The sequence below is a fragment of the Ochotona curzoniae genome, unplaced genomic scaffold, assembly GCF_017591425.1.
Source record: "Ochotona curzoniae isolate NIBS_2020 unplaced genomic scaffold, NIBS_Ocur_1.0 contig_3050, whole genome shotgun sequence".
In the NCBI taxonomy this organism is placed as follows: Eukaryota; Metazoa; Chordata; class Mammalia; order Lagomorpha; family Ochotonidae; genus Ochotona; species Ochotona curzoniae.
Window position 1 is genome coordinate 372,680 of NW_024465705.1, and position 59,183 is coordinate 431,862.

The 59,183-nt window shown below is 51.0% G+C and overlaps 1 protein-coding gene across 1 annotated transcript; it reads left to right on the forward strand.

Moving 5' to 3' along the window:
- The first annotated feature begins 2,313 nt into the window (after positions 1–2,313).
- On the forward strand, positions 2,314–48,591 carry FAM189A2 (family with sequence similarity 189 member A2). The gene is made up of 11 exons (XM_040979205.1): positions 2,314–2,706; positions 9,956–10,012; positions 29,731–29,841; positions 33,627–33,755; positions 34,994–35,101; positions 35,200–35,333; positions 40,945–41,074; positions 41,163–41,241; positions 42,942–43,094; positions 45,868–46,160; positions 47,782–48,591. The coding sequence occupies exons 1-11, from the start codon at positions 2,314–2,316 to the stop codon at positions 47,983–47,985; spliced, it is 1,791 nt and encodes a 596-aa protein (XP_040835139.1). The 3' UTR covers positions 47,986–48,591.
- The last annotated feature ends 10,592 nt before the right edge of the window (positions 48,592–59,183 follow it).

Sequence of the window (59,183 nt, forward strand, 5' to 3'; positions counted from 1 at the left end):
CGAAGATTTATTACATTTTTATTTGAAAGGAATATTTACAAAGAGAAGCGATACACAGATCTTCCACCCAGTAGTTCACTCCCCAGTGGCCACAACAAGACCCTGGATGGATCTGGTTTGATCTGAAGCCAGGAGCTTTTCGTGGGTCTCCTGCATGGTGAAGGGATCAAAGGACTCAAGCCAACATTAGCTGCTTTCCCAGCACATTAACAGGGAGCTGATTGGAAGTGAAGCAGCCAGGTCCTGAACAGGTGCTCATATGAGATGCCGGTGCTGCAGGTGGAGGCTTAACCTACTATGCCACGGCTCTGGCCCCGAGACAAAACAGTTTAAAAAGAAAGTGCTGGGGCCCGGCGCGGTGGCGCAAGTGGTTAAGTCCTCGCCTAGCACGCCCGGGATCCCATATGGGCGCCGGTTCTAATCCCGGCAGCCTCGCTTCCCTTCCAGCTCCCTGCCTGTGGCCTGGGAAAGCAGTCGAGGACGGCCCAAAGCTTTGGGAACCTGCACCCGCGTGGGAGACCCGGAAGAGGCTCCTGGCTTCGGATCCACATAGTATGGGCCCGTTGCGCTCACTTGGGGAGTGAATCATCGGACGGAAGATCTTCCTCTCTGTCTCTCCTCTCTGTATATCCGCCTTTCCAATAAAAAAATAATAAAAATAAATCTTTAAAAAAAAAAAAAGAAAGTGCTTAGAAATACTTTCCATATTTAAATATAAAATACACAGAAGTACATAAACCACATCAATGAATCTTTGCTCCCCCTTTCCCAGTTATAAGCATCCCGAGGGAAAGGGGGTAGGCTGACTTCTGACACCAACATTCTTAGACACAAAGAATACATTTTTAATGGTACGTTTCAAGTGTCAAGGACTGCTCCGTGGAACAGATCTGTCTAGCAGAGAGAATTTCTTAAGGCTCAGCCAGACTTAGCATATTGCAAGGTGTACTACATTCTTCACAATTAAGCACCGCTCAGCATGTATATAAAGCAAAGGCCGTAACCTCAGCACCCACGAAGCTTTGGGTTTCACAGCAGAGGTTAAAACACCACTGGGGTGTTGGAGTCGCCTGAAGACAGCAGGTGACAAATGTTTATTTAAAAAGGCATCTCCCTTTCCCTCCGGGATTTGAAGGTCATTCCTGGGAGCTGTAAAGGAAATCCTTGGGATGGCTAGTTAATTACAGGTGCTTCCATAACTGAAAGGTATATACGTGTAAACACTTGCACATGGACAGTTCCTCACATGGCCGACTGAAGTAATGATCAGAAAAATAAACGCCGCCTTCAGAAGCTGAAAGCTGACCACCAGTACCCCTATACTGAAGGGGTACGACACGCCCTTAGCCCTGGGGCTGATCAGGCTTAGTGATCCTCTGGAAAAACCCAGGACGATCACTTTACATCACCTTAGGTAGAGCACTTTGAATGGATCCGAATTCTTTGAGAGAAAAGGGTGCTAACAGGGGAATCGTTCTCCCTGGCTTATAAACTACCGGAGCAGAGTAGCGCTTCCCCGGAAATCTGGGATTCTGCTTCCACCGAGTGATGCCCCAGAGGTCCTGAGCCAGGAGGACCGTGCGTGGCCCTTGAGGTGCGCTGCAGCCGGAGGCGGGCCCCGGCAGGTGGCGGCGGTCCTCCCGCGCGCTCCGGTTCGGATGCCGGGAAGGCGACTCGGCCGCCCGCACGCCGCGCACGGTCAGTGCCGGGAAGTCCCTCGCGGACGCGGCGCCAGTAACTCCGCACGGCTTTGTCCTTCCAGCCGCCCTTGGCTTCGATCGTTTCCCATCAGGTCCCCCCGCGGCCCCTCCTTTCGCAGCCCCCTCCCCGGATGGGGTGCTTGGAGAGAGTTGAAAAGCCGCACGCTGGGCGCTAAGGGCGGCTGCCAGCTCCGGGCTGGGTCCTTGCTGGATCGCGCCCCCAGAGCGCTTCTCCGCCGCCCTCAGGCTGGGTAGATTGCTGCGGGGCTCCTTCTTAGCGCCAGGGACTCGGGGGAAAACGGAGGGGCGAGGCACCCGTCCGGCTCAGCCTCCCGGAGCGAGCGCGGGGTCAGCTGAGACTTGGCCCCGGCGCGGCGCGAACGCAGGGCGCGCGTGGGTAGAGAGGGTGAGCGGCCGGAGGCGGGCCCGCGGGGCGGCAGGTGGGTGCGGCCGCCGGGAGCCGGGGCGCAGCGGCCGCAGCAAGTGGTTGGGCCGTGCGCATTTCCTTCCCTCCCCCTCGGTCCGGAGCGCGCCCGCCGTGCCCCGTGCGCCGCGCCGGCGGCTCCGTTCCTCGTCCTGACCCGCCGCAGCCTGCGCCCGTCGCCGTCGGGCCATGTCGCTGCCCGTGGTGCTTCCGGGCTCCTGCTGCCCGGTGGCCGGGCTCTCGGGCGGGCCGCAGGCCGGGGGCCCGGGAGCCGCCGCCGCCGCCGCGCAGGAGCCGCCGCTGCCCCCGCTGCGGCCGCGCTGGCCCCGGGGCGCCCTGCAGCCCCCGGCGCGGCCTCGCTGCGCGGCTGCCACGGCCGGGGTGCTGGGCGCGCCGCCCGCGCTGTCCTCCCGCAGGGCCGCCGCGCCCGGCTCCGCGCTGCTGCCCGCCCGCCCGCTGCTGTCGCTCGGGCTGCTGCAGCTGATCCTCGGCTGCTGCATGGTGGCGCTCAGCTTCGGGGCACTGTCGCTGAGCAGCTCCCCGCAGGTGAAGAATTCGTGCCCGTTCTGGGCTGGCTCCTCGGTGAGTACCGCCCGCGCGCGCCTGCCTGTCCTGGCGGGCGGGCCCACCGGCCCTTGGGTGGCGCCCGGAGCTTCAGTTGGGGAACACAGCCCCACAGGGCCGCCTGAAATTTTTGGTGGCGCTGGGGCAGGAGACGAGGATTCCGAGGTGGTCGAATTCAGGGTGTGTTGAACTGCACCTGGACATGGTGTGTTCCTAAGGCGCTAGTAGATAGAATAAAACACACATGGCTAAGGAAAGTTAGGGTGGAAAGCGAGAAAGCGGGAGGGAGACAACCGCTTCTGGGGAGCCGAAGATTGTGTGGCAGTGTCCGCACCCAGAGGGCAGCGATTCTGATGGTTGTGCCCGCTGATGCCATGGCCAGTGCCCGGTACACAGTAGGTGTGCTTGCAGGGTGGAAGAAGGGACGGGTTGTTTGGGACAAATCCCTTGTTTTCAGGGAGGCGTTGTAAGTGGGAAGGGTGGTGTAGGATGGCTCCACTGTGTTTGGGGCAAGTTCGGGAGATAATGAGTGGGTGTGTGCCAGCCTGCTTGCACCTGGTCATTACAGGGGGCCCAGAGCCCAGGTGGGCTCCGGGAGCTGCACAGACCTAACCTGTCATTATGGGTGAGTGCGTCAGAGTTCCAGGAGGAGCAGGCTGGGGGCTGGCGCTGCCTGCCTTGCTCCAGGGCCCTGTCCTGCCACTTTCAACCCGCAGGGCTCACCCCATCCAGGGAAAGGGTGCCCAGCTTCACAGGACTGCTGCCAGCCAGTGTAGGGGTGTAGGCGGCAGCGGAGTGGCCAGTTACTTCCGGCTTCTGAGTGCTTTGACAATGCTCCTGGTACCCAGCCTCTTGGTATTCGTTGGCTGGGGGCTGACAGGGCTGGAAGCAGGTCTGGGTGAATGTCTGGGAGGCCAGCGCAGGAGAGCGTACAGCGAGCTTGAAGACACTTGCAGCTTCTGCTGGGAGCGGGAGGAGTAGAGTCCATGTGTGTCCCAGCTGTGCGTCTGCAGGTGGTCAGGGCTAAGTGTTAAGAGCCTAGAGCTCGTGTAGCCCCCAGTGGTTGAGTAAGAATCCACTCCTGGATCCTGTCATTGCGATTGGCTGGCTGCCTGAGTGCTCTACAAGTGAACCGGTCTTCTTGAGGCCCAGCCTGGGCTGGGGCAAGTGCGGCCCAGCAACCCTCCCTTGGGCCCCCTGTCTCTGGGGCTTGCTGCTGGCCTCGGAAAGGTCTGGAAAAGTCCAAAAGGGGCAGGTGTTCCCAACTGGGGATGAGTTAGATCTGTTAGGCCCTCTATTCCGCTGTGAGGCTGGGTTCTGCCGAACGGTGACTGCATCTCTCACTGGTTAGAAATGAATCTAATCAGCTTTGCATGTAGTTTTAGAGTTTTGTTCTTGGTAAAATCATAGTCTCTCTTCTCAAAGATAGCTAGGTTAGGATCATTGAAAACGGTTTTTCTCTTCGACAGTTAAAACCTGGAGTCAGGTTTTAATAACCTGGAGTCAGTTTATTATTGTGGATTATTTCAGAGGTCAGTGCACTTAGATGCCACTCAAGCCCTGGCTGGATTTGGACAAATAAATCATAAATCTTTCACACTGGACCTACTGACTGGGCGCATCCTCGCCTTTAGCTCTGAGCAAAGCAGGGCAGAGAAAGAGTCAGGGAACTGGAGCTTACAGGGGCCCCTCACAAGCTTCATGCAGTGGAAAGTTGTTTTGGTGCAGAAACTTTTGAAATTCACGTATACAAGATTTCTTCAAAAGGCTCATATGACAAACAAAAAACAAAAAATGAAAAACCATGGCTCTCTCTTTTTTTGCATCAGGTTGGGCTTATCCCTGAATCCCTGGCTGAATTTTCACCTTGTACACGCCAGGACCCCATATGGGCACTGGTTCATGTCCTAGCTGCTCCACTTCCCATCCACCTCCCTGCCTGTGGCCTGGGAAAGCAGTGGAGGACGGCCCAAAGCCTTGGGACATTGCACCTACATGGGAGACCTGGAAGAAGCTCCTGGCTCCTGGCTTCAGATTGGCTCAGCTCCGGCTGTTGCGGCCGTTTGGGGAGTGAACCAGGAGATGGAAGATCTTTATCTTTGTATCTCCTGCTCTCTGTATATCTGATTTTCCAATTAAAACATCTTTAAAAAAAAAAAAGAAAGGCACCTGGGAGAGAGTAACTTCTGGGTGGGTTCTTGTCTGTATTTCATGTTTCAGGAAGCTGAAGAGCGTGCTGTTAAAGTACGCTTTGTTTTTGGAGCACTCTCTGGTTATTTATTTTCCTACTGGTGGCATTCATTAATGACTCAATCTATCATTATCCCCAAAGTTCGTGGAGCTAAGAGATTAAGTGTCTTCATAAACAACCTGACATTTGACTGCAAGTGGGTGGTCAGGGGTGACACGCTGTCTGGGTCACGCTGTCCCCGCTCCCCACTGGCTGGGAGCTAGCTAATGTTAGTTAGAACCTGCTGCGTTATGGGAGACCAAGGCTGGCCCGCTGCAGTGGACTTACCCAAGTGAATCGTGTTGGAATCCCTACTGCTTCTTACGACCTGGAGCCGCCCAGGTCTGTCCACTGCGAGGCAATGATCTGAATTCTGATTAGACCACCCTTGAGTCCCGGGTTCTTCTGGAAGATTCCACCTTGTTCTAAAGAGACAGATGTGGGTGAACTTCCTTTTTTTAAATTTAGTGAGTAAATCTGAAATAGAAGGCTTACTGATTCAATTAGGACCAATATAAAATTCTGAAGTCCTATTGCATTCATCCGATGCTTCTTTAATATTTAAAGACCATTTGAATATGTTTTCTGGAATGAACGTAGATTTTCTCCTGTCCTCTATTGTATTTGACACCAGAATCAATAAGCTGTGTACCACAAGCGGGCCATTGAGCTTTGCAGTCTCACTTACTTGTCTGAAAAATGGGTTACCTATCTGTAAAATTGCCTCAAGCTTGATTTTGTGAGAGTGAATTGAAGAGCTTACAAGGCAGTGCTTGACTGCCAGCCCCTGGCCCCTGGTCCTTGATCCCTGGCACCTGGCCCCTGGCCCTTGACCCCTAGCCCCTGGCCCCTAGCCCCAGGCCCCAAGCCCCTGGCCCCTGACCTGCTGTATACTGTACTTCCACTAATGCTTTTAAGCACTAAGACAATATATAATCCAAATGAAGTGAACAGGCCAGTGTTTTAACAATGCATACGGCAGTCATGTATACAGTAGGAATATCCAGTGGCCTACTTTTTGTAAAATCAGTTTTGCTAGTCAGACAGGGAGCAGCCTCTCTTTCTCTCTCTCTCTCTCTCCTTTTCTCTCTCTCTCTCCTTCTCTCTCTCATACATCTACCCACCCACCCAGGTATTGTCCAATCACCAGTGCAGGACCTCCAGGATGAGGTTTAGACCCACTGTGTGTGTTGTTATTTAAGGTAAACACAGGACAGTTTGCAGGGGGCTCTTTATCTCTGTGTTTAGAGGCAGCAGCTTTTGACAAATGATCCAGAACATTCCTACCTAGGGCATGTTAATGGATTAGCAAGGGAAAATAGGGCAGTAGAATGATAAGCTTTTGATCTTCATCATTTGGCTTTTAAGCCGGAAAATTAAGGCACATTAACCATAGACAGTGGGTAACACCGAATCCTGACTGGATTAACTCAGAGCCCTTCTTTGCAGTGTCTGAAAGAAAAAAGGGAGCGGGGCAAGCTTTGCTTTTTCCTCTAAGTCACGAGGAATGGGTGACCAGAGAGCGAAACCGAAATGGTCATCAGTCTTGTGATAATAACAGAGAAAGTCGGGTCTTAGAAAATAGGTTCTTGCTTGTTCCTTTGGGACAAGTTTTGTCTCGCGCCGAGGGAGCTGGGTGTTGCTGCTGGGACATTCTTTCGGGAAGTGCAAGGGTGAACACTGTTTAGGCTGCCACAGGCGTCTCCCAGCCAGTTCAGCTCTGTAGCTGGTCTCTAGCCTCTCGTCCATCTGTTCAGCTGTGCCGTAAGGTGCCTTCTAGGGGCCTTTGGTGGCAGAGCAGTGTGTTAGAAGGGCAAGCCATCGCGTGAGAGACTGAACGGGCAGTGGCGGTACCGTGGAAGGACAGCTGCGAGAGCCATGGGCAGCCTTCTTGGTAGCTTCCTACTGAGCCAGTGCTCCTGTGCCAGCCAGGGAGGTGGAGGCGTTGAGGTCACTGCCACCTCCCTTTCCCTCTCGCCTTCATATTGGGGTGCATCTCATCCCTCCCTCGGAGGACAGGTGTGTGTGCACTGCCCAAGTCTGGAACTCTTCTGGAGTCTTTTCCCAGCTGCAGCCCCTCTGCTCCCACCGCCCAGCCCTGCCTCCCGTGACTGCGTTTGTGCTGCTTGCCACTCAGAGCTCGGAGAGGGAGAAGTGGAGTGTGTGCCTTTGTTGCAGGAGTGAGGGACCCTGCAATTGCTATTCCCACCTGGAGTTGGGTGTGATTTCTGAAAGCATCCCTGGAAAGAAGGGCAGCTTCCAGACATCCTGGTGAGATTTAACGCGGGTATGCGGTGAGTCTATCAGGTGATTCAAATGGAAATGAAGTCTTGGGAAACGAAGTCTTCAAATAGAGCGTGTTCCTGGTCTCTCATGTGGATGCAGGTCCCAAGGCTTTGAACCATCCTAAGCTGCTTTCCCAGGCCACAAACAGGAGCTGGATGGGAAATGGAGCAGGTGGGACATGAACTGGTACCCCTATGCCCTAACGTCCAACCTCTCTCTCCTCAACGAAAACCATCCCTCGGTTAGATTATACTGTCTTCTGCCAATGTGCGTGCTGGGTAAATGGTTGTCACTGAGGCCCAACCTTTGGTTCGGTGCTTGAAGCTGCCAGCTGCCGTGTCAGCCTCTGTGTCGGAGCACCAGGTTAACCTTGGCTGCTCCGCTTCTGATGTGTTTTCTGTTAATGCCCCCAAAAGCAGCGTGCGTGAGTGCCAATGCTAGGCCTTCTGCCGCTTTCGTGGGAGAATGGATGGGGTGCAGGCGCGTCAGCCTTGCTGTTTCCAGGTGCTGAGCCATCTGGGAAATGAACCAGTGGTCCGAAGCTCTCTTTATCTTCCCTTCAAATAAATAAAAACAAATCTTCAAAAAATGGCAATTAATGCCACTGTATCAGTTAGGGAATACTGATAAAAAATCTAAATATTCAGTGTAAGAACAATATTTTCTTTCAGATAGAAATTTTTAAAAGATTTATATACCTATTCGAAAGACCCAATTACACAGAGCAAGGAAGCGACAGAGGTCTTGCAGCTGATGTGTCATCCCCAAATGGCTGTGAAAACCAGAGCTGGGCCAGGCTGGAGCCAGGGACCAGATGCTTCCTCCAGGTCCCCAAGTGGGTAACAGAAGTCCAAGCACTTGGGACATCCTCTGCTGCTTTACCAGAACCATTATCAGGAAGCTGTGTCAGAAATGAAGCAGCCAGGACTCAAACTGGTGGCCGTGTGGTATGCTAACACGACAGGTGGCAGTATAATTCACTATGCTACGGTGTCGGCCCCTCCAGTTCCTGGCTGGTTGCATCTGTGGATGCCAAATCCATCTACTAGCCATGATGCCCAGTGGCAGCAGACACAGATGGGATGCAAAGAAATTGTGGGCACCTGCCCATGTGCAGAGTTTAGTCGTTTGTAGAGTGGGCAGGCTTGTTTCTGGCTGCTTGGTGGCCCTGCTTTTCTCGGGGTTCATGAACAGGGAGGGCATTGCTGCCCAGCCTGTGTGTTTCTGTTGGAAGTGATCCTGTGAAATCCATGCTGGCCCGTGGTCAGTGACGGTGGGTATGAGTTGTGCATTTGAGGGATTTGGGCAACTGAAATGTGCATTTAAGGAAACACTGGCCGGGGAGTGCACTCAGCTGGCATGCTTCATTACCCCAGTGTGCCCGAGGCCTGCAGGCCTCTCCAGGACTGCCAGCACTTCAGGCGTCATGGGCCGTGACATCTAGAGGGATGACCTTGGTTTCCAGGCTGTGTTTTGGCAAAAGGCTGGTTCTTCTCCACCAAGACCATTAGCTGGCAATTCATTGGAGTTCCATTTTGCAACATGAGCTCCGCTTGCCGCAGTTCCTTCCATTTTGTGGCACAAATGCTCAGTATGTATTTAGCTGTCAGCCAGGGTCGGGGGCGGGGGGAGAAAACCTGGGACCTTGTGGGGTGTGCAGGAGCTCTCAGGCCACTAGGAGGGATGGTGGGAGGAGAAAGAGTGCCACTAAGAGCAGCAAGCAGAAGGCTCAGGCGTGCCTGGCCGGGCTGGGGAACCTGCTTGCTGCCAGGGCCACTTGGGTATTTGTGACATTGTTTATAGGCCATGAAAGACATCAGTTTGAAAAATGAAACTTTGTTGAGCTTTGAGTTCTGTGGTTGCCGTGGTAGGGCCAGACAAGTTGACTTGACGCCTGTGTGGGCCATGGGCTGGTCTGAAGAAGGGCAGGAGGTCTTGGGGGGAAATGGGTGCAGTGGGGGTGGGGTGGGGCAGGGGATACGTGTCGAGCAGGCTTCAGACATTGGCCCAGGAAGATCCTGAAGCAGTTCCCATCTGGGGAAGTTAACCTGTCTCCTAAGGGATGGATGCTCATCCAATGAAGGAGGCACGAGGCCAGGTGTGTGTTGGACGAGGCTGAGCGGGGCAGGGCATGCATCGGAACAGCGGTCCCATGGACCGCAAGGAGACCTAGTTTCTGTTCGTATGTTCTCAGCTGACATTCAGAACCAAACACTGTCAGAAGGCTTTGGTGTCCTGAAAGTAATGGATTGATTCCAGTGGTTTATCAGAATTCTCATCATTGGTGGAAATCTGCAATGTTTGGTTTAAAATGCTTTGAAATGGCAATATTTTTTTAAAAAGATTTATTTTTATTGTTTTTCATTGGAAAGGTGGATATACAGAGAGGAGAGACAGAGAGGAAGATCTTCCGTACAATGATTCACTCCCCAAGTGAGCGCAACGGCCGATACTATGCCGATCTGAAGCCAGGAGCCTCTTCTGGGTCTCCCATGCGGGTGCAGGGTCCCAAAGCCTTGGGCCGACCTCGACTGCTTTCCCGGGCCACAGGCAGGGAGCTGGAAGGGAAGCGGGGCTGCCGGGATTAGAACCAGCGCCCATATGGGATCCCGGGCGTGCAAGGCGAGGACCTTAACCACTTGCGCCACCGTGCCGGGCCCAAATGGCAATATTTTTAAAGCATATTTTTGAGGATGTGTTTGTTGGAACAGTTCCATTTTTCTAGATTGATGATACTATTTATCCTTACAGGTGATACTCTCTGGCATCATAGGATTAATGACTTGGAAAAGGCCCATGGTACTCCTGGTATGTAGCCATCTCCATAATTCTTAGCCTGCTAAAATGTGCGCTGTATGAAGTCTGTGTCAGTAAACCTATGCATTGTTCATTTAAAACCAACTCATCAACAATTTCAGAGGACAGGTGCTCTTAAAGTTGATTTTGTTGGGTTTCTGACCATGCTCAGCTTCTTTGGCATGTGTGCTGCCCATGGGCCCCTCTTCCCTGGACCGGACCTCTTCTGGGGACAGACTTTCTCTTGGAAACGTAACTTTAGGCTGGTGCAGACATCACACAGGAACGCGGGAACAACACAGGGAAAGCCTGCACCACCCTGCGGGTCGGAAGCTGTTAACTTGCTGTTTCATTGAGTTCTAGCCTTGGCCAGTCCTTCCAGGTTCTTTTTCCCTTGATGGTCTTTTGAAGCAAATCTCAGACATCAATAAAAATCCATGATTTGTTATTAATTTTTGTTTTAACAATCTCAGACTTAAAAAAATTCATTTGGAAGGCAGTTACAGAAAAAGAGACACACTAAGAGAAAGAAAGGAAGAGATTAGATAGATAGGTTGATAGATAGATGGAGAGATGATTTTGCATCTGCCAGGTCCCTCCCCAGATGTCCGTTATGATCAGTGCTGGGCCAGACGGAAACATGGAATTCAAGGATATATTTATTTTCATACAAATGTTTTTGAATTCTATACATAGTGTTTTAAAATTCATTTTTATTGGAAAGGCAGATATACAGAGAGGATCTTCTGTCTGATGGTTCACTCCCAAAGTGGCTGCAACAGCCGGTACTGCACCGATCTGAAGCCGGGAGCCAGGAATTTCTTTCCCCGGGGCTCTCATGCAGGTGCAGGGTCCCAGTGCTCTGGGCCATCCTCGACTGCTTTCCCAGGCCACAAGCAAGGAGCTGGATAAGAAGTGGAGCTGCTGGGATTAGAACCAGCGCCCATATGGGATCCTGGCGCATTCAAGACAAGGACTTTAGCCTCTAGGCCACCGTGCCGGGCCTAATTTTATGTATAGTTTTTTGTAAAATATACTTTCATGGTGGTATTTGAAGATCCATTTATTTTTTTAAAAAGACCTATTTATTTTTACTACAAAGGCAGATTTTACAGATAGAGAAAGTCTTCTATCTACTAGTTCATCCTCCAACAGCTGCAACAGCCAGAGCTTAGCTGATCCAAAGCTGGGAGCCAGGAGTGTGTTCTGGATCTCTCATGTGGGTGTAGGGTCCCAAGGATTTGGGGTCATCCTCCACTGCTTCCCCAGGACAGTCAAGCAGAGAGCTTGACTGAAAGTGCAGCACCAAGACATGAACTGGTGCGCAAATGAGATGCTGATATGACAGGGTAGTGGTTTAGCGTACTGTGCCACCACACCAGTTCACTTCGTATGTTTTAAATATTGCTTTCCTTTGGAAAAGTGTCTTATGTATCTCTTATCTTAAGCAACTTTAAAAAGGATGAAACCAAGTGGGACTGGCTTTGTATTACAGTGAATAGACGCACAGCATCCTGCGTGGATGCCAGGTCGTGGCCTAGCTGACCCAGTTCCAAGCTGTGGCACCTGGGAAAGTAGCGACATGGCCCAAGTGCTTGGGTCCCCACTACCTGTGTGGGAGCCCCTGGAGGAGACTGCCGCTCCTGGCTTCAGCCTGTCCCAGCCCTGCCCTTGCAGCAGTCTGGGGAGTGAGCCAGCGGATGGAAGATCTTTCTCCCTTTCTGTAACTCTGACTTTGAAATAAATCTTTTAAAAAATGAGCCCAATTAAAACAAGTCTATTGCATTCCTTTCAGTCTGTCATGGTTGCTGTGAACTACATGTAGTTTATCACAGGGTTGTAACCAGTGTGCCCGTTCTGTGCACAACGCTGCTGTCTCTAACGGGAAACTAAGTTCATATCAGTTAGTATTCTATTTCCATGAAGGAGAAGCCTGCTCACTCACCCCTTCAACATGCCAGGCAGCCTTCTGCCATCTTCTGTTTCTTCATTAACTTTATTCTGCTGCACATTTAAGCATCTATTATTTTGGCTGCCATCAGTAATGTCTTCAGAAGTTTATACATAGATTGTTTTTGAAATGTTAAATGATATTAATTTATAAAGAAGATAAATTAATTTGAGGGAATTATGCTAGGAAGAGCTTTTTTTTTTTTTTTTAAATCTTGAAACAAACATACACATATGGAGATAAGAGAGCTCTACTCATTGGCTAAACACATATATGGAGATGAGAGAACTGCACTTATTGGCTGCGCGCACACATGGAGATGAGAGAGCTCTGGTCATTGGCTCCCTCTCCAGATACCGGCAGTGGGAACCAAGAACACACCTACATCTCAAGGAGGACAGGACCCCATTGCTTTGGCCATCATGGACTGGTGGTTTGCTTTGGCAGGGAGCTGGAACTGAGGGCCGGACCTGAACCCAGGACCTGAAATGAAGCCAGGCGCACCAGTAGGGGACACAGGTGTCTCAAAAGCTAGGCTGAACACTGTAGTATGGAAGAGCATTTTATCGGTGGGTCCTTCCAGCCCATCAATATCATAGATATAAAATCTTTAAGCTCACATGAATCTTAATAGTATATGCCTGGGAAAGTAGTAACAGTGGACCGGAATACTGGGCTCCCGTGTTCATGGGGGCAGTCCCAGGTGGATTCCAGGCTCCTGGCTTCAGCGTGGGCCAGCCCTGGCCTTCACGGCCACTGGGGACTGAGCCATGGGTGGAAGATCTCTGTCTCTTCCTTTCTTACTCTCCCTCTCAAATATAAACCAAATCTTAAAAAAAACTCCTACCTTCCAGAGATGGAGTAAATCCTAACATTTTACAGAAGAAAGTTGCCTTCCTGCCTATGATGAGCATGTGTGTTTGGAAGTGCTATGAATTGTAGTTGAAGCATGATTGAGTGCATGTGGGGGAGACTGTGCATTCCGTTTGCATGTACAGTGTGTGGGAGCAAGTCAAGGCAGTCAGCATTTCTGTCAAATATTTATTTTTTTCAGAAATATTTACTGTTTGTATTGAAAATCTTTACATTTTGTCTGAAGTTTCTTTCACTGCCTTTATTCTCCAAAGCTTTGTGTCCCTCCTGTGTAGCTTCAGGGTTGTCAGGGCACATCTCGGAGGTAGGCTGGGGTGATGGGTTCCTGGCCAGGTCCTTTGGGAGCCGACTGTCCTCATTCTGAGTGGCTCAGTGCACACCAGTCTAGAACACGTGGCTGTTGCCTTTTGAGAACTGTTTATGTTTGTGTTCCGTCTTTTGTGATTGTTGGCCATGATTGCATCAGGTTTTTGAGGAGTTTGAACAAAGAAGGATCAGTTTGACCTAGTTCCTTTGAACTCAAAGTTTTCATGGAAATTAAGCGTGGGAAGCTTCCATTTGCGGGATTCTCTTCGTTGTGCTGACGCAGTACTCTGTGTTCAGAACAGAAATAATGATGTTGAAAGGTAGTAAATATTTCTAAGCTGTGTTTTATATGAGAGCCAGATTAAGCTGGGGAGCGTGTGCAGTATGCATGCAGGGCTCAGAGGTATTCTGGGTTGTTCCATAATGAGCTAACCTTCTTCATTTTTAAAAAGTGTACTTATTTTTGGGGGACATTATTCTGTTTTCATTTTAATGTGGTGTTTTCTAAGTGTTTGGAAATGGCAGCTTCCATGCTGGGAATGGCACGAAAGCTTGCCTTCAGAAGATGTTTCCCTTTGTTGCCAAGTTCAGTAAGATTGGCTACCATGGCAGCTGGCTCTCTGATGACGACGTTGGTTGTTTATGGCGGCAGTGGGTATTTGGAGGTTTTGTTCTGTCTTTTCTTGTTAGCTGGAACAGGTGGCTTGGCTGTGGCTTGAATGCTGATAAACAGGCCACTTACTCATTAGTATCTGAAATGGAAGTTCTTCCCCAGATGTTCTTGGGGCACCTGTGCTTTAATCTCTATCGGAGGGAAAGTGCATTGTCTGGTTTTTAAGTACTCCTTCTGTTCCTTCTGACTTAAAGTTGATAGTATTTAGGATAAAACTTCATTACCCAGAGAAACTAAAATATAACATAAGATGGATATAGTCTTCCTCCTTCCAGTTGGTAAGGTGGTTGAGCAGCACAAAGCCACTTGGAGATCCAGCCACTCTTCATCTTACTGTGACGGGAAGGAGAGTTATGGGACTCCTATTCACCAAACAGAGTTCAGGAATAATCCTCCCCAGTTAATCAGAGAGTTGTCGGTGGGTTAAGCTGCAGCCAACACAGTGGCCCTTCCATCAATGCTTGGGCAGTGCCAGGGCCCCCGTGTGTTTGGTGCATTCACAGCACAAGGCCGGAAGCTTTTGGCCTTGTGTGGTGCAGGTCCTCCAAGGACTGCGTGGCTGTTGATACACTGGAGTTGGCCTTTGAGGGACAGTTCTGACATATGACCTCTTATTAATGAAGGACCTTGGGGAAGCCTCTCTCTCTCCAAAATGAATGGGTTATATCAGAACATTATTTCGAAAGTCCTTTAAGCTTTTGCGTTCTAGATTTTTGAGAACCCTCCTGTCTTCACTTCTGGTGGCCATTTGCCCAGGCTCTTGTAAGTTCCCGACATTGCACTTCTGCGATGATTTCCTTCTGTATCTGGAGGTGCAAGAACAAATGGCTCTTCACCATTGCGCTAAGGGAAATGAGCCAATCCCAAAAGGTCAGATATCATATGTGTGCTCTAATATAAGAAAATATGATGTCAAATCTAGGGGTGTTACATGTGAATCTTACCTTGTCCTTCATACTTACCTATACCTTATGTAATAAGATCTTGTGGTGTAACTCATTAATCAACTATCCATAAGAGACTGATTATTTATGATTACCTGAGATGGTCAGTGTCCCTTTTATCACTGTTATTGCTACTGCCCATAAATAATGAAGATCTGGTCCCCATCGTACCTTCATTAGGGCCCTGGGATACAAGAATGAACTCAAAACTAAATGCTGACAGTCTCCCACTTGGGTGGGAGACACTCCAGTGGCAGCATGATGGACTTGGGAAAATTCACAAAAGACACCCATTGTGAGGCTAGAGGGGAGAAGAGAGGGGAAGGGAATGAACTTGGGGAAGGGGGAAGGGAGGCCCAGCACCAACTAAACTATCAAAAACAATAATAATAATACAAGGAATGAACGGCTCTTCTCCTAAGGCTCATTGCTAGCATGCTTGTCTGTGTCGGTCATGTTTAAGAGTTTGGTTCCTTTGTCTGCCTTTTCTCATGGGCTTTGGGGCAGGTGTTCCTGGCTTGTAGGTAAGAGAGCCGAAGCTCCAGAGTTGCTCTGCTGGTCTGGCTCACAGTCAAATGAAACTCGGGGGGTTTGCTGCTTAGCTCTGCTTCTGCCGCTGTGGTGCTCAGCCGCACCGTCTGAGAGCAGATTAGCAGGTGCTTCACTGTCAGGCAGTGAATAAGTTATTGGTGACCATTTTTCAAGTTCTGAAAAGAAAAATGTCTGGAGAATTCTTTCCTTGATGCAAAAGGGTCAGAGACAGAGATGACCTGCAAGGCATCTCCGTGCGGTCCCTTCCGGTCAGTGAGCGCCCGTCCCTCGGGGCGGTCATGAGGGCAAAGCATACCGAAGCTCGCTGGCCTGTAAGATGGGGCTGGGGCCTGCCAGGCATATTGTGAGTGAATCATCACCGTTCGAGGTGGTTTCTGAGGACTGGCCAGCTCCCTCCAGGCTAGCGTGGCCTGTGGCACCAAGGTGCGCGTGTAGGTGTGAGGAGGACTCCTGCCTGTGGTCAGGCCAGGCTGGGAGCACGGTGGATTCCCTGCTCTCATTGTCTTCTGCCAGGAAGTATGTGTGTTTGCTAAGTATCTGAGATCTGCAGAAATTAAAAGCACCATCGGTTTGGTCCATGTGAAAAGTGTCAAATCCTGGGCATTGCCCTTGTGTGTATCCTGACTGAGGCAGCGTGGATGTGCTCAGCGTGGTGGCAGAGTGCAGAAGTCACCTGCATGTTTTAATGGAGGTGCACCTCAGATCACATTCTGCTGGGCCTACAAGCACTTGTTCACCATCACACAGAGCTATGGTCACACCCTCTGTTCTTTAAAGAATGGAAATGAGATTTTTTTTTTAAAATCTGAGATTAATTTTTATAAATTTGAGATTCATTTTTTAATTTGGAAGGCAGAATTACAGAGGGTAGAGAGAGAATCTTCCATCTGCTGGTTTACTGTCCAAGTGGCCACAATGACTGGAGCTGGGCAGGTCTGGAGCCAGAATCTTTTCCAAGACTCCCCCACAGGTGCAGGGGCCCGAGGACGTGAGCCGTCCTCTGCTGCTTTCCCGGGCTATCAGTAGGGCGCTTAATCAGAAATGGAACAGCCGGGACATGTGCTGTGTGAGATGCTGGAGTAACAGGTAGAGGTTTACCTACTGCTTGTATGCCACCCAAGAGTCGAGATTTATATCACAGATAGAGAGTGTGTGAAAATAGCTGTGCTCTGTCTTGAATATTACAGCTGATTCCCTGAATGCTCATTGATCAAGTACAGATGAGCTGATTTAACCAGAAGAGAAAATTCTTGCCATTAGCAATCACAAGAGATGGGTCAGTAGAAACTATTTATATAGGGTTTTAGGGTCCTGGTTGTGAGATTTTTGAGGTGAGCCTTAAAATGCAGAGAATTGGGGCTGATACCACGGTATAATAGGCTAGGCACTGGCTCCTTTCTCAGGTGTTCTCCTTCCAGCCCAGCTCCCGCCTGTGGTCTGGGAAAGAAGCAGAGGATGGCTCAAGTGTCTGGGCCCCTGGCCCCACATGTGAAACCTGTAGCAAGCCCCTGGTTCCTAGCTCCTGATCAACTCCGCTGTGGCCATTATAGCTATTTGGGGAAGTGGTCCAGTGGAGAGCAGACCTGTATGTCTCCTCCTCTGGGATTAGTCAGTCTCTGACGTGGCTTTTCAACATAGGATGGGTAATTGTTCTAGTTTCACAACAGATTTCACTCAGAAGGTAACATGATAAGCTAATAATTTCATCAATGAGATCTCATTTTCACATTTAATATGATAATTGATTTTTAAAAGATTTACCTATTTTTTTTTTTTAAAAGCAGAGAGAGAGAGAAAGAGATCCTGTATCCACTGGTTCATTACCCAAATGGCTGCGACAGCAAGGGCTGGGCCAGGCTGAAGCCAGGAGCTAAAAACTCCGTCTGGGTCTCCACAAGGGGGTGCAGGGACCCCCGGGTACTTTTAGCCATAGTCTCTATCTGCCTGGTATAGTGGAAGAAATGCAAAAAGAATCTCATTCTTTTTTTTTTTTTTTTTTACATTTATATCTGTTTTCTTTGAAAGGCACCTGGAGAGAAGAGCTCTTCTGTTTTATTTTTACTAAGAGAGGACAATGGGCTCTCTTGTTAGACAATACAGATGTGTCCCATCTAAGAGGGAACCGGGTTAGCAGCCGAACCGCTGGAGCCCAGGCACTCTGTGTGGACTGTGGGTGTCCAGAATGGCATGTGGGTTGGGTCTTTGAGGAGACCAGAGTGACCTGGCACCCCCTTCCTTTAGTGAGGAGAAAGGCATGGTTTGTCAGTGGGGTGTGCAGGGGTTCCGCCTTTGATGGAGGGGTAGGAGTGTGCAGATTGGGGTCAGACCCAGGCGATGGGGTCGGTCACTTCTCTGAGACCCTGACTCATTTATTTTATGCTAATTTGTAAATGTTACCTGTCTGCCCATGCAGTAGTCCTCCCAACCGTGCTGAGTCATCCATCCACTTCCCCATCGCTCGCTTCAAACACAGCCCTGTGGCATTTCATTATTGACTAAATACCCTGTAAGAGGGAACACATCTGTATTGTCTAACAAGACAGCCCATTGCCCTCGTTTCTCCTAGTGGAAATACAACAGGAGAGCTCTTCTCTCTGGGTACCTTTCAAGGAAAATAGTAATAAATGTAGAAAGAAAATCAGATTCTTTGTGTGTTCCTTCCGCTACCCGGGCCTGCTCACACCGCCTCACCTTAACCATCTGAAGACTTTCTGCTGCCAGCATTCTGGTTGGTTGTGCTACGTTGCTGAGAGGGGAGGATTTGTCAGGCTTGTTACTCACCTTTTCTCCTCTCTTTTCTATATCTATACCTGTGTCAATATATCTATTATCCCCATATTTATTTTTATTTTTAAGTAATATTTTTATGCTCCTATAGATGAGTTTATAATTATAAATAATGTAAACTTCTAATTCTTAATTCCTGAAATTTGAGTGATACATTTTGTCCGATGAAGAACTCAACCTGACTTTGCTTCTTTCTCAGCTTCAGCCCTGTCTTTGGTGGCCACACCGTCACCTTCTGTCGTCAGGGGCCTAACATTTGCACTTTGCTCTTCAGCTGTATTGTAGAATATAAGCTTTATCTGAATGTTTTTCTCAGTAATGGAAACCAGTAATGGACTTTCATTTAGGGAGCATGAGGTCGGAGCTGGGTGCCGTGTCTCACATTCGCCTGTGGCCCTGACACCAGACATGCCCGCTGTTTGCTCACTCCGGTGTGTGTGTGTGTGCACAACACCATCTTAGCGGCCTGCAGAGCTGCTGGGTGAAAACCAGCTTTGCGACCCTTAGCTGATCTCTATTCCCAGCCTATGAAAAGCTTCAGGATCAGAGAGACAAATGCTTTGGAGAAAATTACTGAATTGCTGTGGCATCTTGAGTTGCATCACCCACAGGAGAGAGGAGGCTGGGTTTACAGATAAACACTTGCAAAACCTGATACGGCCACTGGATGTTGGACTAGGCTGCTATCAGGCGTATGCGTGTAGCTGAGCCTGCCCTGCTGGGTTCTCAGGTTGGGCTGCGGGCGGGCTCAACACTAGGTATCTCGGAGCTGCACACTACTTAGAATAATATGCATGACCTGCATGAAATCTGTCCTCTTGATAGTAACACTTATTAAATATATATATATATATATATATATATATATATAAAGAATTATCATCAGGAAAAAAAGAATTACATACCACTGTTTTTTTTTTTAAAGATGTATTGATTTATTGTTGGAAAGTCAGATTTACATAGAGGAGATACAGAGAGAAAGATCTTTCACCCACTGGTTCACTCCCCAAGTGGAGCCTATCCTAAGCCGAGAGTCTCCTCTGGGCATCCCATGTGCGTGCAGGGTCCCAGGGCCTCAGGTCATCTCCCACTGCTTTCCCAGGACACAAGCAGGGAGCTGGATGGGAAGTGAAGCAGCCAGAATACAAACTAGCTCCCACATGAGACCCGAGTACATGCAAGGTGAGGATTTTAGCCACTGGGCCATCACACTGGGTCCTAATTTTGTGACCATTTAAAGATTGACCTTACATGAGTAAAGTTGAACATCTTTTCATTTGATTCAAAGAATGAATAATATACCTATAATATCTATAATATAATATATATAACTATATATTATAACGTGTGTATGTGTGTGTCTTTTTGTGTCCACCGTATCTCACTCAAGGTGAAGTCCTCTAGTTACAACTGTTTTGATGCAAATGTAGGATTTCATTCTTTTTAACAGCTGGCAAGTGTTCGTGCACACACACCCCACATGTTCTTTATCTGTGTGGTGACAGACACCTTGGCCAACAGGGTGCTAGAGCCTGGTGCTAGAGCCTGCTCATGTTTCTGGGATACATACCTAGTGAAGGGATTCCTATAAGTGATTTTTTCTTGTTGTTGGCAGATAATCTCATAACGAGGATGCTTTTCTGTTCAAATAATTTTATTGAGCTATAGTTGGCAGCATAAAATTTACCCACTTGAAGTGTGTAACTCATTGGTTTTTAACAAATCTATGCAAATATCAGCACTCCCATATGTAGAGTCTTCTTGTCACCCTAAAAGCCACCTTGTGCCCATTAGAAGTTACTCCTCATTTCTTCCCAGCTCTCAGAGAACACCACCGTACTTCATAGCTGTATAGATTTGCCCGTTCTGGACCTTACAAATCCTGTGAAGTCTTGCCTAGACTGGACATCCGGTGGCTCTGTTGCATTCTGGTGCTGCTTGTTGCTTGGGCGCTTTGCTGAGGCTGGTGACCAGAATGTGAACACGTGAGCTGGCCTGGAACAGCCCCTTAACACACTGAATAGCTTCTGAGGGGAAACATCTCAATGTGTCTTCCAGGAGGCCGAGGCAAAGCTGCAGCCATCTGCAGGTGTGACTTCTCAACATCCTGTCAGTTTCCTCACACCAGCACAGAACCAAAGGGAAATGTCGGGCAAGCTTTTTATATTTTAAAATATTTGCAACGTTGACCACATGCAGTGTGTTACATTAGTGGCACTGAGCCAGTCTGCAGTGCTGTACTATCATCACCATTATCCATAGCCAGAACTTTCTCTGGATTAAACAAGGAAGTCCTGCTTGTCTGTTCGATGTGTTCCATCTAAGTGGGACCCCACAGTGACTGGCATTTGTGTCGGCTTCATTCCACTTTGCTTTGGGTTTACAAGTTTGCTCCACGTGCTAGGAGTGAGGCACATGTGAGGTTGGACTGTATTCCAGTGTGTAGCAGATCTTATTAGGGGGTGTGGAGCAGCCTGGAGCTCTGAGAAGGGAGGACTTGGCTATGACCGTCGCTGGGGACTCTGACTCTGGTTGGAGACACTTCTCGGGAGCTGTTCTGTTTCATGGCTGGGCGGCCAAAGCTCCGACTCCAATTTGCTGAGTCCTGGGAAATTCTGAGCAGTAGGGAAAGGAAGCAAGTCGGAGAAGTGAGGATGGGAGGATGAACAGTGAGTAAGAAGGAGTAGTGAGTCTGACCATAAGATACCCCAGTCCCCATGAGAGCACCTGGATTCAGGCCCTAACCTGGTGGTTAGACACCCCATTCCCCATGAGCAGCTTCCTGCTGATGTGCATCCTGTGAAGTTGCAGGAGAAGGGAAGAACTTGGCTTCTGCCACCCACATGGGAGACTAGATCGAGTTCCTGGCTCCTAAGTGCAAATCCAGCCCAGCGTGGCTGTTGCAAGCATCTACGGGGAGGACAAGCAGATGGGCTCTCTCTCTGCTTCCCACCCCGTCCTTTCTCCTGCCTTTCTTCTCTTTAAATCCAGGTTGACTGTTGCCACTTATTCCCGAGGGGGAAAGCAGATCTGGGTCCTGACTGGTTCACCTCGTTAGAACAGCCCATCTCATGTGTCACATGGCTTCCTGTTTCTCTTGGAAGTCTGGTTGGAGCCTTCCTCCTGGTTTTTATCCCCATTCCTTAATGAGAACCTGTGAACTTAAGGGTGCCAGGGCTGTCTGTATTGAATTCTAGAACCAGACAAATGGTTGCTGCCATTCCTTTCTCTCAGTCTGATTTCCTGGCTCAGGTGAAGAGTCAGTTTTCTGAGAGGTGAAGTCCCTTGCTGGTGCTCTGGTGAGAGCCCGTGAGGAGAACCCCAGGGAGGACAAAGTAGGGGGGCTTGGGGTGCCCTTGTCTCTGTGTTTGCATCAAGAGTAAGCGACTCCAGCTGTCCTTCTGCCAGGTCCTAAACTATGAGCAGTGCATGTCATTGTGCTGGGGAAAGGCAGAGGCCTTTCCACCCTCAAAAGAGGAGAGGAAAGAAGTGTTGCCATGAGGCTTGAAGTGCTTCCTAAAGTCGGAGACTAGCCCTCAAGTGAGTCAGGCTGGCCCTTGCACACTCTGAGGATGAAGGAAGCCAGCCATTTCTGCTCATACACAGCTGTGGCCTTGTGTTTGGCTGGTTGGCAAGGAGACCTGCTCTGGGTGATGATGCAGCTTTGCAGCTTCTGGAAACCTTTGAAAGGATGTCAAGGGAAGCTTTGGCAAGGGTTCTCAGGCCTGAGGACTCACAGTGCCCATGGGAGCTCCTGGAAGATGCTGTAGGTCCTGCGAGTGGGAGTGATCCCTGTGTTATGTTGGTTGTCATGGTGCTGGGTGGGCAATCCGAGCACTGGGTTCACGCAGCTCTCTGCTGGTGGTGTTCTGTCTTCAAGGTTTTTTTTTTTTTCTTTTTTCTGGCTCTGTTTTGTTATTTGCAGTTAACTTTGTTCTTCCTGTTTGTATTCAAATGCCTCTCCACCCTGGGTGAACATTTAAAATGTCAAGCAGTAAGAAAATGGTTGCATTCACTATCATGGGTCCTATGTCTTATTAGTTGGTTACTCCTCCCTGGGTTTGAACTTGGAGCCCATGTCTGCCACTGAGGGTATCAGTGGTGGGCAGATTGCCCAGGCCAGCCACACACACACATGCCGGAGTCCAACTAAGTTCGGAACTCACGAAGGGTGCGTGGATGAGGCGTAAAGAAGAAAGAGACGGACCACTAGGACTTCATAATGGACGATGCACAAAAGCTCTCCGCTTTATTTATACAAAATCAGTCATACTCTGGCTCAGACTTTTTACGTCATGGTCAAGTGCGTGTTTCTAAAGATAACTCTGCCATAGTATTACTTAGAAGTTCCTGCTACAATTCTTATCCTACAACTCAGTCTTGTATCACAAAGAAAAGGGGAATCTAAAGAATGAGGAAAGAATGAAAGCCTAAATCCAGATCCCTTGATTAGCATAGGCTCAATGGGGACAGCCAAGACAGTAGGAATAATAGAAGACCCCTTTGCAAGACGCTATCACCGACATTAACCTCCAAGCTCAGGCTGAGCAAAAGGCCAGCCTCACAGTAGCAAACAAATGCCAGGATGGATTAGAATTCTTCCGCAGGGTGGTCTGGTGTCCATGCAAAAGAAGGTGGAGATGCATTCAGGTGGTTGTAGTGACATCCGCTGGGCGGGCCCTGCCAGTCAGCAGGAAATTCCTTGCGGCCCTGCCTGCAATGGAACAACACTCTTCACCCCTTCATGTCCCCCACATCTACTGCACTGACCCCAACACACACACAGAGAGAGAGAGAGAGAGAGAGAGAGAGAGAGAGAGAGAGAGAGAGAGAGAGAGGTCGTCCATCTGCTAATGGCTGCAGTGGCCAGGGGCTTCTGTTAGTCTCCCACATGGATGAAGGGGCCCAAGAGTTTAGTCCATCCTCTGCTGCTTTCCGAGGTCTCATTGCACAGGGAGCTGGATTGGAAATGGGGCAGCCTGGACATAAATTAGCCCCCATGTGGGATGCCAGTGCTGCAGGCAAAGACTCAGCCCACTACACCACTGCATCGGCGCCCCTTTTCCTTCATTTTATGTATGAAGTTTAGTTTCCATTAAGTCATGTGTGTACATAGTCAGGCAGTGCTTCCAGCCTCCGTCTACAAAATTTTCTAAAGATGACCAGTCTTGATCATTGGTTTTTAAAAAATTAATTGTGCAAAGATAACAATTTTACTTTTATTATAACACAGATTTAGGATCTTACTTGTAAGCTCCCACCCTGTCCCCCAACCCCTGCCTGCATTCCCTAACTGCTCTCCTCCCTTCCTTTTCCCTAGTTTTTATAATAGCATACTTTTTCATTTCATAATCACAGGTTTAACACTCCTTTAGGTAAAGATGTCAGCATGTGGCAATTGGAAAAGAATAGTGACACAGAACAAAACCAAACCCAGAAACCCTACTAACCCTAGGTTGTAGATGAAGAACCTAGGCGTTTTCTTCCTTTTGTGATTCTGCCTTAATGGCTTGCTGGGGGCTGTGTGAACCTCAGGCCTGATAGTCTACCTGACACCCGGCAGGACACGTAGGCAGACCACTCCTCAGGAAGGAGACGAAGGGTGTGCGCAGTGACCCACTCCGGTATGGCTCTCAGACCTGTAGGGTTCATTTTGTACTCATTTATCATAGAGTAGAAAAAGCTGAAGATATTTGTCTTTTTGGGACTGGCTTGTTTCCCTAAGCATAATGGTTTCTAGTTGAATCCAATCCGTTGCAAAGACAAGATCTCACGCTTTCTTATGGCTGAGCAGTATTTCATGGTGTGTGTCTGTTTATTTGGCTCTCATTTTCTTTATCGAGGTGTTCCCTGATGGATGTCTAGTTTGATTCCACATCTTGGCTATTGTGAATTGAGCTGCTATAAACGTGGGACTATGGAAAACCCTCATGTGGATTTTCTTTCATTGGGGTAAATTCCCAATAGTGGGATGGCTGCTCATATGGTAGATCTATTTTCAGTTTTCAGGAACCAATGACATGAAATGCTTATGCTCAAATCATCATTTTAAACAGATACATTTTGTAGCTACTTTCCCATAATGACTGGAACTGTTTATGCACTGAAACAACCAGTGAGAGTGTCACACCTTGACTTGGAGCAAGACAGTGAAAGTCCCCAAGGCAGTAGGGAGAGGTCAGCCTATTTAGGGAATGAAGTCTTGTATCCAAAAAGTCACCAACAGTCGTAGGCTGTGAGGGCATCGTTGTGTGGCAGGGGACGTGGGGGCCCTTTACAGAGAGGAGGAAGCCAGGCGGGAGCGGTGTTGCCTGTGGACTGGCCCAGGTTTGTCTCACGCTTCTTTTCCAGCTCACTTCTTTGAGTCTGGAATGAGCCACGGCTGCAGGAGCAAGAGATCAGAACCCAGGGAAAGGCCCCGACCCTGAGCCCACCAGCTCAGGACCCTTTGCGGAGAGGCCGTGGGTGTGAGTGTGTTAAAGTGAAGGTAGCGGGGAAGTCAAATCCAGAGCGTGGAGATGTAGCTTCTGGTCAGGGACCTGGCTCACGGGCGCTGGAGCTGGCACCGTGTCCCTCAAAAGCACAGGGCAGGGCACGGCCTCCTGCTTTCTGTCTCCCGTCACCTCTCAGGATCTGAAGCACAGTGTCTAGAAGGACGTGTCTCTCTAAGAACTGGGATTCGTGAGCAGAACAAGAAAAATGTTGGTTAAATGTAAGAAAAACCTTTGTAGAGAAGCTATGTCAGCCAGGCTCCCAGCAGGAAATGGGAGGCACAAAGCACTTATAACACAAGAGGCTAATAAAGGGACAATTGATGAAGGTATGTGCAGGTGCTGAATGGGAAGCTGCTTACCTTCACTAAGTATGGGGTGGGGGCAGGGAGCAGTGGCCAGATTTGGAAGTCAGTCACAGACAGAGGACCCCTGAGAGCACCTGTAGCTTTTCCTTGAGGGACTCAGGCAGCTGAGGCAGGGAAGGAGCCAGAAGCAGCATGTTGCCAGCCTTCCTCTCCTCTTGCTCTGGGCCTTTGCCATAGCTTTGCCCAGGCATAGCCCACGAGGCAAAGAAGCCAAGATCTCTGCAGAAGGGCCAAGGAAGGACCTGGCTGGGCCAACAGGAGGCATCCCGTGCTGACGTCCGTGGCCCGGCGTAGGATGCCCCAAGGATTCCTCCTTGGGAGGTTTTAGCAGCAGTACACCTGCACATGATTCTTGCCATCTGAGCGTCCCCTCCAGCTGCCATAAACCAAACTTTGTCACAGTGCAGGAGTGAAAGGGTGGCACCACTTAGTGAAACTGGTCTTGTGCAATTCACTCTGTCTTATCAAGAGGCTCCCTGTAGAGAAAGTACTCGCTGTGAATCATGACGCAGCTGTCGGCTCTGTATTGAAATGTATGAAGGACTCGCCTGTACATCACTGTGTGGTTCTCATAGTGATCTTGATGGCTAGGAATACAAACCTGTTTAATGGTGAGAAAGGTGGATCTCATAGAGGTTGCCTGGGACACCGTTCAAGTATGTGAGAACCCTGAATTTGAACCAGGCTTTGCTTTGTGCAAAGTGATACCAAAATCACCTCAAAATAATTTTTAAAGCAAGAATTTTAGCAATGTAAGAAATACAAAACTGTTCCTCCCCAGGTATTGCTGAGTGGACTCCATCACTGTTACCAGCTTTTGGTTTACTAACTTGTTTTTGAGGAGACACCGAGTAATGTTGAGGTAGAAATTGGCTTTCAAGAATCATGTCATGGTAACCAGGGGAGAGCTGACCCCAGCAAACCCTAAGTTCCTGGACCTTAAATCTGAGCCGCTGTCTTGAAGCTCAGTAACCCCGGGTCTGAGAGGTGCTGGATACCAGAGCAGTTCAGGAGACTCTTTGAGTTAAGCTGTAATTCGAAACCACATGCAGGTGCGCGTGGCTGGAGGGACGTGGTGACTGCAGTCTGAGCACTGTGGCCAGGTCCTCATTCTGGAAGCTGTCACTCCCACTCACTCGAGTTTAGACGGGAGCACATGTGCACCCTCCCTTCTGGTTTGCAGCTCAGCTCTAGAAATCACCTTATTCAAGGTGTGGGTTTACGCTCCTGCAGCCTGCCTGCCTTCTTCCTTCTTTTCTTCCCACCTTCATTCCTTCCTTTTTTTTCTGGCATTTTCCTTACCCTCTCCCACAATTCCTTCTGTCATTAATTTCCCCTGTATTATTACAATAGTATAGTCCTTCATCAGCAGTCTTAAGTCCATCATCCTGCAGTTTAAGTATCTTGACGTTGCGGGTACTGAAAGTGGCAAAGAGTCCAGCATCCTATTGTCAAGATACAGTTATCAATTTCATTGGGAGTCCATCTTTGATCTGGGAGTAGAGATGCATGCTGCATTGTATCCTCACATCTGGATATGACAGTCTGTATAACCCAGTTACTAAACATCTGCTTAAATGCTTCCTTCCTCTCTCTTCCTTCCTACCTTCCTTCTTTGTCTATATAATTTATATAGTGAAATCTCAGATCCTGTAAGTGTTTAGATAAAAACAATTGACAGTTGGAATCACATAGTCGGCTGGTAATCAAGGCTAGACATCGACTTGCATTATTTCCAAAAATGTCTCCATGTCACATCCCAGTTGCGCTGTGCCTCCCTCACTCCCTGCTCCCAGCAGGCAATCACTGTTCCGATTCCCTTCACCACAGATGATTCTGTCTGATCGTGAACCCTACAGAATTGAAGTCACACACCATCTTGTTTATCTCACTCATGTAATACGTTTTTACCGTTTAGCTGTGTGTTGTTCTGTTTTAATTGTGTGTTTCTTCATATTACTCAAATATTCCTTTGCTTGAATATACTGCAGTGTGGATCCAGCTGTGCTTCTTGCCTCTTAAAGTTTTAATTTCAGTGTAGATTTACGAGGATGTAGTATGGAGAAGTTCCTTGTGCCAGCACCAAGTGTCACCTGCTGTTGATGTCTGTCGTCGGTACGGTGTGTTTGTCACACTTTATGAGCCGGTATTGATACCTTGCAACCAAAGACCTGACTCTTGCAGATCACTGTCATTTCATCAACGTTCTTTTTATTCTAGTGACCCCATCCAGGACACCACTTACTTTTGGTGGTCTATGTTGGACTTTTGTAGTTATGGCAAATTCTTAGGCTGGCTTTATTTCCGATGGCCTTGACAGGCAGATACACTGCTTGGGTATTTGGGAGACTGTAGCTCATCCAGGCTCATGTGGCGCCTTTCTCCTGATTAGACTAAGACGGTTAGGAGTTCAGGAGGGAAGAGCACGGACAAAGGCTGTCCGCACCACATCTTCTCAAGGGCACAGGGTGGGGACTGCTATCGCTGATGCTTACCTTGCTCACCTGGGTGATGTAGCATTCTTCAGACTTTTCCCCTGGAAAATTAGTCCTCCTTGCATACTGCATTTGTTTTAAGATTTATTTATTTTAATTGGAAAGGCAGATATACTCAGAGAGAGAGAGATCTTCCGTCCGCTAGTTCACTCCCCAAGTGGCCAGGGAAAAATAGAAGATGTAAACCAGTTTCCGTCTGCTGGCTCACTTGCACATCAAAGGCCCTCAAGGCCAGGGCTGGGCCAGACTTAAGGCATGAGCCAGGAGTTCAATCCGAGATTCCAGGGTGGCAGCTGGAAGCTGGCCAGCCAGCTTTGCAGCCTCACAGGGTGTGCCCTGCGAGCTGGCAGCAGGAGTAGAGATGATACTTAAAATTCTGTGATTTGGGGTACAGATGGCAAGCCTGGCAGTGTCTGCCCTGCACACGCTTTAATGTCATTTTATTGTTGAGTTATTGTTTATCATAGATACAGATTCTTTGTTCAATAAATGCATGAAAATGGCTTGTGCACTGATTGTATTATTTTTTGACAAGCTGGATTTAAGTTTTTTTTTTTTAAAGATTTATTTTACTTTTGTTGCAAAGTCAGATATACAGAGAGGAAGAGAGGCAGAGAGGAAGATCATCTGTCCAATGATTCACTCCCCAGGTGACCGCAGTGGCCGGTGCTGTGCTGATCTGAAGCCAGGAGCCAGGAGCCAGGAACTTCCCCCAGGTCTTCCACATGGGTGCAGGGTCCCAAGGCTTTGGGCCATCCTTGATTGCTTTCCCAGGCCACAAGCAGGGGGCTGGATGGAAAGCGGGGCTGCTGGGATTAGAACTGGCACCCATATGGGATCCCAGCGAGTTTAATGCGAGGACTTTAGCTACTAGACTACTGCGCTGGGACCTGGATTTATGGTTTTCATTGATGGCATTTGGGGTCCTGTGTTGGCACCAAACGGCTTTGACAGATTCCATGTATGATACTGCTCATGTTTGATTGTGAAGACTAAGAATGAGTCGACTGGCATTAGGCCTTTCTTTTCAAGGCCTCTCATGCTGCACTAATGGAAAATCCAAAGCAAGCAAGAAGTTCAAGGCTTGCCTGTGGTAGCAGTGACTGTGTTGTTGGCCATGACGACAGCAGGTGTGTTGCCCCTTGTGCAAGGAGCCCATGTGGGAAGATCCTGTGTGTGCCTTGGCAAGACACCTGCCATGTTTCCGAAGGCTTGGGAATGATCGAGAATGATCCGGAGTAGGGGGAAGGACTCAAGTTGAATCCTGTAACCCCGGGAGGAAAACGGCCTGGGACGCAGCAGCTGCAGCCTGCCAGTGTTTTCCCAAGGCTGCTGACAGGCTGTGTACTAATGGACGATCCAAGCACAGAAGCCAGGAAGGAATTCCCCTTAGGAAAACTGGCAGCATGCTTATTAAATATTGGCTCATAAACGGGTCTGAGACTTGGGCCAGCGAGAGCAAGCCTTCACCATGACACTTCCTGCGCTTGCCAGCCCCTCCAGGGCCCCAGCAGCCGAACTGCTGCTTGAGTCCAGCATTGGTAACCACTGGCCCTGGTGCTTTGTGTGCTCTTATATAAGTGGTGAAGTCCTATTTTCATGACTGCAATTCTCGCATCCAAAAACCTGTGCAGATTGTCCTTGTCCCTAAGTAAGTACCAGCTTTCCCATTGGTTTCTGTCAACTCTTGTTCATTAGGAGTAATGACGTCATTCAGAGAAAGTACCGCAGGAATTGTTGGGGAAATGTTTTGATTCTGTTTTCTGCGAGTTGGGGAAGGGCTTGAGCATTTGTAATTTTTACCTTTGGAGAAGAGCACGTGGAGGATGATGGCGCACACCGTCTTCAGAAGAGAAAAGACCCATTGGTTCTCGTTTGTGAGTTGTCAATTCTGGCTGCTCATGGCCCTCGTCCCCTGTCTGCTGGGTTTCTAGCTTATATAACAGAGCCCCTTATCTGCTGACTGCCACTGAGCCAGCAGAACTCAGGCAAAGCTGAGGCTGGCTCCAGGGGAAATGACCAGGGTGTAGTGTCATATGGGGGTAAAAGATAAGAACTACTTGCAAAGAGGAGAAAAATGAAGTGCTTGAGATTATTGGGAAGACTTAAGAGCCAGTGGCATTTGTCATTGTGATTTAAGCTGCGTCTGAAAAGACAGCCCGCACAGGAAAACCTGATTTTAACTTTAAAAAAGGTTTCCTCTTGAAGGAGAACCTGAGTTTTCATTTGGGTGAACCTGGCTGAGTACCTGCTTCTTGTTTTCCTAACAGCCCGTCTCTTGCCATTGCAGGTAAACCTCTTTGTGCTGCTCTCCGTGGTCTGCGTCCTTCTGAACCTTGCTGGGTTTATTCTTGGCTGCCAAGGGGCCCAGTTTGTGTCCAGCGTGCCCAGGTGCGACCTGGTAAGCATTCCCGCAGCATAGTGGGCAGCCGGCTGCAGGCGCTGGTCTGCCTGGCTTTCCTTGTGTTATTCATCCAGGTCCCATGGGAAACTCCAACTGGGGAAAAAAGGCACATTGGGAAACTAAACAGAAGAGGCACCTGCTAGTTTCACTCAGTTGTCCCTGTGCTGAGGCGGGGGCAGCCAGTACGACCCTGGAGCACAGTTGCAGAACACATTGTGAGTGAGTGAGTGAATGGATTAGGTGTTTGCTGTCCCTTCCTGTCTTCCCTCACCAGAACGCGTGTCCCCGGTCTGGCGCTTCGAATCCTTGGGGTCTAGGTGCGTGTCTCCCTGTAGAGTTAGGAGGAGATACTGCCATGTCCCTGGCAGTGGGGTCTGCTCTAGCAGGCTGACTCCGCAGGTGATTCTCAGAGCTTTTGGAATTGAAGAATGTGGATGAAAAGTGGCGGACCTTTGCCATTCTGACTATTAAAAAAGAAAATTTAATCGGGGACCCTGCACATGATGTGACTTACCAACTTAATCCTTGTTTTGATGTACATTTCAGCAGTGTCAAGTGCATTCCTGTTGCCACATACCTAGCACTGGAATCCTTCATCTGGCCAAAGTGAAGCTCTGTAATCATCGATTCCCACCTCCCATCACCCTCACCCACCACTCGCTTGCTGCTTCCGCGTGTTGCTTTGTTCCCTCAGTGGAGCACCACCTGCCTTCTTGTCGTTGCCTCGCCTGGCGTAGTGTGTTTGTCCGCATTGTAGCAAGGGTCAGCATTCTTCCCGTGGGAAAGCTTTGCAGCACTCTGTTCTGGGCACCTGTGGTGTGTTCTGCTTATCTCTGCAGCCGCCCTGCGCCCTGGGGTGTCTCTGCCTTTCCCTGATTGTGAACATGCTGTGCGCATTCCTGTATAAGTCTCTCTCTTCTAGGCTTTGCTGTCAGAGCTGTTGGGCAAATATTCAGGTGTGGACTATAAATCTGTGGCCATTTCTGAATTTAAGGACTTCGCAGTGACAGATATCCAAAGGAAATGAACCTTGGGGCTGCGGTGTAGAATTAAGCCAGCACTATTCCTGCAGCCCATCTCAGAGGGTCAGTTCAAGTCATGGCTACTCTGCTCCTGATCTGAGGGCTCCAGGGCTCGGGCCCCTCCTACCTATGCAGAAAAGCCGGAGGAGCCCCGGGCCCTCAGAGAGCGGGAGGAGCCCTGGGCCAGATATACAGAGAGGAGGAGAGACACAGAGAAAGATCTTCTATTCATTGATTCATTCCTCTAGCTCTCACAGTATCTACAGATGGCTACACCATCTGCAGGCAGGAGCCAGGAGCCTCTTCTGGGTCTCTCACATGGGTACAGGGTCCTAAGGGTTTGGGCCATCTTCTACTGCTTTCCCAGGCCACAAGCAGAGCGCTGTATGGGAAGCAGGTTGCCGGGATTAGAACCTGGCACGTGCAAGGCAAGGACTTTAGCCACTAGGCTGCCACACCAGGCCAACATTCTGGTTTTTAAGGCCATCTCTGAATGGCCTTTGTCCTGCACTTCACTGGAGCAGCTCATGTCCTTGTGGTTGAGCCAAAGCTCACCTGCTAGAACCCCAGGCTCCTGCCCTACTCGCATCAATGCCATCTCTCCACCAGAATGCCTTCCCTCTCACTTCTCTGTCATCCAAAGGCCCAAGACTGACTCGTTCAGGAAATAGCCTGGAGCTCCATTGATGTCTCACCATAATCTAAGTTAGACTGAGACCAACATTCACCAGCACCCTCCAAAGGATGCAAGCAGCTGACATGTCCACGGGCATCTGGTGGCCTGTATGTAGCTCACATGATCTGGGCTCCCCTGGCCTGAGTGCCACGCGGAAGGGAACGCCCTGTGAGATGATGCTTGGTGAGACTGCGGGGAAGAGGAGTTCTCAGGCTTGGGGTCGAGATCCGCCCCGTGGATAAGGTGCAGTCACTGCGCTGCTGCTAGTAATGAGTGTGTTGGTATTCAAACAGGAGCTTCTCAGCTGGAGGCTCGAGGAGCCACCTGCTGCACCTGGCCCAGTGGAAGAGCTAGTGATTGGGGAGAGGAGCAGAGAGATGCGCCATTGATCCTTGAGGGGACAGAAAAGGAGAGGAAGTTCTCACTTGCCCGATGCAGGCTTGGCTCAGTGGCCGCAGTGGGAGAAACTGAAGCTGGTGCAGAGATGAGAAAAAAGCAGGACACTGTGGTGTCCTGGTGCACCCCTTCCAGTGTGACTTCCGATGCAGAGTCCAGAAGCACTGTGAGAGGCAGCGGAAGTCTGTGTGGGAACCCCTCACGTGACTGCGGTGGCGAGCGGAGGGGGCTGGTGGGATTTTCCCAGTGGTGGTCGTGTCCTCTGCAGCTTGGGTCACACGGGTGTGTGTATTGATCAGGATGCCTGAATGGGACATCGAAGATTCGTGCATGTGAATTTCATGTGTGTGCATTTTCCTTCTAGAGAATCCCCTCCCCAAATGTTTTATAATCCAGTAGTGGAATTTGGTTTTTTATTGCTTCCTTGCAACGTGGATTACAAGGAATGTTTTCTCCTAATTTGGAGAACACCATGAAGTCTTTTCTTCTAATCAGAGATGAAGCATCTTAATTCAGTAAGAACCAACCCATAAAGCACTGTGGATGTTTTGTTGGTGAAAACCTCAGAGAAGTCAGAACTGCCTGATTGATTTAACAATTAGTGAAAAAGCAATAGCAGAGCGGTTCGCATGCATAACTCCAGTCACAAAGCGAATTAAGAAAGGTCCTGTCACCCCTAAGTTCTGAATTGTCTACCTGACGAGGAAAACTTGAAAAGTGACTAAAAGTTTGCCAGGCATCTCATTAAAAATGTACAAGATTACTCGTTTATTCTTGCCTCCGATACACTGGCGGGCAGCTGTGCCTGTACTGGAGCTGTAGAAGTGGGTGGCTTACAGGAGTGGGGGTCCTTTCCTCTGCCAAGTGCCGTCTGAATGTGTATTACATCATCTGCAGGTGACACAGAATGTCAACTTGACACCTAGCTGTCTAGACATACTGGATTGTGCGCCCTGCCTGCAGTTGCCGCAGCAGGGCCCGACCAACGGACATTGCAGGCCTCCTGCGGCCTGTGAGCTGGCCGCCCCTGGGTCTGCAGGCTCACAGGTTGCTGGGTGACTGCCGCATTCAGGCATGTTCTTACTGACGTTTGGCACGAAGTTCAGCGTGGTCATGTGGCTGGGACGGGTGATATTATAAGCTAAAGGGATCACCAGAGAAGCTTCCAATGAGGGTTGCTGGCTTGGGCAAGTGAAAGTATAGGACATCTGGATAAACTTGAATTTAACATATAAACAGCTCATAATCTTTGATTACAAATTTGGTTTGGTTTATGCAATGTTTGGGACATACTTACACTTTAAACATGATCTCTTCTGAATTCATCCTGTGTTTTACCTGCCAGCCCCGGTATGCGTGCCACCATGCAGTTGGCATGTGTTTGCTCTCTGGCAGCACTTTGATGGCCCCGTGAAGGCAGCAGGTGTTCCCGTCACCTGCTCACGGGGCGGTGGCGAGCAGAGCCCTGTGCCCGCAGCACAAGGGAAGCACAGAGAAGTGACCTTCGTTTGTCGAGCCGCTGCAGGTTTGGGCTTGGCGATTTCTGCACATGCCCTACACTGCGACTTAGTGACACGGGCACTGCTGATATGGAACCCGGTCACGTCACATTCTGAAGGATTGCTGTTCTGAGGTGTAGATTGTTCCCCTTCATTATTAAAATATTGTTCTCCCTTTTTCCCTTTAAGGTGGACTTAGGGGAAGGCAAGATTTGCTTCTGTTGTGAAGAATTTCAACCAGCCAAATGCACAGACAAAGAAAATGCCTTGAAACTCTTTCCAGTTCAGCCTTGCAGTGCAGTCCATCTTCTACTTAAGGTACCCTGAAGTTCTTCAGTACTCCGCTGGGCGTCAGCCCACGCCAGGCCCGAAGAAGGCACAGTCACGTGAGCTCTGCTGTTTAGCTGTGTCACCCCCAGAGCCTCCCTGAGCGGGACTTCATTTGGGGAAAGCCCACTGAGGAGAGAGGGTGTCTTTGTTGCTGTTATTGAGATGTGTGTTTAGAGGGAAGAGGTCCTTGTCCACTCCGGCTGACCTGGCCCCTGCTGGGTCCTAGTTGGGTGCTCCTGAAATAGATTCTGTGGCCACACACTGAGCAGTATCTATTTTGGTGGGATGCTGGGCATCGTCACCCCTGGGGACTCCAACAACCTGACTCATTTCCTAAAGGGAATGGTTGTAGAGAGTGCCGGATGCTGGCCACCAGAAGTACAGTTGTCCTTTGGCGTCTGCAGGATTCATCTGAGGGCCCCATTGGGATACCAAGATCTTCCAAGACTAAAGACCCTTTGCAGAGACAGGATGCTGTTGTCCTGTTACCTGTGCGTGTCTGTCCAGAGACTAAATCATGTTACTTATTATACCAAACGCAATGCGAATGCCATGTCAGTAGTGGTTATACTGCATTGTTAGGGAGTGATGACAAGGAAAGATAATGTGTGTATTTAGCATACATGCATTTTTAAAAAAGATTTGTTTGTATTGGCAAGACAGATTTACAGAGAGAAGGAGAGAGACAAAGATCTTCCATCCACTGAATCCTCTCCAAATGTCTGCAATGGCTAGAGCTGAGTTGATCCAAAGCCAGGAGCCAAGAGTTTCTTTCAGGTCTCCTACCTGGCATGGGTACAGGGTCCCCAGTCTTTGGCCCATCCTCCACTTCTTTCCCCAGGCCACAAGCAGAGAGCTGGATGGGAATTCTGGTGCTCACAGGTGAAGGAGTAGCCAGTTGAGCCATCTTGCCAGCCTGTATTAAAGTTTTTTGAGCTGTGATGGACAATATGCAGGATATGGAATCCAGCACGCACATGTGAATCCCAGGTGCTCCTGAGATGAGTTTACAGTGGAGAAGGACATACTCCTGCTTCAGGATCAGAAGAGCCAGCATGGGCATCGGAGCTTTGCCTGAGCTGCACACCCTAACTCCTTGGTGTGGGCTTTCTGCTGAGCGTGCCTTCCTGGGATGCTGTGATTCTTCGCTCCCTGGCTTTGTGTGTAGCACAGTGCACTCTTCTGCATGGAAGGTCTCAGTAGGGTGTCCCTACTGCCTTTTGCAGAAAGTCCTTTTCGCCCTGTGTGCCCTGAACGCCCTCACCACCACCGTCTGCCTGGTGGCTGCTGCTCTACGCTACCTCCAGATTTTCGCCACCAGGCGATCGTGCATCGTGAGTCCCAACCAGGACCTGGGGGTGGGGGCGGGGAGCCTGGTGCTCTCCCCCTGGGGTGTGAGAGCTGTATGCTAACTGGGGTGCTCTTTGAGCAGGATGAGTCCCAGATTTCCACAGAGGAGTTGGAAGAGCATGGGCGGATCCCAGACCCTGAAGACTTCGTGCCGCCGGTGCCTCCACCCTCCTACTTCGCCACGTTTTACTCCTGCACGCCCCGGCTGAACCGCAGGTACCGCTCCGCCGCCCTGTGGCTCCCCAGGACAGGACAGCGTGCCCTGGGAGTCACAGCAGGAGCTCCAAGCTTCACCACCGGCTAGACAGATCATGGTTGCCAGGGTTCCCTAATCTCTTTCTGCCATTTTTTTTTTTTTGGCCTGATAAAGCAGATAAATGCAAGGAAAAGTCAAACCTTGAACTAAAGATATACATTTTCAATTTCAATTAGCTTCTTAGGAAAAAAAATAAGTAAATGACACCAGGGAGATAACAGCTGTAATTTGACATGATTGAGAATCGCCGTTACCTTGGCAACGCTCCCAGCCAGGCTAGATCGATGTTTCATTATAACACCATTGGCAGCTCTGAAGGGTTGTGAAAGTCTTCCAAGCCATTAAGAAAAGATTAATTATTAATTGCACCTTCCTGGTCTGGGAAACACAGCCTTTTCAAATGTTAGCTCGACGTTTGTTTCTGCAAGCTCTGAAATTACTATTTGTAGAATGAAATATTGCAAGAGTTATTCTAGTTGTTAGTGACTTCTGTGTTGAACCTCTCTAAAGAATGACTCCGTTAATTTGTTCAACAAATAGAGGCACCCCTCCTCTGCTGCTTCCTGCTTCCTCTGCCAAGTTATTGAAATCCAAAGTGAGTCAGCCCTGCTTCCTGCCTCCCGCTGGACAAGCACGCTGGCTTGGGTCTGCAGGAGGGCTCCAGAGAAAGATCCGGATGCTGTTAGGCTGCAGCGGGGAGATGCAGCAGGCAGGGATGGCTTTCTGCAAGAAGTGACAGGAAGCTGGTGTCAGGGTGAGCAGTCCTATAGACTGAGTTCCACAGAAATGCCAGTGCCTTTTATTGATGGGGCCAAATGTTTCTGTGTTGTAATCGCTATATCACATACAGAGGGTCAAAACATTGGGTGTGAGTTTGTGGTTTGGGGAGAGCAGTTTTCTGTTGTCAGGGCTGGTGTGTGTGTGTGTGTGTGTGTGTGTGTGTGTGTGTGTGTGTACACCTTGGAGACAGCTCCTCCCAGAAGCCCTTGGTGTCTCTTGAGTCCTGCTGGATCTCCTGTCCTGCTCTGTACCCTGCCACATGCACCTGCCCAGACAGAAGTGAGTTGGCCATAAAGCAGAGCATGTGGCAGTGGGTGGCAGGAAGGGAGAGGTTGGGGAGGAGTTACAGATGACCTGGGATGGGTGCTGGGGGGACAGCTCAGCTTCTCTGTTGTACAGGGAGGGGCCATGGGCTGGAATGTCTTCCTTAATTTTTTCAGGATAAGAGCCATAGGTTAGCAAGCCCAAGAGCCAGGGTGCTCACCAACTCTGAGTTTCCTGGGGCACACTCTCTGGCTGTGTGTGGAGGGTGTCACAGGGTGGCAGGACTGGTTATTAGTTCCTTGTCAGGAAGAGAAACAGCCTCTTCAGAGTTCCTTGGCTGGTGAGCTTGTGGCCGGGCATTGGTTGACCTAAGAGGAGGCAACAGACAGATTTAATTTCCTGCAGTTGCAGAAAGGGAAAGTGACTCATGTGGATTTCAGAGTGGAGCTGCGCGGATGCCCCACCCAGCAGACTCCCCGACCTTGCTTTCTCCTCTCCTGTCCCCTTCTCTGCTTCACCACAGCCCTGTTCAACTTATGTTGCTCCTACACTTTGAAGATCTGGGTCCCCCTGAAGCTTGTCCCTGTGAGTGCTGGGAAAGCCCCTGGGCAAATCCAGGCCAGCTCCTCCTCCACGGAGTTACCATCAGACCCCTCCAGAAGGAAGGCTCTGGGGGAGAGGGGACACTGACCAGGACAAGGTGCCAGCTTGGAGCGTTGGACGAGGTCACCAGGCAGCAGGCCCCCTGACTGCGAGGCCCCCCACCCAGACCAGAGTGCAGTCTGCTGTCCTTAAGAAGGCCACACAGCCCATGGAGATATTTGTGCATGTGTCCAACTCTGCTCGGTATCACGACAAAGTCGCTTTGATGGCACTGGCTGTGTAACGCATCGGTCGGCCCCTCTCCTGCTCCCAGCCAGGCTAGTGTGCACCTGCGTGTTGGTGCCAGGGGCTCTGTAGTTCCTTGCATGTCCACCCAGCCCAGGCTCCCTGGAGGTGGCAGGACCTTTAGAAGAGGTTTATTTACTGACCGTCTATAAATACAAGCCCTGCAGGCATCTCCTTGAGAAGGACCTGCTCAAGTTACTGTGGCAGACAGAAGGCTGGTTGGCTGCAGCCAGGCTTCTCGCTGACAATGGAGCTTCACGTTTGTAACCTGGCTCTAAGCCCATGAAGGGCTTGCACACCCGCCGCTCCCCAAGCTCAGACTCAGCCTAGGATAGGAACCCACAAGCCTCCATGCGCCCAGGAGCCAGGGACAGCTTTGCAGTTGACACACAAGGACTGTGGTTTGGTCAGAGGCATGTCAGCTGTTGCATCACCCTTGGGTGAATTGCCAAGGCCTATTTGCAGCATTAAATTAGAACATTTTTTGCAGCATCTGTTTGCATTAAACCCTTCCTCAGTGTTCATAAGTGTGAGCCTGTCAAGGCTTCCTGGAGACCTTGTGATGAACTTCTAGAATCCCAGGCCCTGCCCCACAGAGGGGCATTGCGGAAGACGGAGAGGCAGGTCTCTGTTTCTATGACTGTCTCCCCGTTCGCCTGTGCTATGATGTCACTGTTGGGAGTGCTATTATGAGACAATGGACATACAAAACCTGATGATAAATCTTGGGTCCTTGTCTTAGTCCATTTGTCCAACTGGATGCCGCAGTTCTGGAGTCTGGGAAGTTCATGATCATGGGGCTGGTGGGCTTGGTCTCTGACTGCAAGGTGCTGCCTTCCTGCTGGTGCCCCAGAGGGAATGAGTGCTCCTGGGGCAGGTGTGTGCAACAGAAGCCGTCCCCAGCAGGCCCTCTTTACAACAAGGGAGCCCCTTCTTAGGGCAGAGCCCTTAGGACCTGAGCACCTGCTGAGACTCCACCTCCCAGCACCTGGGCTTGGGGGCACATTCAGACCTCAGCAACCATGCTCTCCCATCGCTAGCTCATATGCAAAACACTCTCGGGGTAGCCACTATTTTAAAGAATATTTAGCTTTGAATCCTACCCCCAGATTTTCTTCCCTTACCTTTCTTGGTTTAAAAAAATTTTAATTGGAAAGGCAGACTTGACTTTGGTTGGAAGGAAACCCCGTGGACAAGTCCTGTTCTTTGGGGTGCTGTGGCTTGGCAGAGTTTGTCCATCCAAAATTTACTGCAGTTGGACTGTCTTGGTGGTGCTGGGTGTAGGCGCCCCTGCCCCAGGGCTGCTGGATCACTTAGAGGGCTCTGTTCCTTTCTTTGGAGATTGGACTTCTTCTGGCAGGACTGGATCAGCGACCCCATGGTGTGTTGTAGTAACACGATGCTGTTCTCACGCTTTGCCACACGTTGTCTTTTGCTCTTCAGCCACTGCCACTCTGGATTCCACAGTGTGAGCCCAGTTCAGCTCCATTTTTCCTAGATCATCCAGTCCCAGGCATTTCATGAAAGCAGCAGTAAACAAACCAAGGCAAAGGAGCCTGTGTGTTACCTGCTGTTTGTGCCAGGCTCCACTCCTGTGTCCAGCCATCCCCCAATGCCACATCTCCTTGGACCAGGCCTCCCTGTGTCCTGTGCTGAGCTGAGCGGATGAGTCAGATATAGGATGAGGCAGCAGGGCTTGCCTACATTCTCCGTCGGGCTGCTCAAGGCTCATTTTTCTAACCCAGAATTCTAGAAGTCTTACTGTTAGGAAGAAAGACCACCACACTCTTTTCAACTATTTCCCTCCACCGGTCATGTTCTGCCATGGGCATAGAGGCTGACCAGCAGCTACAGCTTCAGTCCCCTGCTGTGTCTGACCCTTTCAGCTCTTCTTGCTTTGTATGTCAAGAACGCTTGCTATACTTCTGCTATTGTATCATGTATGTAGTTTCATTTTCTAGAGCTCCATAGACCAAGTAATTTTCTGACTTTTGAGTGTGTGCATTTTTTAGTAATTATTATTTTAAAGATGTGCTTATTTCTTGCTTGAAAGTCAGGATCAGAGAGAGAGGGACAGAGACAGATCTTCCATCCACTGGTTCATTCCTAAATGGTCACTTTGACCAGGGCTGGGCCAGTCTGGAGCCATGAAGCAGGAGCTTCTTTTGGGTCTCCCACCTGGGTGTAGGGACACAGGATGTGAGCCAGCCTTTGCTGTTTCCCCAGGTGGTTAGCAGGGAGCTGGATCAGAAGTGGAGCAGGTGGGATGTGAATCGGTGCCCATATAGGATCCTGGCACCACAAGCAGAACATTTATCTGCTACATCAGCATGCCAGCTTTCAGTAATTATTTTAAAGCTCAGATTCTTTATTATTTAGTTTCTTAGATCATGGAATTATCCATGAACATTGGCAGGAAATTTTGGAAAATTTATCTTTTTAATTTTACAAAAGCTTGAGGGTCCTCACATGTAGAAAGCAAACAAAAAAACTCCTTCAAAATATAAGCCCCTCCACTCTTAAAAGTTACCTAAGAGTCAGTCAGAAGGAAAACTCATCCAACTTACTTAATCGTTGAATGGAGGCTGTGTGCAAAGGAAGTCTAATTGTCAGGAATTGTTAAGAGATTAAGAATAACGATCATAACACTTTTATTGATAGCAAATGTAAATATTTAGTAACACAAAATTCTAGCATATTCCTATACCCAAACCCAGGGGGAGGAACGGAGATGGAGAGAGGGCAGCGTGGAGGTGGTGAAGCGGCAAGTTGTTGGGAGAGACGTTGAATGCAGAAACAGCTGCGCTGTCGTTACGTCAGTGAGCTGTGGCGCGTGCGCACCAGACATCCAGCTACTCTCTTCCCTCGTCACCTGTTTGAGCTGCTGGGAGGAATGTTCACCATCTCCTTACCCAATGCTCGAGTCTGCTTCTAGCTTTGTTGTTGGAAATGAGTGCCGTCTTGGCCTATGGCATGAGCTCACTCGCTCTAGTGCAGCGGGAGACACTGACCTGTCCCACCCCCGGGTTTGAGCCTTGCTGCAGCCCAGGACCTCCAGCAGGGCCTGGCAGCGCAGCAAGGGGCCAATGAGTGACTGCACTTGCTGGGATCCTGCGGGCCGTCTGCGCACTGTTAACTACCACACAGTTCCCTTTGTGCTTGCGTTACGCCCCCTTTCAATGCCATTTTGGCGAGCAGTGCACCTGCCGTGTATCAGATGCTGGCCGTGTGCGACTGTAAGAAGCAAGAGATATTCTCCAGGCCCTAGTGTGGCTCTTTTGAATTTGAGGTGGAAATCCCATGCCGTGCAGTGCACAACCTCCAAGGAGAGGATCGACTCCAAAGGGCAATGTGGGTTATTCCCAACTCTGTGCCTCCACACCTCCGCCTCACTCATTTCCTCACCTTGACAGAGACCTCTATACAGTAGCAGCCACACTCCTTCTGCCCCGCACCCCGCCCTTCCCCTCCTGCTCCCTGGAGCTCCCCGTCTTCCCTGTGCCTGTGCATTGCTGTTTCTTTGCAAGCTGTGGCATGGAAGTGGCGCACCCTAACCCTCCCATGCCAAGTGCGGGGCAAAAGCCTCCCTCCATGGCCCTCTGCAGAGCGGGCATCCTCATGCGTTGGTGCTGTTCCCAGGATAGCCGGCTCTGATGTCATCCCCCTGCCACACATCTATGGTGCCCGGATCAAAGGCGTGGAAGTGTTCTGCCCCCTGGACCCCCCACCTCCATATGAAGCTGTGATGAGGCAGATGGACCGAGAGCAGGTACAGACCACTCTCACCCAAGCACCCTGAGGACCTGTTGCTGGTGAGTTGGCTGTCAGCACGGTAACCTGCTGTCCCTTCCACACAGGGATCTGCCTTCCAGATTCCAGACTCAGCCGGGAGTGTGGCAAGCCCGCTGGAGGTGGTCTCTGCCCAAGTGACTCAAGGTAATTGGCACTTCATAATTCCATAGACTTCAACATCGGAAGTTTGGTATTCTGCTGGAGGTCAGCACTTTGTGGAGGGGGCTGGCACTGTGGCACAGCAGGTGTAGCTGCTGCCTGTGCCAGGGGCATCCCATTGGCTGCCGGTTGGAGGCATGGCTGCTCCACTTCAGGTCCAGCCTCTTGCACCTGGGAAATCAGTAAAGGATGGCTCAAGTGTTTGGGCCTCTGCACCCATGTGGGAGACTAGGGTTGGGCTCCTGGCTCCTGGCTCTGCTCTGATTGTGGCATGTGGGGAGTCAGTGGAAGGTCTCTCTCTCATCTCCTCTCTCTCTTTTTCTCATCTTCTCTCCCTCCCTTCCTTTGCCCTACTCTCTCTCCTCTCTTCTTCCCTCATCTCCCTCTCTCTATCTCTGTATTTCAAACAAACCTTTTAAAAATTCTTGGAACAGATGTCTCAAGCTATATCCTTTCTAGGTACAAGATTCCTACCAGCATGTCAGACTTGTAGGTGAACCCAGGAGGAAAGATGTAACCAGCTAGTCTCCACGACACATGAAATGGAGTTTCCTTTGGCATTCTCGGATTTTCTATCTATGACTTTAGACTGAGTTCTTTCGAGTGGGAGGGTTTCATGTGTCGCAGGGTGGTTTTCTGTGAGATTAAATCATATCATCTATAACCTTGGGCCAGGCATGCTGCCTTCACATGAATTCTCATTTTAGTCTTTGGTTAACTGCTACAGTCAGTTTCCATTTATCCTTGTAATGTAAAGCAACATTGTTAGCACATTCTCTCACTGGCAGCTGTATCTAACTCAGAGACTCGAGTCCTGGACCAAATTACAAGTGGTAATAAATAACAGAGCGACGTGCAGCTGCTGTAGATGGGTCATTTTTCAACAGTGCCATGTGAACGGGTTTTCCTGTTCTGTTCACCTTCCACCTTGCAGAGATGTGCAGTTGGGGTCAGTTGGCCCAAGTTGGTGATTTTTCCATTTAAGAAAGTTATTGATGGGCTATCTCTGCATAGCTGACATTCCAATAACATAAATAAATCTTTAAAAATCATTTATTCACTTTCAAGAGCAGAGTGACAGGGAGAGAGCGAGAGAAAGAGCTACATGTATGAAGTCATCTTCCATTCAGCTGTCTACCTGCACAGCTGGGGTCAGAAGGCAGGAGCCAGGAACCCCCTCTGCTCTCCACTACTCCAGCAAGGGCCCATCGTCACTGTCTTGAGCACATTGACAGGGAGCTGGAAGCAGAGGCAGGTCTGTGCCAGGCACGATGACACCAGGAGCTCCATGGCATTTCCCTCAAGGGCGCAGGGACCAAAGCCCTTGGCCACGATCTGCTGCTTTCCAGGCACATTAACGGGGAGCTGGACGGGAAGTGGAGCAGCCGGCAGCCCGTGTTTCATGTTGCAGGTGGAGGACTTCAGGAAGAGTTTTAAAGGGACATGTTGGGATGGTTCTTTGTTTTGCTTGGTTTGTGGAGGCAGATTTTCCCAGAGCGCTGGGAAGCAGCTCCCTGGGCCGGGCCTAAGTAAGTGACAGTGACTGCATTGCCTTGGTCCGGGCGCACAGGTGTCTCCTGCACAGCATTCTGAAGGCTGCAGGAGAATCATTTTTGTTTTCCATTTCTCTCTCTCTCTCTCTCTCTCTCTGTCTCTCCCCCACTCCCCCCTCCCCGTCTTATCAGGGGAGGGCATTCCTAACATACCTGGAGAAGAAGGCATGTCCTTATCCACTCCCAGTTCGAACCTGGGGCCTCCCCTGCGCAATGGGAGAGCGGCCCCACTCCTGCGGACAAGATCAAAGAGTGACCCTGCACTCCGTCACTGCGAGGAGAGAGGTGAGCTAACCCTAGCCCTCGGAAGGGGACCCCAGCCCTCGGAAGGGGACCCCAGCCCTCAGAAGGGGACCCCAGCCCTCGGAAGGGGACCCCAGTCCTTGGAAGGGGACCCCAGTCCTTGGAAGGGGACCCCAGCCCTCGGAAGGGCACACTGCCTGTTTGTTCCAAGGGGCCAGGGTGGAGCAGGTGGCTCTGGGCGGCGTGAGGTCTTGGCTTACCTGGTTTCCAGAGGGAGGTTCAGAGATCCCTGCTATACACATGTAAGCGACATGTGTCAGCCACATCTTCTAAGGCTGACCGGATTTGCTTCTTAAAGTCATTATCGCTCACAAGTTGGGAGTGCTCATGACACTATACTTGACACCCAAGGAAAAAAACCCGGACCCCTAGTCCTGGTTCGGCAGGTATAATTCCTGGGTAAATATGCCTTCTGAAGGAAAGAGCCAGAGAAGTGACCTTGTCTGACCTGGCCGTTATGATTGTATGCTATCTTGTCATCCGTGTGTGATTAGCTTGATTTATTGGCATTCACTCTTGTTTTCAGAACTTTGGATCAAGTGACAAATATATGCTGTCCCCCTCTCGGTTTTCAATGAGTTTACACATGGGCATTATTTAACTGTAATATTTTTTTTTAAAGATTTATTTTATTTTTATTGGAAAGGCAGATATACAGAGAGGAGAGACAGAGAGGAAGATCTTCTGTCCGATGATTCACTCCCCAAGTGAGTCCAATGGCCGATGCTATGCCGATCTGAAGCCAGGAGCCTCTTCCGGGTCTCCCACGCGGGTGCAGGGTCCCAAAGCTTTGGGCCGTCCTCGACTGCTTTCCCGGGCCACAGGCAGGGAGCTGGATGGGAAGCAGGGCTGCTGGAATTAGAACCGGTGCCCATATGGGATCCCGGGCGTGCAAGGTGAGGACCTTAACCACTGCACCACCGCGCTAGGCCCAACTGTAATATTTAAAAGTAACAATGAAGGGTTTTTTTTTTCCTGAATATAAACCTAAGAAAAAAGTTTATTGAAAGGTGAAAATGGAAGCTCTCCCAGCCTTTGCTTCACTGCCCAAATGTCTGCAATGGTTGGGGCTGAGCCATGCCAAGCCCAGAGCCTGGGACTCCTGCTGGGTCTCCCACATGCACGGCAGGAGACCAGCCACCAGGGCCATCCCCCTGCTTTCCTAGACCTGGTAGCAGGAAATTGGGTCAAAAGTGGAGCAGCCAGGATTCGAACCAGCACACATACGAGATGCTGGCATCGCAGCAGCACAGTGCCCACCCCGGGTTTCTTTTGAGTTTCTGAGGACTCCTCTTACATGGATACCTGAACATCTCCAGTTCGTTGTAGAAAAGTGTGAAAAACACCAAGGAGATCAGAGGGGGCAGACAGGGGTCGCACAGCCCCGCCAGCGCAGGCTTCTGTCTGTGAGCTGTCCCAGTTGGCTCCTGCGCTCCAGGCCAGTTAAATGGGGAGCGTCCTCTCCCGCTCACTGTCCCTCGGCCGCCCCACAGCCCTTGCAGTCCGCCTGCTGAGCTCCTGAAAGCGTGTTCTGTGCACGGCTCTGGCCTGACCATGCGGGAGCCCCCGAGGATGCGCTCACCGTGTCTCCACAGCCGCCACTCCGAGGGCGGGAGCCCCTGCCTGGGACCAAGTGCACCTCTGACTCCCAGTATCCACCTTTGCGAGGGGGTCTCCTGCCCCTGCCTGTCCAAGAAGGACTCAGCAGGAACGCTGTGGTTGGCACAGCTTAGGCAGAACTTTCTAGAACCATCTTACAGGGGCAAGGAAGTCGTGGAGCACTCCGGTGTGGAGGTTGCCAGGTTGCCTTCTGGGAAGCGAGTCCTCATGCGGGAGTGTGTTTAGCTAGTGTTTCTGGAAGTCTCTCGCACGGTGTGACAGACAGCTTTGGAGGATGGCCTGCTGCTGAGTCCACAGCTCCTCCTACCTGCCTTTCTCCAGAGGAAGAGGCGCACACCCCCTCTTCCACCTGCTCTCCTGCCCTGCACCCCGTTTCCCTTGCATATCCAAAGTCCTGCTTATCAGGTCTTCACAGACTCCTGTCACCCAGTTTAGTGTACACCGAAGGCTGCTGGCTGGCTTCAGCACAACGTGGAAAGAGGACTTGAGTTTCATTTCACCTGCTTCCCAGTGTGGTAGCATTTTGCTCACCTTTCGCCACTGCTGACGTAGGGGGCTGTGGACGCTAGAGCCTCTGGATGGCCCAGGCCTCCGGTTGACTTCTGGAATGATGCGTAGATTTTCTGCACTAGCCATAGAGCTGCCTCCTAGCCATGGTGTGAGCATCGGCCATGGAGGTCAGTACGATGTCCTTGTGGGCGTTGGGGACACAGGTACCAAGTGGACGGAGCGTTTTGTTCATCGCAAAGCCTTGCGTGTCGTCAGCCCCTCCCTCTCCTGGCGTGCCCTCCCGCCCTCTCCCCCCCTGAAGCGTACACTCATCTGGCAGCCACCTGTGCTTTTCTGTTTGGGCCATTCATTCTCCCCTGGAGCTCAGTGTGTTATGGTTTGCATTTGGAATTCTCAGCCACTGTCTTGGTGACACAGACGTTTCTGGAAGTGCGCCTCGGGGAATGAGCTTACGTCATCACTGTGGTTTTCTTTTCCTTGGCGAGAAGAGAAGCGAGGTGTGCATGCCTGCCAGTGCTTGCCCATGCTTTCCCACCCTCATTCCACGGGCTGTGCTGTGTCACATGCAGAGGCGGGTCCCCTGGGGCCCGGGCCACTGGGCCACGGAGTGTGTGTTTGCCCACAGCAGCCCCGGTGCTCAGCTGCGAAGCTGCAACGCAGACGGAGAGGAGACCAGATCATGGCACGGTGGCTCTGAGGAGAGGCTTGCGGCCGAGGGCTCCGCACTGCAGGCCGCGCTCGCTGGTGGATTACAGATCCTACATGGACACCAAGCTGCTGGTGGCGAGGTTCCTGGAGCAGTCCCCCTGCCGCATGACCCCAGACATCCATGAACTTGTGGAAAACATCAAGTCCGTGCTGAAGTCCGATGAGGAGCACATGGAGGAAGCTGTCACCAGTGCCAGCTTCCTGGAACAGGTAGTTTCTCAGCACTTCAGGCTGGGCGTGCGTCAGGTACCTCATCCCCATCGCAGCACAGCCGTCCCAGGCGGAGAGGCTGGTCAGGGCCGCGGTCTCCAGGGAGACAGGGTTAGGAGGTAGGAGGAAGAGAGCAGTCAGGTGAGCAACCCGTTTAGAGCTGGAAACTCTTCCCCGGTGTGCCTAGCCCAGCTTTTTCTGGGTGTTCAAAACACGCCTGGCAGAAGCACAGGATGTGGAACCCTGTGGAGGGCATGCTTGTTTTCCTAAGTGAAGGCTTTCCTGCCTCTGGCGTGTTCTCCCAGCCCTTTAAAAATGACAGCGTGGAGAGGGAGTTGTCTGCATTCCCAGCCAGTGTTTGGCAAGATAATGAGCTGGTAGCACTTAAAGCAATCAGCCTCCCCACGGATTGATGAGCACAAGGCGCCCCAAAACCGAAAGGCAGCAAGGAAAGGGGCAGGCGAGTCCTGCAGCTGATCGAGTGGGTCCCGGGGTTCATATCAGGCGAGCTGGGAGTCCGCGGGCGCAGGAGTCCTGCAGGGCTGCGTGAACACACTTTCCCTCTGCCGGGGAGAGCCTTGCCCTCTGTCCCGCCACTCTGAAAGCTGTGACCCGTGAGGATTTCCTCCATGGCTGTGGGGGAACGGCTGCGTGCTGTAGGTAGCACACCCTCTTTTGGGAGGCTTAACTTTCTAATAGATTCAGAAGCTTCTAATAGTGCTCACCGGAATGACTGGTCCATGGCGTCACGTAGTGAGCAGGCACCTGTGTCCTGAGGCGCTCACGGTGACAGGGGTGGCAGACACAGTATTAGCGCGTCCCTCCTCCCTGTCCAGTCGCAGCTTTGGGGGAGTCTCCCGTGTTGTTCCCCAGCTTAGACTGAGTAGCGTCATCATGTTTTTAAGCATGTGACCCACTGTAAAACAGATCTAAGAGTGGAAGTTTTCTGAAAGAATTTTCACAAATAAATTAGGTTTTTACATTGTTCCTTGCAGAGCTACTGTGTGGTCCAATAGGTGTCTAGTCCCATGAGACTATCAGAGCTGGGGGCATCTGGGAATCCGTGTTTCGGACAAGTTCCCAGCACCCCTTCCCCCTGCACCAACTCATGATCAGACCCAGTGAGAGTCGGCAACCTAGAGCTCTGGGGAGCTGGAAGAAAGAGCAGGGCCCACAGGCCGGGAAGCACCATTGACCCATCTGTTAGGTGTGGCAGGCTGCAGTGGCAGGATTCTTAGGCACTTGAGAAAAAAGCCAGTATGCCAGGAGTATCTGGACTATCCAGTGAGTTACCCTTTGGGAAAAACGTCCTTCTTTCCCAAGGCAGTGATGTTTTCAAACTTGTGCGGATCCTGGGCCAGGCTCACCGGCCTCGCCTGGTGATGCATGTGTGTGGATCCTGGGGCAGGATCACGCCTCCTGGCCTCTCCTGGTGGTGATGCGTGTGTGTGCATCCTGGGCCAGGCTCACCGGCCTCGCCTGGTGATGCATGTGTGTGGATCCTGGGGCAGGATCATGCCTCCTGGCCTCTCCTGGTGGTGATGCGTGTGTGCGCATCCTGGGCCAGGCTCACCGGCCTGGCCCGGTGGCATTCTTACCTTCTCCCTACGCTCTCCCACAGATCATGGCCCCAGTGCAGCCCAGCACTCACCAGGCCCAGGTGTTGCCCTTGCGGAGACAGCCCGGCCTGCTGCACCTGCAGAGCTGCGGCGACCTGAGCACCTTCGCCCCTGTTGGGAGGTCACGGGCTGAGCGGAGGCCCCAGCGAGCTGAGGCAGAGCGGCCACACAGCCTCATCGGTGTCATCCGGGAGACGGTCCTGTGAGCCGTGGGACACGGACAGCTCCTCCGAGGGGAAGGAGCTTTCTGGCTGGGAGTTGGGGTCCGCTCTGGGACCTGCCCCAATGGAGGGGTGTTTGGGAGAACATTTGTTCCCCCCAACCTTTGCTCCCATTCTGGCTGCCGAGGGCATTCCGGGGTGGATGAACAGGTCATTGCAGGGCCGAGGGGCTAGGGAGGCACGGGGCTGCAGCCTGTGAAGGTGGCAACTCGCCCGTGGTGCTGCAAGGCCTCGCAGTCCTGCTGAGGGGCCGTAAACTGGGCTGCCTCACCACTCCTGCTGGTCCTTGTTGCCAAGTTCTTCCCCTCATTAGAAGGGCAGAGTGGCTCGGGGCTATTTATAGCAGCCTGTGGCCTCTCAGAGAGGAGTGTAGAGGGGCCGGGGACACAGGGATTAACCCCGATGTGTCTGTAACCCCACCCAGGCCTGGGTCCCTCTCCAATCCCGCTCTCCTTAGACGGGCAGGAAACTTGGCAAGTGGTGACGTTTCCTGAAAGACATTAAGGGAGCAAATTATTTGTGATTCCACTTCTTTGTGCTTGCAATATTAGAGACAGCGAAGGCGGAACTGAGAATAAAATGTTGGCTTTGGATCTCTGGGCTCTGTGTGCAGTGTGTCCACGTGCAAGGGGCCAGGCCTTTCCTGCAGCTGCGGGAACTGTGATGGTCCCTCCCCTGGGTGGTTCGTGGAGCCGTGGATAGCCCGTGTCCTTCACGCCTTCGCACTCTGCTTGGGGAGCCACCCTGTAGCAGGCTGGCAACGATGTGCCTGCTGGCGCTTGCATCCGAAGGCACCGTGGCTGGGGAGGCCTTCTAGGTGACGACGTTTGTGCTAGAACTTGGCCGGAGCGCCCCTGGCTGCTGGAGTCGCTCTGCTCTGGTTGCAGCTGCGGCTCCCGCTGGTCCTTCTTCTGCTCCACTGAGTTGGGCTGATGGGCACAAATTAACCACAAGCTGCACCTTCCAAGGCCTCTGAAGCCTACCTGTCCCGGAAGCCAACCTCTGGAGAGGGAAGCTGGCTGGCTTCAGCTTGCACAACCTGCACGTCAGAAGCCACGGGCTATGGGCTAGCCCTGTCCTAACAGAGCTTGGGGACAAAGCCACAGTCACATCAAACTGTGGCAGCATTTCCCAGAGCCTTTCTAGAGCTGCCTACTCAGTTCAAGCTGCTTCTCAGTCAGCTGAATCCCCTTGGGGCTGGCCTTGCGAGGTGGCAGGTAAAACTGCCTGTACAGTGGCATCCCCGGTTCTAGACCGCTCCCTGCTGATGTGCCTGGAGAAGCAGCAGACGGTGGTCCAAGTGCTTCGGCCCCCACACCCACGAGGGAGGGCTAGAAGGAGCTCCTGGCTCCTGGATTCCATCTGGCCCAGTCCTGGGCCCTGCAACCTAAAATGGTCATTTACCACTGTGTAACAAGCTGTCCCCAACAGCAAAAATGCATCATGTCACAGGCTCCATTGTCACAGGTTCTGATGTCATAGGATCTGATGTCACAGGCTTCAATGTCATAGGCTCTGATGTCACAGGTTCTGACGTCAGAGACTCTGATGTCATAGGACTTGATGTCACAGGCTCTCAGAAGGACACCAGAGGCCTTAGCTGCAGCTCCCTAGACCTCTCAATACCCAACCGTAGTTACAGGCTCCACTGCCAAGGTCATGCCCAGGGTTGTGGACAGGCCTTGGGTCTTTACATCCATCCCTCCTTGGAGGCGTCTCGGGGGCTGCAGCTCAGGTGTCCACCTGCGTGCCCTCCTCACCTACAAAGGGAGGTCAGACACAGAACCCCTCTTCCCAAATAGACACTTCACCCTTTTATGCCCTGAACTAGGAGGGTCAAACCAGCCTTTCTCCTCGTTAGGGAGCAGGCTGATTCCTGTCACAGCTCAGTTCTGTGTCCCTTGAAGGCAGAGGTGGCAACAGAACGCTTCGAGAAGGATCTGAACAAACAGGCCTTGTAAGTAGACCCACCCCATCCCACCCTCTGCACGCCCTCCGTGGGCTCACAGCTCTCCACAGGCACCCACTTCCGAGGCCTCCCAGTGTCTTTATTCCTGAAGGCTCCTGGGACACACGACACTCACACTAGTGGCCCAGCAGAATACACACTCGTCCTGGCTCAACTTGCTTTTCTTGTAGGTGAGCCTGGTGATAGGTGAAGACAGGAGTGTTGTCTTCCCTACAGCAGAATCTGGCGTAACTCACTCAAGGACAAACCCCACCTTGTGTGCAGCCCGAGGTACTGAGGATGGGGCGGCCAGCCAGGCACCCAGGGAGCTCACATCGGAGTGGGGGAGCCAGGTAGAGGATGAAAGGACAGCTGCCGCCAGCTCAATGTCAGGGCTGGGCAAGGGACCGGAAGTGCTGGGCTGCTGGAGAAGGGCTGGCTGTGTAGGCCACTATGAGCTGAGGTGCCCTGAGGTAGCCCACCTGCCCAGGGCACCTCCTTCGTGAGACTGAGCCAAGTAAATGCAGGCAGAGTGGTAGGCGCGAGGCCACAGCTCAGGTCTGTGTGCCAGGAGTGTAGTGGCTGGCACAAGTGGAGGGACCCACAGATGGGATGGAGAGAGGAGGGGTGGCCAGAGCACACAGGGTCACTCCGAATGCCTGGATCGTCTGGGCAGCAGGAGCTCGGGGTGGGGCGTGGTGGGGTTGAAGCTGGTGGAAGATGCTGGCTTGGTTCTTGGCGAGTTCTCTCCAGCTGCTGAGTGGGAGTGGGGTGGGCAAAAGGAGAGGACATAGGAGACCAGATAGGCTGTGGTGACCACTCTGGTGACCATGGGGTGGCCTGTTCTGAAGTCAGCGGGTGGTCCCTGCCTGCCTGTCACTAGCGCTGTGGCCAGGAGGTGGCGCCATTGGCCTTAGGCCAACTTGGCCACTGGTTGCCAGGCACCTTGCAGGCCCAAGCGTAAGGGAGGGAGCAAACCAGGGCTAGCGTTTACAGTTGTACTGCCTTTAGCATATTAACCAGTCTTGTTTCCTACCTGGCAACTTCCTTCTGTCCCCCACACACTTCAGTTCTTAAAATGCCCCTTGGCTTTCTCACTTGTTTTGTCATACAAAAACCTGTGAAATGCTCTTTCTGTATTTGCATGAGAGCCACAGTTCCCCCTTTGAAAACACCATGCAGGCACATTCCAGCAGCTTCTATCCAGATCTGGGGACTGCCTGTATCAGGTGCAGGTGCACGAGTTAGTGCGCCGTGTTCTGCGAGCTCACCTGGATGCCAGGAGTTCTGGTGAGCTGACGGGGCTGAGGGCAGGGGACAGGAGGTGCTTCCATGTGCACCATGAGGGTGGAATGGACCCTGAGGGTGGTGTGGACCCCTGAGGGTGGGTGTGGACATGGCTCAGCCTGGTGCCAGGAAAATGAAGCAGTGCCCAGGAGCGCCCCTGCGCAGCTCCATCCGTGGAGCCCTACCCTTTCGCAATCCTGGGCTCCCGCGCACAGGTGCTCCCTCACAGACCAAGCTGGGCTCCCGCGCACAGGTGTTCCCTCACAGACTGAGCTGGGAGCGTTTCCCTTTAGGCGAAAGCGCAAGGAACAAGCAGGAACAAGAAACAAACAAGTTCCTGCGCGGGGATTGCTGGGTGCATTTCCACCTCAAGTTCTGCAAGCTCAGCCGAGATCCAAGCCCCAGGGGAGAAAGCGTGGGCTTGTCAGGGATAGGGACGGCCTCGCAACCCAGAGGGGACCCCCGCATCACCCCAAGGCTGGCTGAGAGGGGCCCGCTCAAAGGATGGACTCAGTCAAGCCGTCTCTGGGACCTTCCGGGCCCTAGAGGAGGCTGCCGTCGGGGGACGGGACAGGCTCAGAAAAGGAGCTCCTTTCCCCTGTCCGTCCTGTGGGGTGAGGAAGAAGACGCTATTTTCGCCACGAGAATTACCTGTGCAGGCCGGGGGCCCCAGCGTTCCTCCCACCTGCCTGCCACTCAGCTGGGCCCTGGCTGCGGGACCTGCCTGGTGGTATTGTGCTCGCTGGAGAGACGGGGGACCTGGCCGGCTCCGAGAGGCGCAGGTGAGAGCCATGGGGGCTTCTGTTCTACTGTGTAGGAGACGCTGCTACCGCGCAGCTCCAGTTGAGGAAGCTGCGGGTTTCTGGGCACTCCTGGGGGCTGGGGAGGTGGCCACCAGGGAAAGACCCAGAATGGACAAGCTGCAGAGAACACGGGGCTCCGGCGGGGCTGTGCAGGCCTTGCAGTCGGGAGCTGCAGCCTCAGTCCAGGAGCCTCCTGTTCTGCATTTTCCTCCTCTGTGAAATGGGGATGAAGGCTCCACGGAGGCGGTGTGGAGACCCTGGGCTCCCCTGAGTCAAACACACCACAGGTGGAGGCCTTTCTCCATGGCCATCAGCTGAAGGCGCTCTGCTCCTCGCTGGGCTCAGCTGCCTCTGGTCTCTGGAGAGTGGGGCCGGGCCTCTCAGGGTGGCAGGTGGTGTCTCCAGCAGAGGCTCCTGCGCCGGGATGTTGGGGTGCGGGAGCAGAGGCGATGGGCGGCCCTTGTCCTGGTGGAGGCCCCACGCCCCGGGGAGTCACCCAGCATTGCCTCGAGGTGTGGACTGGGTCTCCCTTGGGTCAGGTGCTGGCGGGGTGGGCCAGGCCCCACTGCATCCCTGGACGGAGCGGAGCGGTGCCCAGCCGGGGCTCAATCAGGACCCAGCGCAGTGCACCGCGGCTCTTCCCCGCACAATCGTGAGTATCCAGACTTCCTGCTGGTGGTGTTTTGGTTTTCCTGTTTTCTGAATCTCGCTGGTTATTGGGACGCAAAAGCCGTGCCGATTGATGCTTGTTTCAGGTGGGATCCGTATGTTGTGCAGCGTTCAGCTGGGCTAAGCGTTATTCCTCTTAGATGACGTGTATCATTCTTTGGTGCTGCTGAAAATACCCAAAATTCTTGTAGCTTTGAAAACAGATTTTTAAATGGAGCCAATCTTTGCGCTCGTTCCTTGCGCCGTGCTGTACTTTGACCTGTGGATGCACCGTGCGACCACGGGATCGGGAAATGGCGTCGCTCTTTCCTGCCGAGGTGTGTAACTGATGGGTGTAGACGAGGGTCCCAGCGTGTTCTGGGAGCCCCTAACCGTAGGAGGACATTGTGACCCTAGAAGGCCAGCGAGCACAGGATTACAGTTGCTTGGACAATATTTGTATGATAAACAACTGAATGGGTGCCTTTTGTGTGACTGATTGGATAAGCTTTGCATGAGAACAACCGAATGGCTGCCTTTTGTACACCTGACGGGGTATCATTTGTACAAGAACAGCTGAGTGGAAAGTATGTGTGTGAGAACACTTGGTGGAATATACAAGACAAAGGGACTTCCAAACAAAAGCATAGAAACAGTTGATGTGTTTTTCGCTGAGCTCAATACCTCCACCTCGATACCTCCTATACGACTCTCAGTGTATAGTCTGTTGCCCCTAATAAATTTCGGCTACTGATATCAGTCAGTAGTCCAAGCGTGTTATTATCGGCTCTGTGCAGGCCGGCGACACTGCGTGGATCATTGCCCTGCGCCGTCTTTGGTGGGACGCGTTCAGGTCCTCTCACCTCGTGCCTACCCCGAGCAGCTGCAGGTCTGCTTCTCGCCCCTCTGCCCTGCGCCCGTGAGAACCTGCTGCTGGCTCGCTTTTCCGGCCTGGCCTTGACCTGGCTCAAGGACTGTGGGCGCGTGGTGGGCGTTGTGCGTTTTTCTGTGGCTGGATGACATCTCATCCTCCGCTCACGCATCGTTGGCGCTCTGTGAGCTCCGTGTCTTGGTAGCTGTGGATAGTCCTGCGTTGAGCACAGAGGAGCTTACGGACGCCGAGCACAGGACGAGCTCACGGGCGCCGAGCACAGGACGAGCTCACGGGCGCCGAGCACAGGACGAGCTCACGGGCGCTGAGCACAGGACGAGCTCACGGGCCGAGCACAGGGACAAGCTGAGCACAGGACGAGCTCACAGCCGCTGCCGTTGTCTGGCCATGCGCTCCTTGCTGGACTGCTGGGTCCTACGGTAGTTTTAAGTGCTGTATCTGTGCATCAGGTTTCCCTCCAGCATTTACGTGTTGAAGAGACTTTTTTCTCAAGCGTGTGAGGATTTATTTCAAGAGAAATGAGAGTTTTGTCATTTCTGTAAACCTTTCTTGTAATGTGCACTTTGCATGCAACATTTGAACATCCCTCATATATGAATTTTGAATCTTTGCCCCTAAAATAACTTACATTGTAGTTATTTATTTCCATAGGCTTTTTGAGGTAGCCTCAATATGGTTTTGATGGATTTGTAAAAAAAAAAAAAAAGGGTTGATGTGGCTAGATTATTAATTTCTGGATTTTATATTCTATTCCATTAATCCACATGCCTTTCAGTTACTATACCATGCTGTTTGGATTATGGTTGTTTCCTAGTATATCTTGAAATCGGGTACAATGTTGTCTCTGAATTTAATTTTTATTTTGTTGCTGTTTATTTTGTTTTAGGATTGTTTTGGCTATTTTGCATTTTCGCATTTCCACATGAAGTTTGTGGCTGGTTTTTCTTGTTCCATGAAGAGTAATTGGTATTTCACTGGTATTTTAATAGCTCACTTTGGTTGGTATAGCCATTTTAACAAATAAGAATTCTTCTGACATTACAATAGCATGTTTTTCCATTTTTAATGTCATTTGTGGTTTCTTTCATTAGTATTTTATAATTTTCGTGGTGGAGATCTTTCCTTATTTGAGTTCATTCCTAGATCCTTATAATTGTTTTATGGATACTGTCAATGTGATTGCTTTGACACCTCTGTTTTAGCCAGCCCATCACTGGCATGTGGGAATGCTGCTGTGGTTTGTATCATGTAGTTTTACTGGATTCGTTGGTTCAATCAGGCGTGTTTTTGGTGGTGTACGTGGAGCCTCCACACCGAGGGTCATGTTATCTACGAACAGGAGGGGCTGGACTCTCCTTGTTAACTTGGGTTTTTTCCACGTGGAGCTGTGCTGCCTGATTGCTGAGGCTAAGTGCTCCAGGATTCCACCGAGTAGCAATGCTGAACCTGCTTGGAGCTTCAGCATTTCATGGCTGTGTGTTGGCTGAGGTTGGTGATATGCAGACCTGTTCTGAGGCGTGTTCCTTCTGCATTGCTGCTTTAAACCGTGCCCGTGGACCGCAGCCTAATGTGAACTTATCTCTGGAGATGAGCGGTTGGTTTTGAGCCTTCTGGCTGTCGATGACCTTGATATTCTAGCTGCTCTTTGTCCTGCTGAGCAGTCCTAGCATCCCTGGGTTAAAGCGTGCTTGAATGTGGCAGATGATCCACCGGTTTGAAGTGACACACAGGAATTGTTCACAGTACAGAGTGTCACTTTATGTAGATGGTGTGTAATGCGGTCAGGATTGTCTGGCAGATCCTCCTCTCAGACATTCATCCTTCACTCTGGGTTATTCTGAAACGCTCAGTTGCTTTCCTGTGCTATAAACACCGCAGCTGTTCCCTCCTACGCAGCTGAACCGGCGTCTACTAACCCCCCTGCTCCCCGAATGCTCACTGCCAGCAGACACCTCCCGCTTCCGGTACCTTCTGCTTCCCTGAGCTTTTAGCTTCCACATGAAAGTGACAACCTGCGGCACTTGCCTTTCTGCATATGATATATTTCCTTTAACACAATGTTCTCAAGTTCAGTTGATGTTGCTGTGGATGATGGAATTTCATTCATTTTACTGGTCAGTAATAGTCTATTACATTTATAGATGACATTTTATTTAATTCACCTGTAGTAGTCTTGTGGGTTGTCCTTCTTCCTTGGCTATTGTGGCCAGTGCTGCAATAAATATGGACATGCAGGTGTCTCTTGCACACGGCGACTTCATATTAAGGAGCTTGATATTTGTGCATGCATATTCATGGTTATTTTCTTACTGAATTGGTCCATTGCTGATTACGCCGTGACCAATCTCGTCTCCTGATACTGCTTTTGTTTTGAGGCCTGATCTTTCTTCTGCTTTCTCTTGGATTCAGTTAGCAGGAAAGATCCTTTTTTCTGTCCCGTGCTTTTAGTCTGCGTGTCCTCACAGGTGACGCGAGCTTCCCGTGACTGGTGTGAGCTTGTCCCTTGCTCTGTGTTGGTGCCCACAGCGCTGGGCGCCGTTTAGCTGCTGCCATGCTGGTACTTCTCTTGTCTCTCCTCTGAGAGTCTACCCTTCATCCCTGTGGTCAGCTCTTTCGATCTGGCTTGTTTCCATTGTCATAGGTATTGCTTTGTGGCTACCATGAAGTTGCAAAAACGAAAAAAATTCTGATTGCTAGAAGCTGTTTAGACATTACAGTGACTTAAAGAGGCAGAGACACACCAGGCACTAACATTCTATTTTGGTGTCGCGTTCGGCTCCCTCTCATCTCCTCCTCCCCCGCTCTCTTTCTGCCTGTTGATATTTGTGAAGTGTATTGCTTTACATTTCATTTATTATTTGAGATGTAGGGAGGGTGAGTGTTCCCATCAGTTGGAACACTTCCCCTGTGGCCAGGACTGGGCTGAACCCAGAAACCAGAGCCTCAGTCCAGCTCTGCTACCTGGGTGTCACGGCTGCCCAGATGCCAGCTGGGCAGCTTGTACCCTTACATGGCAGTGATTCCACTAAAGGTCCTGGCGGGTCACGCGTGCATTCTCAGTAGGGGCGCATCCTGAACTTCGCTGTGTAGTTACTCTCATTAGCGAGTTTTGTAGTTTCTAGTATTTTTTTCCTACTTGTTAGTCTTTCAGTTTCAAGAACTGCCTATGCACGTCCTGCAGGACAGACCTGGTGTCGGCTTAAAGTCTCCGTTTCTCAACGACAGCTGTGCTGTGCCATGCTCTGGGTCAGCTCTGTGTGAGTGTGTGTGGGGGGTATAGATGAGAAAGAGGATGAAGGGAGGAGAGCGAGCGAGCGAGAGCTGTGCACTGTGCGTATCCTCCCAGTTGCTTCTGGCCTGAGCAGCGCAGCTGGGTGACGTGAAGCACTTCGTTGCGTGTTTGCTTCGGTCGCTTGGAGGATCCTCTGTCTGTCTGTAGTCTTTCGGAGCTTGGCATGTCTCAGTGCATGTTGTGTTAAACCTGACTGGTGACCTTTGACCTTCCTAAACTTGGGAGTTTTATTACGATCTATATTTTTATTAAAAAGGACAGGCGTATTTATGAGCAAGGCAGAGTGACAGGAAGATACAGTGAGAGATCTTCTAGCCGCTGTCGCCCCCTGAATGTTTGCAGGAGCTAGGGTAAGACTTTGCCCAAGTCAGAGAGCAGGAACTTGGTATCCGAGCTGTCGCTTGCTGCCCTCGGAGGTAGACCAGAAGCGCAGAGTGGATGGGACCCGGGTGCTCCAGTATGGAACTTGACCCACTATACCAAGACACCAGCTTTTCACATTAGATGAGGTCCTATTTCGTGGACGTTCCTGACGCTTGCATGTGTATGATGATGTGTGCCCATTGGAGGACTGGGGCCCCAGACCTCTTTATTTGGTTCATGATTTTCCTAGAAACGTACAAAAGGTGGCTGATTGGCTGAGCTTGTGGTCACTGCCCAGCAGAGGGCTCAAGGCTGGTGTGGCCGGTCCGTGATTGGTGAACCGGAAGGAAGGTTCCTCCAGCCCACACTTGACTTTGTAGCTAGTAGGTGCAGGATGGTGAAAGGAGACTGTCTCTCTCTCCGCAAACTTCCGCCTGGGGCAGGTGTTGGTGTTTAATTCACCAACTGACCTGCGGGTAGGCTTGCAGGATGCTCTGCTGCTGCAGTTGGCTGTGGAGCTGAGGTTCGGACGCAAGGCTTGTACCTTCCTGTCTAGTTTTGCCTCTCGGGGAGGACTCTGCTTTCTGTGCACTTGGGCTGCTGGAGGGGAAGTTGGGGCTGTGCAGGGGTGACAGGAGTAGTTGCCACCTGCCTCCTTTAGTACTTTTTTTTTTTTTATGCTAAGCCCCGGAATGGTGACCACAGCACTTGCAAAGGCTGAGTTTGTGACACATCATTCCTGGAAGGTTTTTCTCTTCTGCTGTATTGCTCTGCCTCCTGAACCCTTAACAAACCTACATGTCCCACGTTTTGTTCTGATGGCAGAGAACAGACCAGTGTACGGCCCCTGGGACGAGACCCCGGCATCTGCACAGGCCCCTGTGCCCCTCTCGGGGGCTGCGGCAGCTCCAATGCAGAGACCCTCCCAGTCTTTGGGCAGCTTCACAGGAAACATGCACCAGGGGGCGTCCTAGAGCACTTTGCTTTAGAATTCAGGCTAAAGATGAGAGGTCTTGGTGGCCAACTCTGCAAACAGAACACAAAGAACACCAGGAGAAAACCTTCCAGGACCTTCCTAAAGATGGTACAGGAGGAGTCCTAAGGGACTACCATCCTGTCTGAATGTCCTGCTCTTAACCAAGGCCCCACCTCCCTTCCCTGGGGGATTGCCTCATTTGAGAATGCAGAGCCATTCTTCAGACGCAGCCCTGAGGCTGGTGAGACCATGGACATCCCGTTCTCACTGCAAATGTGTCCGTTTGTATTTAAAACCAAGCTGGTTTCCTAGGGTGCAGGCAGGCCTACTGTGAGGACGCCTGGGACACGCAGGCAGCAAGCAGGGTGGGTGGGTGTCGCCCACTAAGGAAGGGCCCCTCTTCTCCCCACAAGCAATGAGACACCAGCCGGGCCGAGAGGTGAAGTTTGTGTTTATTCTTGTAGCAACTCTTCAACAGACATTAGGGTTCAGTTAAATAAAGGAAGATAGCATGAGAAATACACCACAACCCCAAACCAGACGACTTTGGCCATGGGAGGGGCAGGGGTGTGACTGTAGCCGCGGGAGGGGCAGGGGTGTGTGGGCTGAGGACTGCGGCCACGGGAGGGGCAGGGGTGTGGGCAGGGGGGGGGGCCCAGTCATCGGCTGTCTGAGATACATTCACGTGGGTGTGTGGCATCCACAGTCCAAGCTCACAGGTAGAATATATTTTATTTATATATTTATTTATATTTATATATAGAGATTGAGTTCTGTGTATACAAAGAACGATATTGTTACAAATACAATCCTATACTTCTCCCCACGCTTTGCAATGAGCAAGCTCGATTTCACTCCCTTGAGAGAACAATGGTACAGGCTCACTGCAGGTGCCGTGTGCACGGTCCTCGCATATTGCCTGGAGGGAAGGGGGGGGACTAAAAACACTGGAGTCATGGGTGCACTTCGATCCC

Bases quoted from the DNA above. Each gene is read 5' to 3' on its own strand.
- FAM189A2 (XM_040979205.1), top strand. From the start codon at position 2,314: ATGTCGCTGCCCGTGGTGCTTCCGGGCTCCTGCTGCCCGGTGGCCGGG. The intron at 33,756-34,993 runs GTACCCTGAAGT...TGCCTTTTGCAG, and splicing joins CAGTCCATCTTCTACTTAAG to AAAGTCCTTTTCGCCCTGTG. The intron at 46,161-47,781 runs GTAGTTTCTCAG...GCTCTCCCACAG, and splicing joins GTGCCAGCTTCCTGGAACAG to ATCATGGCCCCAGTGCAGCC.